Here is a 61,256-nt window from a genome sequence, read left to right on the forward strand (position 1 = left end):
CCGACATCACGTGGTGGCTGTACGAAGGGCGAATTTTCAAAAACTAACGCCGACGCCGGAGACGTCAACGCGTTAGCCACGTGGTACTACTTCCTTTTGTACTGTAACTTTAAGCTTAGTATCCATCTTCGTCGATTATTCTCCTCTGCCTGGACGATTCGTATTTCTGCCTCGTCCTTTCCTAACCTCCGCGTCAGCATCAGGCTCACATGCTCTGGATCACAACCAATTACTTTTTGACCTGCCAACCCCATTCTTTTTGATACGAAATATAAGGCACCCGTTCCAACATTGAATCTACCGTTGCATTTGGGGAGGTTATCTCGTTTCACTGGTTCGAATTTCGGAGAATGGCATTTAAACCCTGTTCGGATACGTCTAGCCATTGCTCCCGTGGAAAGGCAACATGACGCACCATTAGGCGGCGGACTCTACAGAATGGGATACGATGATGAGTGTATGCCGCTAGACTCGTGTTTTGACTGAGAGAACCTCAAAGTGAGTTCTGTTTCTCTCGTGGCATATAATTAGCTCGGAGTTATGTTTTGGTTCATTTGTTGAAGGAAACGCCTATTTCATTCGCAAACTTTGATGTACGAGACCGTTTAATGATGCCACGCTCCCTCTTCGCCCCAAAAAGTGAGTTTCTGTCAATTTTCATATCAAACCTTTCTAATTTACATTGCTTACATGTTCAGACGACTACAAATTCTGGCGCGTGTACCCGAAAATCTCTAGATGAAGCCGGGATCCAACGACTGCATCTACCTCCACCGCGAACGGATCTTTATTGGACCTGGATCTTTCTCTGACCACACCTTATCTTCTTCGCTGATCATTAATGTCGTTTGAAACAAGAACCTGCAAACCGAAGTCAAATATCGGCCTCCACGACACTCAAAACTCACTCGTTCAAGCGTGCACACCCCATACTCGCAGCACTCCTTCGAAGGAAACAGCACTACGGGAAGATTTATGGCTCGGCATTTCTCCATCAACGTTGATACATCAAGCCCTGGAAAGGCCACAATCCGCCGAATACATTGAATGTGAGCAGCATCTGGTGTAATTCGAAATTAAAACTTACTTCTGGGCAGCAGAATGAAACGGGAACGTTTACGCTCATTTCTAAGCGTCGCGTATGCCGTCAGAGGGATAATTCGATCAAGACGTGCTACAGACTCCGGGGCTCAGTCCTCCATCAGCGGCGCACCTGACTTGGCACCAGAATACCGATAGTAGTTCTTTCTTGCTCTCACTGTCCTCGGCAGGCTTCAAGTTTGGGCCTTCGAGTCGCGGACGTTGATGCCCAGATCGGGACAGACTCGTGTGGACACACTTCCTTCTTGCCTAACCTCTCTGCGGTAGGCCTTTTCCCTCTTCGTTCGCTATGTTCTAAGCTTCCTTTCTCTTCTGTAGACCACTTTCCATCCTGCACACGACTACACTGTTCGTCTTTGCTGAGCCGCTCTCTCCTTGGACGCCCGGGCCTCCAGAAGGCTCAAAATTTCATCTCAGATGCCACATGGCGAGCCAACCTTCCGCCTGCCGGAGCAACATGTTGTCGCGTGAGGAAGGAGGGATCTTGCATCCATTTCTCAAGGTCAGTCTATTCTTTCTCACGTACTATTTCGAAGTGAACTGAATTATAGTCTCTACTGATACAACTTCAGAGCTGAAATCCTCCAAGACAGCCGTTGTTCTGCCGAACCCAACAGCATATCAAGAAGGCTTTCAATGATACCAGATGCCGCGTGGTGTTGACAGCACATTCTCGAGCAGCCGTGAGTCACATATTGAACCGTCTGCATTCTAATCATTACTCACATACTCATCATAAAGAATACAGGATTGTCTAGTGACGACGTATCGCCGTCTGGCGAGCGAGGTAGGTTGTCAGTTAGTGATGTCCTCCTGATTGCTCTTATCATCTTGCATAGCTTGAAGATCACCCTTGCGGAGCATGCCGCGTGCTTGCAAGCTCGTTCAATTAAGAAATGCCTCCTCGTTAAGCGAGTTTAGACGCGATGTCAAATGCCTGTTTTCTAGGGTCGGCGACTACGTAGACTGCAAGTCTTAGGATTTGTCGAGAGTTCACATTGCTCCCAAGGAATAGATATCTTGGCTCTATTTTTTCCTGCCACTCCTGAAATGTCTTTTGCATCCATTGAATGGAATAGGCAAACCGGAAAGCAGTGAATCACTGGGCGATCAAACAGAAGGTAATTTCTCAGTAGTCATACAACCGCTCTCGGTGAAGACGGAGAATAGCATCGCAAGAATAGTGTCGAAAACCACTATCGGAGGGAAGAAAAGGTTCGGATCGAGCTGAACAGACTTCGTTTCTGAATATATTCATACCTGTTATACATCGACAAGATCCTAATCTATGCCTGGGACATTCAAACTTAACACGGACTATCCAGAGTCCGAGCTTTTATATCTTGCACATGCATCGGTTCCGCTGACGATCTACTGGAGCGTAGCTCAGCCACTGGTATACTGATGTCCTGCAAAGAAGTTATGAGGCCCCACTTCCGGCTGGAAGATTGGGAACTGGTATTTACCTGCTCCTGAGTTTGTATATCAGTAGCCACCGTACTCCGAGCTTTGAATCTCATAGATTCCAGAACCGTACTTGGTAGGGACCTGCTGCCACCGCCACTCGTAGATATCACGATATTTTCTTGGTGTGTATTCCGTAGGTTCAGCCTAGGCAAGCGTAAGCCATGGTACACACCGATGCAGCGTTACGCACATTGCTAGTAGCGAGTTGAGATAAACTTGAATGTGTTAGTAAGGCGAGACGCCCACGTTTAAATGGAAATAATACCTCTTGGTAGAGGAGTCGCGATTCCTGCAGCTACGAGTGAGTTCGGCATAGACACAAACTATGGAGTCTTCGCGTCAGGTTGTCGGGTTCATGACAAGAAGTGGTGTAATAACCGTGATAAGAATCGTCAATGCACATATACTAGGCGGCTGTTAGTCAGGGTTTTAGAGATAAACTGCTCAAGACTCACGTAGTAGCCAATCCGGACACAATAACAAAGCGCGATAGTATCAGGAGCGGTTTCGTCGTCCTGCATGGATTGTAAGCATTTTACGAACCTTAGATGAGAGTGGGCCAACCTGGAAAAGTTCGAAACTGATCGGCTTTTGAGGAGGTAGTATGACATGGCACCGCATATAATGATATCGACTGCTGCAGTTGTAGCCAAGAGCGCTTCAATCGATTTCTATTTTTCTTTTAGCGAGTTGAAAGAGATGATAAAGGTATGGATTTCCGCACAGAGACCATCTCAGCGTCTAGGTAAGTTTTGATCGTGAATCTGTTCAGTCGCAAGATTGAGTACGCTAGTATGACCGAGCAGATGAAGGGCCGTACATAGCGTGGATTTCATCTTGCATGAAAACGGGGATAAGTATCCAGTATGCGTCCTGCACGGAATGACTCACTGATAACAACAGCTACCGAACCAGAGTGGTAAGAAACTGATACCATGATAAGCCGACGGCGACCTACCGGATGTGCCTGCGATGACAACAGCCTGAACGAACCTCGATCAGAATTGAAGTCCCATACAAATTCGGACGCTGTGACCTACAACCAACCATGGGATTGTCTTATGGAAGAAACGTCCTACTAGAAAGACAACTGAGTTTTACTGTTTCGCAGGAAACTTGATGGGCGCACGCACACATCCATATTCTCACAGCATAAACACTACAACGAAGTGGTTAGCGCTGGCCAGACGTACGATGAGAGACTCGTACATATCTACGAGAAGGATCTCTAGGCCCTGAATGAAGCAAGTCAGCGGGTGGGGAACAGTGTCCAGAACGAAACATTCTACCAAGAACATGATGTCTGTCTGATAAAGAACACGTCAGATAATCAAATAGGTTGATAGGCGCGTAGTCGATCACCTTGAAGCTCCTTCAATATCCTCTCAGTAAAAATCGGGGGCAAGAAGAGATAGCGAACGTACCACACGATAGTCAAAAGTGCTTCTGGATGTCCAAAGTTTTTGATCAGATAGTAATACAGAGCATGCGCATAGAAAATGAGATAAAGCGTGTCGACGATCCTGGAAAGCGCATTATGCTGGGATACCGTAACCTTACAAATCGACGTACCAGAGAAGGCCAACCTATTTCGTTAAAAAAATCAAATTATGAGACGAGTAAAAGCAAAGATGCCGTACTGCGAAACGATAGAACCACCAGTCATTCGGGAATCTGCTGAAATATGTCATTGACTGCATGGCTGTGAGACCCCAAAGCCTGCGGCCGGGGTAAATGATCGTAAGCCTAGAGGTCGAAGGCAGGAGATCATAATAACATACGCTGTAGCCACTGTAGCGCCTATGTAGATCGCTCCCATAGTCGAAGCAATATCAGGAGACATGACGGATGATGTTGATAGAGATCAAGAGAGCTTCTTTGGTATTTATACTAGATCACCGGAGTTACTGAAGTGATCATCAAAAACTCAAACGACTCCGCCTAATGACTGGAGAGCGCTCGAGCACGGCCATCTCTGATTCTTGTTTCATTGGCGTTACGTTCAGCAAGGACGTCCGGTCATAAAGAGATGCAGTTGTTTTCTTTTGCTGAACGCCAAAAGTGGAGGATCGCTGAGACGACCTAAGTCAAGATTCGGTATCCGGAAAGGCTCTTGGAAACAGATAGAACAGACAATACAAGATCTTTTGCTCGTTTACTTCTGTGCACCAGGTGGATAAATCCTGAGAATGCGGCTAGTAGACTCATTTTCAAGCCTAATGGACCTCTTGAGCATTCGGTGGCGTGTTCCTATCACGAGAGAATGGAAACAAATGATGATCTCCACAATCCGTTTTGCCCTAGAGATCAATATAAGCTTTTGATATTGGTTACCTCCTTGCTATATAAGAGACATCAGACCTGGGGAATTCCGCTCCATGGATAATCGAAATTTACGGCTCCGTGTTTCGTTTCGCTTTGCTGAGTTCCTGGATCCTGCGAATGTAGCTGGAAAAGCCAAGGCAAAACATTGAGAGCGAGTAGCCATGCCCACCGTCTCCATATAGCAGCGAATATGGGTACCTTACTGTCAGACCCTCTGAGCCTCAGACTTCTGGTTTACGGTGTGGCTTATGATACGGCCGTAAAATTGGCATCTCTTTTAGGCAATGTAAGTGGCTGTGCACCACGTCGTAGTACCCTTCAATTATTTCTCCAAAATGATATCTTCGGAACCTGGTCCTCAGAATGTAAATGCAATTTCCCAGGCTTTTACTTCCTAAATATTCGTTGACTGCGCTGCCGTCTTTTCTTAGGATAGCATCATAAGAATCTGCCTGTGCGATATGTGAAAACTTTTACTACCGATCTTGCTTCCAGAGAAAACGGAAAGCCAGTTCCCATAATAAATTGGAGCGATCTGATCCTCGCAGGAAGACGCTATCACAACGCATGATAGTGTAAATTACTTTCTCGAAACGAGGATCGTATTGAGAACTGTCCTGGTTGTAAAGATTCGGGGTATATTCGTAGTCCCCTGATGTTCTAGGTGACTGTTCCACGCTAGCCTTGCATATAGACCTTCGCCATGAGAGTGATGAAAGGCATCTCATTTGTCGTTGTAGATACACCAACTCGTTAGTTGAGTGAAGCATCACCCAGACATTTCAGAAGCAGCAACGTCTAAACTCCCGGTACCTTCGTATGATTCTTCCGGTAACTTGGATCCTTGGCTGAGCCGAGACCACAGAACGTATCAGCAACGGCAAGTGCATACCAACGTAACATACCTTCAAGTCCGGTTCAATGATTCTCTCAGAAACAAATAGCGTTATCTTCAAATGGCACTTCACGGCCTTCTACGAATGTACCAGTGTCTTCCGCCGATGCTTGATCGTAGTGATTGTATTCCTCTAAGAGGCGGCGTTTGATCTGCCGATACTAAGCGTCAGGCAAAGTAGAGCGGCCGCCGCGTACCTCCGTTCCCTGCGTGGCCAAAAACTGTGGTCTCTTGGGGATGATGATCGTCGACACCACCGTGACGACCCACCATGTCGACGAAAATCGGTTCCGACCGCTAGTCCTCATCAGTATCATCGACGGCATGCAAAAGATTGGCGCCCACGTTGGTATTTGGGTATCGGAACAGGTTACAGAGTGAGAACACGTAGACACTGAGTTGCAGAGGAATGTAAGGAGGCGTGGATCAGGCCGCTAATGACTACAGAGAGATATTAGTATATCATGATGAACTCCCAGCGTAGTGAGCCTCACCTGACATCAGACATCCAGACAACGAGTAACCCAACGCCCGTAAATCATGATTTGCAGGACAAGGGTATGAGAGCTGGCTGGCGAAGATATCTCAGCGCGTGAGGCAGCTACGCACAATACGAATCTGAACTCTTCGAACCTGAATGCGAAGGAAAAGAAGGACGCACGATGGTTTCCATGGTTATCCCCCAAACCTGCCTTGAACTACACTTCTCGCCTCCGCTGAGACTTCAACTGACTGACCAGCCAAGCTACCGTGCTCACGATCGTAGGTATTTGCCGGATGGCACGTCCAGTAGCTGGTTGCTACCCAAGGCGCTCTAAAACTGGCGGTAGTACATCGATCCTTCGTACTGGCAGAGAAGACGGGTCTTCGCTATTAGCGTTGGTAACTATTCCTTGTTAGGCCCACGAAAGGAACGGAAATCGCGATTGAGGGCGAAGATGAGGACAGAGTCGTAGACGCGATTGTCAGTGCTGACGAGAGACCGTATTCCAAAGCTTTGGATCTGGGAGTAACAGTATACTGTAAGAATACGTGGAAAATATGCGAAGAGCAAGACTCACCAAGGTGCTTTCGAAAGGGAACGAAAGAGGAGAACAGAAGTGCCCGGCGGCGGTCATGATGGCAGGACGGTCACTTTGATTGTCACCGGCTTGCTCTCTAACCACGACCACTGCTCTGGCTCATCTTCTTTCTAATTCAGTACTCGTCAACCTTTGGGGAGAGACCATTCGATATCGACACGACGGACGTACAAGGCTGTATGGAATAATGTTGACGCGAGACCATGTAGTCCGGCTGGGCTTATTAGATCAATGAAGGCGACGACGAGCGAATGAACACAGGTCAAAAGTACGCCCCTCGTGTGCTTGAGCTATTCAGTGTGGTATTGACGCGCATGTATTACGCCTAGTCCCGGTGCTGACGTAGCCTGGCGCCAGGACCCATCGAACCCAATAAGCTTCTCTTCCCTCTTCGTCCATCTCTCTGGCCCCCTGCTCGGCGACCCACGTCTATTAAAGTGCTAGACATGCGCTCAGGGCGCGCTACATGCAGCCTGGGCAATACGGTAGTCGGAGTCGGCGATAAAATTGGATCGATGCAATGAGTGCGTGCTCCGTAGTGCCATATCGTCCAATCACAGCTAACCGTTTAACTTTTCTCCAGGCCACCGATGGACCGTGGAACCGAATGGAAAAAACGTCTTGCACCGACTTTTTCGCGGCCCTTATCTATGCATTTTTCTCAGCGTCAAAAGCGGCTCTGTCATGATACGACTTCGACGGGGCGAATGGGTTATTTCTCCGCTTTCCTACATTCTCCGGTGACAACCCTTCTGGCCTGATAGCAGCAGGTTCTCAAATATGGTGTAGCAAGCGCCGTATACCCGCACAGTAATCATGCGATGTATTGTTCCCGGAATGCCCTTGTCTATCTATCAATATGTCTTTCATTTCGCCTTATGATAGACTATGTCTCACTGAATGCCCACTTGTACGTCATTTAGTCGTCGTCATCATATCAGCCACAAGAGTTCAAACGTGCTATTTCAGCATGCGACCATTCGGGCTCACAACCAACGTTGATCACGAGCCAACGTGGCTGCTCGTCATGCTGCGTGAAACAAGCGCTCGGCATCGGAAACGGTACTCTGGGGCGGTACTCCGAATTCGTTGACATCAGGAGCACTGACGCCATCACTACAAAAGGCCCCATTTTGCTTATCTTATCATCGCGGGGATACTCTTGTCTCCCTCCCTCACCTCTAACTACAACCACCACCACCATCATCCACCAGCGCGTTTTCCACTAGACGAATCTTCACTGCTTCGTTATGTCAGTCATCTCTCTCTCCAAGGCCGTCTCCGACTCTTCCGTCGCCAAGTCTGCTGGCGCAGATAAGGACGCCAGCGCACCACTCTCCTCGTCCTTCCCCTCCTTGCCGACCATCAAGGATCAACGAGCGTACGAGCACAACCGCCAGCGTGTCAAGAAGGCTGCGGATGTCCTCAAGATGAGACAGCAGAAGCGGTCGGGTTCACCCTTCTTCAAGCTTGATAGGGGCACCGTGTCGGAGAAGTACAGGAAACTCAGACCAGACGACGTCGACCCGCTGGACGGCGTCTTCGTCGAGAGCACGCACCGGGATGATACCCCGCCTTTGCCCAAGTTGCCCGAGGTGAAGCTGTCGGATCTCATCGTTCGGAAGCAAGATAGGAAGAAGGGTGGGTCCTGGGCCTTTTTCGTTCTGGGTGTATTGCGTGCTTATCGCTTCGTGTTTGACAGAGTCGGATTTCGAGGTCATCCCCCACATCCGTTCCGTTATCGTCCTTGATGACTTTACTCCCGACCTTGCCGCGGATGAACCTTGGGAGCATATTTATGGCGAGAGCGATAGCGAATCTGGCGAACCGGTTTCGAAGACGCCTTCCTATGCTCAGGTTCTTGTTTCCAATTAATTTATGCGATATACCATATAACAATACCCTCCCTCGTTATCTCGCCGTTGCTACCCAATCAACTTAATTATATCTATAAGCCGGGACTAGATTGTAATCTACTTTATGCATGCCGTCGTTTATGCACCCCTTGGACCATTTGCGTTGTATGTAGGATTATATGTATTTTACTAGAGTCAACGTCATGATATCTATGAATTACATGAGCTTATGATATGTCTCGTATAACATTGTGAAGGTGTCAGTGTAGGGTTAAAATTTTGAGTCCCGGAAAACAAACTTCCTTCAGGTCAAATCAAGCTTGGTCTTATGGATGGTTGATTTTGTTTGCATGTTTGTTACCCTGGCAGAATCTTGTTGTATTTTGGACTGTATCCTAGTACAATGCTTGTAAGACCTCTAGTCTCTGGGTTACAAACTCATGAGGAGTTTGCCCATTTACTTCGCATATTTATACTAAACTACACCTATTCTAGTAATTTCTATACAATCATTCTCTTACCAATCTCTTACTCAGCATGCTGGAATGCCGGATTGCCAGAATCATCTCGCATTTTCCAACAAATCTGATGTTGGTGAAAGCTATGAACATATCATAATGTGAGAATCTTTAGCTGAAGATGATCAACAATTCAGTATTAATGACATGACAATTTAATTTAAGGTACTCTGAGTCTCCTACATTGGATTACTAGCCTTTCCATGTTATCAATTCTATTTAAATGGCACAAGGAGCCAGCTCCTTGCCCATAGGATGTGGTCAAACATGTTCTACTGGCATGCTGCTGCTCCCTATCTGTCTGGAGTCATTGTCCACCTCCTCATCAACAATACCTTCCTGAGAGTCCATCACTGCAGTCTGATGACCATACTCATCATCATGATAACTCTCCTGCTGAGCTTCAAGATCTACACTGATCATGGAATCCTGCTGATCAGAGCTCTGACTGCTGGAATGCTCTCCAAAGTGAAGTGACCCTGACACCACACTGCTCTCCCAAGAGTCATCTGGTTGGGTATGACCTGCTGCTACTCGTCCAACAAGGAGTGTTGGAGCAACTCCCTACAATGGTTGTTAGATGTGAAGATAGGAAAATAATAAAAACATACCCTTGTAATTGCTGCTAGATGATCAAAGTAGTTCATTATAGCATCATTATGGGCATAAAAAGCCACATATATGATCAAGGTTATGGAGTAGAGAGCTGATGATTCAACTAGAATCTTAATGACATGGTAGTAAGCCCTGAGTCCATTCCCTGCTGCAGCTCCTTGTGCAACAGAGACAATATGGTAAATGATGAGCAGGGTACACAATACAGTTGAAGCAAGAGAGAAGGATGGGTAAAGTGTATAGAATGTCAAATAGCCCTCACTTGGATTGATATACCCTTTATATATACCAATACTTTTGAACACTACAAGCCTTGAGTAAATTGGCAAATTGATAGAAGATCTAGATCTTACCAGTTGCAGAAACAAGAAGAAGAACAGGAAGTAGAACAACCAGCCATTGTTGTCCCCAGATCATCCATGTTAGCCACTAACTCTTATCGACTTAGATCAACTAAGGATCGCCACTCGCACTTCGGTGGACGATACACTCAGAGGTCAAAGGCAATGAAATAGAGCCAGGTGCGAACTTAGATAGTTCACGAAGCGGGGAGCATCGAGTTAGGTAGATTAAACCTTAGCCAAAGCTGGGGTTCAATCCAGCTGAGGCTCTACTTAAATACACGTTCTGATATGCTAAAAATAGTATGGTGGGAACGTCCGATAGGGATCGCATCATAGGGTAAGCGTGAATACGTAAGGAAAGGAAAAGAAAAAGAAAAAGAAAAGAATGAACCGTAACATTACCCCCCCTTTAAGACTCATTCGTCCCGAATGAGCTCATAGTCTCCCCCGTCATGACCGAGTCGGTTTTGAGTGTGAAGGAGTCGTCCACGTCTTCCTCTTCCGAGTCGAAGTCCCAGTTTTCATAAACACGCTGTAAATTCTCAAGGTCGAGCTCCGAATCCTCATTATTTGTGTTTGAGTCGAGGATTGGTATTCCGTTGGCCTCTTCTTTGGTTACTTCTAATAGGTGAATTGATGACTCCGAGGAAGGAATGTACGAATTTTGTTGGGTATCCGAATGTCTCGGGTTTGTGCATTCGGATGAATAGACGGTCTCGATATCGCTGATGCAGGGAGTATCTGGTTGATGGTAAGCGGTTACTGCCTCAGGGGGTATCTTGTTGTCTCTCCCGACCATTTTCCCATGTTTGTTGATTTCCCATTCAATTCTTTGAATGCGGGCTTCGTACTCGTTCACCAACTCTTCTGCATTCGCCATGTCGGACCGTTTTACCCAAGAGTTTTCTTCCTTTGGGTAACCCTTCCACTTTACTAGGTATTCTGTGATGGTACGGCGTGTTCGTCCCTGGCCGACTATCTTGTCTCGTTGTTCGACTATCTCCTCGATTTCGTACTCTTCTTCATCGTCGATTAGCTCCGGAGGAGGTCGTTCCGGTTGTGGTTGGTTGGGAAAGGCAGGAGATATATACGGGGTGAGTAACGATTCGTTGAATCGGTTGTGTATTTTCCAGTGTGCGGGCAATTTTAACTCGTACGCCGAGGCTCCCTTTTTCGCTATAATGGTGAAAGGACCGACTCGTCGATCACCTAGCTTTGACGTGGGTCACGGAAGACGAAGGTTGGTGGCGTCAAGCCACACCTTGTCACCGACCTGGTACTTGATTGCTTCGCCTTTGTGCTTGTCGTATGCCTTTTTCATCAATTCGGCTGCCTTCTCCAGGGAAGCTTTCGTCTCTTTTTGCGCCTTCCCTATTTCTTCCACTAGCTTTCCTGCCGCCGGAACTGTGGCTGTCCTCTGGGGTTTTTTGATGACTTCCCCGTCCCTCCCGAAGATGACTTTATAAGGAGAGTACCCGGTCGCTGAGTGCTGCCGGTTGTTATGTGTGAACGCGGCCAATGGTAGCCATTTGCTCCAGTCGTCCTGTCTGTCATTGACGAACATTTTCAAGTATTTTTCAATTTCCTGGTTTACCCTCTCAGTCTGTCCGTCCATCTGGGGGTGATAGGCTGTAGAAGGGTTCCCTTCAACATGGAGGAGTCGGTAGAACTCCTTCATAAACTTGGAAACGAATACCGATCCTTGGTCGGAGATTACCTTCTCGGACATAACGCCATAGGGTACGTAGACGTAATCCCTCAAGATCTTGGCAAACCCGAGAGAGGTGAGCTCTTCTGTGCAGGCGATGGGGATGATGGCCTTCGAGAAGCGATCTACTATAACAAGGATGGCGTCGAACCCTTTGGAATTCGGGAGCTTGGTGATCATATCGACCGAAATATGGGTCCAAGGTCGTACTGGTACCTCATTGGGATGGAGGGGGGCTCTTTTTGGATGACGGTCGGCCTTGGTTCGTTGGCATACTTCGCACCCCTTTACGTAGGCCTCTACATCTCTTCGCATGCGGGGCCACCAGTAGTCATGAAGTACGAGTTCTTTTGTCTTCTCGATCCCTGGGTGCCCCACAGTGACATGATCATGTTTGAGGGCGATGATCTGCCCTCGCAGGTCCTGATTTACTGGTATATAGATGCGTCCGTCGTACCACAACAGATCTTGTTCACGCGAAACCCCTTTTTCGTGATTGAGCGAGTCTGAAATTCCCCGATCCCAGCGACGGGGATCGTGTGTGGCCACCTTGATTCGCTCATGTAAGTCTTCGGCGGTGGGCATGATTAAGGCCCTAAAGTGTTCTGCCTTAAGTACTACGATGTCACGATTATCTTCCTTGCCTTGGTCGTGGTCCGCTCTTCGCGATAGGAGGTCTGCTTTGCGGTTCTGTGCTCCTGGTTTGTGGTGCAGCGTGAATTGATATTCTGCCAGCTCCGTGACCCACCAGGCTTGTCTTCGGTTGAGTTTCTGGGGCTTGCGGAAGTACTGAAGATTGGAGTGGTCCGTCCAAATCTCAAAGTCCTCCCTCGCCCCCATGAGGTATTGGCGCCATTCTTCGAGAGCGATCATGATGGCCAAAAGTTCCTTGTCGTAGATTTCATAATTACGCTCTGTGACCGATAAGGCTTTGGAAAGAAAGGCTACTGGTCGCCATTTCTCGTCTTGCCACTGGGATAGCACGGCTCCCACCGCACCTTCGCTGGAATCCGCCTCGACGCGGAATCGCCCCTCATCCAAGGGGATAGCGAGTACTACATCTTCGCGAAACAATTCTTTTAGCTTCTCAAACGCCTTCTGCTGAGCTTCCCCCCATTCCCACTCTTGCTTCCCGGTGAGAGATGTCAACGGCTTGACATGTTTACTATAATCCCGAATGAAACGGCGATAAAAGTTGCAAAAACCGAGGAAGGACTGCAGTTCCTGTTTCTTTCGGGGAACCGGCCAATCGAGTAGCCCCTCGATCTTAACGGGGTCCATCCGAATCTTGCCTTCGCTGATAATGACTCCCAGGTACTCGGTCTCCTCCACCTCGAACTCGCATTTCTCCGCCTTGAGGAAGAGTTTGTTTTCTCGTAATATCTGCAGTACTTTTCGTACGATCCGTCGGTGCTCTGCCTTGGTCTTGGAGGCAATCAGGATGTCGTCAAGGTATACTGATACCTCCCCGGCCGTTATGAGGTCTTTAAAAATGTCATTCATCATCCACTGGAAGGTGCCGGGGGAGTTGGTAAGCCCGAAGAACATTACCAGGGGCTCGTAGAGTCCGCGATTGGTTCAGAAGGCGGCTTTCCACTCGTCCCCGTGCTTGATCCTGACATTGTTATATCCCCATCATACGTCGAGCTTGGTGAAGTACTTGGCTTTCTTCAACCGGTCCATCAGTTCTCCAATAAGTGGCAGGGGATAACGGTTTTTGACCGTCATCTCATTGAGTTTTCGGTAATCCTGTACGGGGCATAATTTTCCGTCCTTTTTTTTGACGAAAAAGAAGGGCGAAGCCATGGGGGACTTCGACGCCTGGATACGACCGGTGGACAAGTTCTCATCAAGGAATTTGTCCAGCTCTTCCTGTTCAGTGGGATTAAGAGGGTAGACTTTGCAGTCCAAATTGGCATTAGCGTTGGGGATAAGCTCAATAGCGTGGTCCCAGGGTTTACGAGGGGGAAGTTCATCGAAGTTTTCTTTATCGAATACGTCTTTGAACTCCTGGTATGTTTCCGGCACAATCTCTTCAAAGGATTTGGCAGCCTTCTTGGCATTGGCCTGGGCGGCTAGTTCATTGGCTTTGGTCCCCATGGCACGCACATGAAAGGCCTCTTCGAAGTCAATTACTAGAATAGTATCTCCCTCCTCATACTCTTCCCATCGTGCCGAAGGGTCGGTGTCGGGCAGGGAGAAGGGAATCTTCCGACACGCACATTGGGCCAGGGTGACTGCACCGGTGTTCCAGTCAATAAGGGGATTATGACATTGCAACCAATCATGCCTGAGGAACAACGGGGTGGAGCCTAGATCGACTATGGCTAGTTCGATCCGCTCCACGTGGTCTCCGATGCGTAGTCTTACTTCGGCATATTCTGTGATGTCCCCTCCTTTGTTTCTAGTGCCGTCGGCATTGTAAACCGGGACAGGTCGGGCCGCCTTTTTAAGGTTGATGTCATGGGCTTGGGCCCAGGCGCGATCGATTGAACTCCCCGTAGCGCTGCTATCTACTAGCGCGCTTACTTCGTGGGTCTCTCTCGTGTCCAAAGTCTCCAACTGAACTTTTATTGAAACATTCCGGCCCTTCCTCCCCCTTATGTACATGGGAGGCTTTTGTAGATCCTCCATCCACTGCCACTTCTCTCTTGCCTGGGCAGCAGTTTCCGTCTGCTCCTCTAACTGATGACACAACTGGTCGGTCACCTCTCCCCGACGGCGAGAGTGTACCCACCCATTAAGAATGGCCCGAGCCGCAGAATCCCCTCGTGCGATGCGCAATGCCCGACGGGTCCATAGGATACCATGGGGCTCATAGTACATTTCCGCGATGATTTTTTTGTCGTTAGGGGTCACGGAAAGGGACGGGGCGATCGAAGGCGCCCTTCTGGGTGGTACGACCGGGATGTCGGATCGAAGATAAGCTTCCTCGTCTTCCACTTCCTCCAATGAGACTGAAGGAGTCTTGCCTCGAGGTGGCATTTGGTCACCGGGCTGAAAAGGGCCCCTCAGCGGCACTTGGTCACCTTCCATCGAGTTGGTAGGGGAGGGCGCGCTGCCCTGTGTTCAGCCCCGGCCAAGGGTGCTTGTGCTCGGCGTTGTAACCCCTACTCGTGATCCATTCTTACGGCTCTTCCTTCCCCCGGCGGTACTTCGGGTAACCCTTTGTGGGGGCACACATATTGGCTCACCCGAGAGGTCCTCACTGTTTGCCGATGAGAGGGCTACTGGGTGAGGGGGGTTCCCCGAGTTCACGGCCTCAGCTGCTTTTCCAGCGCTTCCCATAGGAACCGACCCCTGTGGAGCAGTCCCTGCGGGCGGGGTTGTCGGCCTTTCTCCCTCTCCGGGGTGACCTCCCTTCGTCAAGGGTGCAGTCGAACTCGTACCTAGGGGGCTCTGCCCTCGCGGGGCTTTCCCTGTGCGGTCGAGCGGGGGTTCCTGAGCTCGGACGGCCCCTAGGGGTTCATTGCTGGATGCAGACTGCATGGAGCGGCGGAAATCCCCTCCTATGCCGTTGGGGTTTTGCGATTCTTCATCCTTAGTTCCTTCGACTGGTAACGCGGCGAAAAAGTTGATATATTGTTCATAGGGAGTACCTACATACGTAGTATAAGTCCTGCTAGAAGTACATGAGCGCGCACCAGATGAAACTAAGTCCTTTGCCAATGTCGTCGAATCGCTTACTTCGACACCGGCTGGTCTTTTGACGACTTATCGTCCTTGACCTCCTCAACCTTCATATCCTTTCCCAGTTCCTCCTTTTCGGCCTCGGCGAGTAATTGTCGTAGGCGCTGGACAGTGGGCTTCTTGCGGGGGGGGAGTTTTTGACGGGAAGCCACTTGGACTTGTCCGTTGGGCATTTATGATCCCGGCTCCATCCGGTATTTCCACATTTGAAGCATCGTTTGTCGCTCCGCAACTTGTCGATCTCCATCGGCTGCCCAGCACTGCCATAAGTCGTCCCCGTGGCGTCCTTCTTGTCGCCACTAGAACCTTGACCCCCACCCTTCTGCGAAGATTGATTTTGTTGGCCTCGACCAGAACCACTGTTCTGGGAGGACTTATTGCCCAACCCCTGGGCCACGCCGTACCGATAATTGGCGTCGATCCTTAGGACATGCGCCTTCCATTCTGCGTAGGTTGTGGGGCGTTCGTTGTCCCCATGCATAACCGTATTCCGCACTGTCGGCCTTATCGCCGCTTCGATCGCTTTGAACATTTGCTTCTCGTCCCCAAATTCCTCGCACTTGTGTGCCAACCATTCGAACTTCGCGAAGAACTCCACCGCGGACTTGAAGTCCGATTGGCGGACCTTCTTCCATTCGGCCTTCCAGATCGTTAACTCAGCTACCTCCCGGAATTGGACGGTGAGGTCATGGGAGAATTCTGCCCACGTGGGGAATCTCCAGTGGCCTTGCGGGTCTCGGTACCTGTAGTATTGGTCGACCCACCATTGTTGTGCTTCCCCACGCAAGTACCCTTGAGCGAATGTGATGCAATAAGGGTTTTGCCCTTGATCGTTCATTGTGTAATACATAGGGAAGACCTGGAAGTAGACCTCGCAGTGATGGAGGAACCGCATGATGTCAGAAGACACCCCAGTGAAGTACTCGGGCTGAGTAATCAACTTGGGCTTTACGTCATTCCACGGGTTATTTACTGCTCCCGGCGCTAGCTGCCAGGGAGGGATCGGGTCTGGCGGAGATGGAACGTGCGGGGGCATCGGGGGCTTCGGGGGTCGCGAGAGGGACCGGAGATGCCGATTATCTCCTGGGGGCGGATAGCCCCCAACGGGTTGAGGCGGTCCCTGACCTGGCGGCGGCCCCGAGGGCAGCCACGGCGGCACTGTGGTCCCCTTCCCTTTGTCGGGTACTGAGGGTCCTGCTCCTTCATCCGCATACCCATCGTCGTCCCCTGCGCCTCCGGTCGCGAAGGCCATAGTCTCCAGGGGGTGGGGCATCGGTTGTGGTCGTCGATAGGGCTCGCAGCCCGGTTGGGGCGCCTCGGGGTTCATCGTATTCCATACGAGGGCGGCCCGATGCCAGGTTTCTACCTCCAGAATGTTTTTCATGAGGTATACGTCTCCCATTAGTTTCGCATGGCGGTAGTCTTTGCTGGCCTTGGTAAAGAGCCACTGCGAATCCTTCTCCATATCTTCCATCATTATTTCATACAACCCATGCCACGGGAGTAGGTTGAAGATACCGGGGCGCAGGGTAGGGCCCCTAAGCAGAACCGTCCTCACTGCCTCCATCACTGTCTGTTCCAGGCTCGAGTTCGGAGGTCGACTCGGCATCCTTGATCTCCTGCCTCTCTCTGGCGATCCGGTCGATCTCTCGGTTTCTTCTCCACCTCCCGATGTCTGAGTCCTCGTTATTGATCTCCTCCTGGTAGGAGTTCCAGGCTCTTCATCTGGCCTCCAGATCGGTTCCTGCCCTTCGAGCAGCACCGGAGTATCTGACGGCGGCTGCTCATACTCGGTTATCGACCTCGGCCTGGGTGGCGTCGGGTTCGAGGGGTAAGTCCCACCACCCATTAGGTCCTTGGAGGGCATCTTCCTCAGCTCTCCGGATGCGTGCGTCATGCGCTCTTCCTTGCTCCATTCGGGCCTGGACTTCTGGGGCGAGCCGGGCATCTCGAGGGAGTCAGAGGGACTCGACGTACGTGTGATAAAGGAGGGGCCATGGGTGCTGAGAGGCAGGGACGGGGCTGGCGAAGGCTCTCGATGGAGCGGACAGGGTGAAAGGGGGGATTCCGGCGAGGTCCCCGGCTCCGGCAATCGTTCCAAGTTCCTCGGAGTCGTACTCTGGGAACTCGCTCCAAAGCTCCCCATCCGTTGGCTCGTTCGAGGGGACGGCGGGAGCGAGCGCTGGGGTCTCGGTCCTTGTAGGGATCTGGTTGGGCTCTGATCGGGGCGCGATTCCGGCCACAGGAGTTTCTTCCCTTGGGTCGGGATAGACCCAACTGGTGGAAGGGTACCAGGCGATTGGTTCCCCCCGGTCTGTCGCCCCTGGAGAAAGAACAGGTCTTGCTCCATCTGGACGGGCGGTAGACGCGGCGGAGGCCCCAAGGGCAAGCTCTCCGGAATCCTCGTCGAAGTCGTCCTTCCGACTTCGCTCGTAGTATCTTCTTCTTTCGCTTCCCCAGTCCGCGTCTGTCCACTTATTCTGGGAGCGTCCGCTCCAGCTGTCTCCGGTATAGGCTGCATCCTCCTCCTCGTTCGGGTAGAGGTCGTTGAGGAGGGTTTTGAGTCGGATCCTTTTGAGGTCTGTGAGCTCGTCGCCTTCGAACTCGGTGTCAGGGCTTTCTTCGCCCTCGTCCACAGGCCCGGACCCTTGTCCTCTGACTCCGTGGGTACTTGGCTCACCTTCAATTGGAGACTGGTCGAAGAGGCCTGGAAGGGGCGAGTCTCCTCTGTCGTAGAGTACCCCCCGGGTATCGGTGATGTCGACTGAGTCGGCATCTGACTCGGCAGTTGCGCTTCGGTAGGAGTCGCTTCTGGAGGAGTCGGTGCTCGACTCGAAGGATCGCGAGCTGGACTGCGACGACCCGTAGAGGGACCCTCCAGGTCGTCTGGGTGTGATGGGTCGGCCATCGTGTAGCGTTTGCTGTGAAGCCGTGGGTATGTCTATTACCTGTGGTGGATATGCAGGAGTGGTCGGTATGTAGTGGAACGGTAGCTGTGCTCGAACCCGCCTTCGTTGTCGGCAGCACTGGCGGAGATAATACAAGCAGATGAACAAGGAAAAGATTGTAAAAACAGCGGAGGTTACAGGAATGGTGTCAGATACGGGCATCCATTCGTAGGCTTATTTTGGTGTAAGTCCTACGACTATGGTAGACCATACGACCGCTAGGGCAATGATGGTGAGGGCAGCGAGTGTGGCGATTATTAAATTGAGGTCGGTCTCGTAGACGGGACCGGTCATCAATTCGGGATCGTCGAGGGGGAACAGGTCAGTCAATACTAGCAGAGCAACTGCTAGCAAGGATGCTGTCCTAAGGAACAAATGGAAGGAATGCGTGGTGTTTTAAACAAGGCGAAAGTATCTGCTGTACAACGCCGCTAGCAAGCCTGCTAGGATCGATGCAGGGATATAGAACCTTGTAATGAACAAGGTGAAGAATGCGGTTATGAGGACCGCAAGGATGGGATCGCGCGATAAGAAGGATATGACTTCGATGGCTACCGTGAGTTGGAGTAGTCAGTCGAAGGGGGTTACCCAGATAATGAGCGCGATGAGGAATACGGTAAAATGAATTTTGGTAAGCTTTCCTGTTGGTCCGCTCAGGGTGCGTTAACAATCACAAGACTGTCCTTTCGAGCGCACAGTGACGACCTCTCTGGTCAAGCAAGGGGAAATACGATGGAAAGTGGTTGGGCAGCGTTCTTTCTCGGAAGTGGCGCTGAGCAACGTAGAGCGAGCTTCAGCTAAATGTTAGCCACTAACTCTTATCGACTTAGATCAACTAAGGATCGCCACTCGCACTTCGGTGGATGATACACTCAGAGGTCAAAGGCAATGAAATAGAGCCAGGTGCGAACTTAGATAGTTCACGAAGCGGGGAGCGTCGAGTTAGGTAGATTAAACCTTAGCCGAAGCTGGGGTTCAATCCAGCTGAGGCTCTACTTAAATACACGTTCTGATATGCTAAAAATAGTACAGTGGGAATGTCCGATAGGGATCGCATCATAGGGTAAGCGTGAATACGTAAGGAAAGGAAAAGAAAAAGAAAAAGAAAAGAATGAACCGTAACAATCCAGCAACGCCAAATCTATAATCCAAATGACAGTAAGTAAGAGGCAGTGAGATGTCTCGATTGACACATACCATGATGGTGTCTGCAAGGATGGTACAAGTGATACTTATACTACCCTGCACCACAACTAATTGTTCATTAGGACTGAAATAATATGCATAGATTGTCCAGAAATTCCATCCATTATGGAAAAATGCAATATGAAGTTGTAACCACATAAGAGCAAAGGAAATAGTAGTACTAATATAGAGCATAATTATAACAATGATCATGGGTTGTCCAATAGAATGAGACTTGTTCATGACTGTGCAATCCACTTTAGCTTGTATAATATAGCAAGTAGACATGTTCTCCTCACAGATACTCCTCACTGTGACAGCAGTGATTCCAGTGTATATTCTTAAATGCAGCCATATTAGACACCTGTATCTGGATGAAGAAGTGCATATACCAGACAGTAAAGAGTCAAGGATCATGGAATTCAGTTCAGCATCAAGGAGATGAAATACAAAGGCTTTATCAGCATCAGTAAGATCTGGAGGAATACTACTGGTTGGAGTGGCCATCAAGAAGTCTAGGGGAAGGCAGTATAATGAGAGAGAGGGAGTTGTTTGGAGGTAATAAACACTAACCAGTCATTATATAGCATATAAGAGAATCAAAATGAATATCCAACAGCATTTAAAAGCCTAATAGGAAGACAGACAGATATTATGATCTGTACCAGGATGATCTGATTATATTAAATATCATTTACATTGTCATAGCAAAGAAGGAAGTCAGATATAACAGTTACTCAATATAGGTGACCTTCCTTGTGATAATTAGATAGAAGGATCACATACCAGCTCAACTTCCTTCTCAAACAGTATATCCTAATAGAGCACAGCAACCTAGTATATGTGTACTTATCTTTGGGCTGACTATTTCCAGATAATCCTACTGCCAGCCTGAGGCTACTGGTCAACATTCCCAGTAGAAATTGATCATCTTAGCATTTCCTGTTAGTAGGAATTGTGGAATTACTACCTCAATCTGACACATCCTCTTCACAGATAATTGACTTTCACTGAGCAGTGATGTAAAACTACCTTAGCATGCCCCTGCTTGCTTTTGGTGCCCAGCAATAAGATTATATGGATTTTACTCTCAAGTCATGATAATGATGAATTACATGAGCTTATGTACGATATGCACTAGTGCCAGATTTCGAGAGCATTCAAGACATGAATAATTATACTAAGATCAACACATAGATATTGATAGAAAATATTAAGCAGTCAAACCTCAATAAATACCGCCCTCAATCCAACTCGGGTAAATGAACTGCCCCCAGCCACGCCAAAATAACCTCCACCCTCGGCCCATGAAGCGGGATATTAATCTGCAACGGCTTCTTCTTCCCACCTGCAGCCTTATCGGCAGCAGCCCTCTCCGTGCGTTCCCGTTGGCGGTTGACGACAGGCGCCAACAAGATCCTGGCACAGTCCAGAGCTTCGTCCGCGTCCTGGCGGCCCGGAGGGGACGGCGGTGGGGACCCGGTACCAGATGACGAACTGTCGTCGCGAGAACTCCCAGCTCCAGTTGAGGAGGACCCTGTATTCACCGGAATGGGAAAAGGTGGAGGCGGAGGGGTAATCGGTCGAGCCTCGATGGCCAGTCTTCCCTTCGCCCTACCCTTGGAGAGAGAATGAGGCTGAATACCATTCTTCCATCCACCAGCGAGTCGTTCTAGGACCTCGATGAACTCTGCTTGGGCCATAGACCGAGGAGGGAGGAATACGGGGTACCCTTCTAGTCCGTCCACAAGCGCTGCAGTACGGATGAACCTCTTCAAGAGCCCCGAAAAGTCGGCGAGCATCAACTGGCAGATGAGAACGCTGAAATGACTCTCCACGAGCAACGGGTGGTACGTCGTGAACATCGCCGGCGTATCAGATAACGGGAAAGGTGGCGAGGTCCCGTTCGAGTGGTTCCCAGGCCGGATAGACTCTGAGAGTAAGAACGCATACTCGACCTGCTTTGCTAAGTCCCCTTCACTGTCGAACAAGGAATTGGGCGACTCGAGGGTGTCGAAGTGAGCTAAGAACTTGTCGTGGTCCCGGATACTCTTCTTCAGCAATGAAGTGACCTGGTCCTTGAACCTGCCTTCTCCAAGTGCATCCCTATACGCCCTCGCCTTTGCACCACCCATCTTCCCGAGCGGACCATCAGGGTGCCCAATCTCAACTCCACCATATTTCCCGTTCTCCAGATAACACAGCCTGAGCTCGGCGCCGTCAATGGACGGAGCCTTGCGTATCCCTTCGAGCTGCAAGACAACACCTTCAATGAGGTAGACTGCGTGTTGCAGAAATGCCGCTCCGCGCAGGAACAGCAACTGCGGCTCGATCGGATCCGGGGCGTCTGGGAGAACAGAAGGGTGGATCAGGAGCGGCTCCCCATCTGGTCCGTCAACTGACGAGTCTATCGTACTCGTACCGCTCGGTGGGGCTTGCCCATTGGTCTTGCCACCCCCGCCCTTCCTTTTCTTCGTACTCTTTGTTCGTGATTCGGAGGGACCTCCACGGTCGGTATGGGCCACCTTGGCTTTACGCGCAGCTCGAGACTCCTTGAGAGCGTATGTGAAGTCTCTGGTCGCCTCTGGGTACTCATCGCGGAAGCAGCGAACGATTCCACGCGTACGGTAGAATTCTAATCGTTGAGGCTGACCTCGGATAAGCTCGTCGAGGACTTGGGTCGTAGTAGATTCTGCTAACTGACGAGAAGGTATTTTCTCGTGAAAGAAATGGACGTATTTCGCGTCCGCGTCGTTGGGATCTGTTCATTGTATCTGTAAATACTAGAAAAGAACATAGATTATAGGCACGCACCAACTTTGAGCACTCGTTCTGCTACATCGTCGAACACGCTACCACCTTGCATGACCATGACGCTCGACGCGATCTCGTCTGCCTTGTATGCCTGTGCGAGCTTCTGCACTGCCAGTGCTCTCAATCTGTGGATGCGCATCGCAGACATTGCAACATTCCTCCCATTACCTCCCATGTTACCTAGGGGATTGATCCCGAGCGTCTGAGCAGCAGCCCAAGGGCTCCCACCAAGTCCTACAGAACCGCCGCGCATCGAACCCAATTCGGCTGCAGAAAGTCCGGAGGACGCCCTGACGGACAATTCGGCTGCCTCGTCGATAAGTCGACGTATCGAAGTAACATTACGAAACACCCCTGGGTCGATAGGCGGTGGGGTGGCCTTGCCTGGTTTCGGTGGAGGGATTGGCGGTGGTAAGGGTAGACTGGCAAGTGATGTTCGTGGAGAGTCGGGAGGCGAAAAGTCGTTCAGGTCGCGGAAGCTGCGGTCTCGGATACGGTTGGTACTGGAATTAGGCGTCGGGGGGATTGAGGGTATCCTTGGTTCTGCAGCCGACAGTGTTGCAGGGTCGAGATTAAGCACCAACAAAGATTCTAGCAGTTCAATAGGCAGTTGCAGCCAAGGTCCCTACATTTTCGTAAGTTCGAAAGAAAATATAGCAGAACAAAACGACGCACATGGTAGGAGCTGATGTATCTCCAATGCTTGTTCCTGCTAATACAGAGAACAGGAGGACGGTCTTCGTCTACTAATTTCGCTGCCTCTGGCTTCGCTTTAGCAGACTTCTTGGATTTCTTCTTCTTTTTCTTCTTCTGCGCTGATGCTGGAGTATCTGGTACTTCATCTATACCGTCAAGGGTAGGGGAACTCGAGCCAGACATAATCGAAGTTGGGGTCAACAGGCTCGAATCATCAACATCCGGCGAGTCCAAGATATCGGTTTGGGAGTATATTTCATCCATAACAGCAATCAAGGCGTTGAAGAGAGTTCCTGGCAGAGAATTGCCAGAATATGAGTTCGACGATGGTGGTTAAGTGCAAGCTCGGTAAAAATCGAAATACCGTAAATTCTTACCGTGGGAAATCAAATGATTAAATAACCAATTGCTTCATGGGCGGGTCCCGCAACGGCCCGGCCTTCCGTACTCGAGCATACGGCCTGACTAGCAACCAACACGATGGCCGTTGTCGTGCTCCACGGACCCCGCTTACTAGCAGCTAGTCATCTAGACGGAAATTCCCCCTCTGATGTATCTGAAATGAGGTGACTCAGCGCACAGAAACAACTAGGTAAACTTCAAGACAACCATTCATTCTCAGTCTCCACAGTCTTGACATGCAATTCATCGTTATGCCGCGGCTACAGGAAAGCCGTACACCTCCATTTGACACCGTAGGTGAATTCATTGAGGCATTTCGACAAATGTTTGAGGTACGTACTGACGCTTGTTACTACTGCTGCGTGTTGACTAAGCTTATAACTAGGGCGTGGAATTTATGCATAAGAATTTTGTTGCGCACAAGTCAGTATTTTCTTAGTAACGCCTTAGCAGTTGATTAATCAAACAGCGTTGACCATTCCCAGAGATATCAACATCTCGAACGTGATGCTAGACGCGACTGAGTTGTATCCGAAAGGCTTTGACATCCTGTTCACCAATCCCTGAACAGTAAATACAGTGGTTTCGCGTCGCATACCACACGTACCAGGTGTTGGCCTCGCTATTATATCATTGATTTTGGGTATTCTCGTCGGTACGTTCCGAGCGAACTTCCATTCGATGACATCCTAGCTGCAGGCGATAGGTCTGTGCCAGAGCTTCAGAAACTCAGTACCGACCCGTCTGCTAGGTTGAATCCGTTCCCTTTTGATGTTTACTGCTTGGGGAACATCATGCGTAAAGATTACAGGATAGTAAGTTTTATGACGCTCCTCATATATCATATTATAGTAACCTTTCGCTCAGGATTTATGTCCACCTCTGCATTTTCTTCTTCCTCTTGTTAGTGATATGACTCAGGAAGAGCCTTCGTCGCGGCCAACAATGAGCGAGGCTTCAGTGCGCTTTGCAAGGCTCCGTAATTCACTGACAACATTACAGTTGCGTGCCCCTCCGAGCGTCTACGCCGCTGGGTTTGGTCACCGCTGTCGACGGCTGATATACACGGTGACTGGCGTAGCTCCCCTACCTACGAAGGAGTTCTCGGAGCCTGTTACTGCCACTGATTCACGCCTTCGGTCGTTCTATACCTTCACGCCTGGACATGTGGAAGGAGACGCCCTGCTTATAGTTATTCTGGCTGTACTTTAAGTAATTGAAATGAAAAGGGACTGGAATGACCACTGGGACAGCCTCTCTGTGATCAAAATTTTGTCTTCCGGTCTACGTCATGGAGGACGAAAAGCCCGAAAATGTGACCGGCATTGTGCGTGTACAGTTCGACTTGGGACTCCAGTCCCAGTCCCTTCCCTCTTCATCCATTTCTCCTCTCCTTTTACTCCTGTGGCCAGAACTTGTACTTGCCCGCACGTTAATGTCGATGCAACTTTCCCGGACCGACGCGTACAGCGCCAACAGTTTTTTCACTGAGGCCTCCATCGATCGAGGGACATCTCGTTCGTTGGCCGGCCTTCTCACCCGCACTGCACGCTTTGAAGTAAGTAGGGCCGTGTATGTGGTACTGTGATTGACGTCGCCTGCAGCGTTCTCGATCTCGGCGAGGGAGGGAGAGTTTGAGTTGGGTAGAGCGATGGTGAGAGTAGAGGGGCGCATTGGACGACCAACGGGGGTATAGTCGTCTGGATTATCTCGATACAATAAGGATGGACAAGGACGTTCTGAGCTCATGGAAGAGATTCGGCCAGAGCTGGAGAAAGTCGCCGCTCCAGGAAGGTGAGTAGGATAGGAAGAGCTCAAGGATTTCATACAAGGACAACGAAAATGGGGAACAGGCCCGTTCCAGTGGGCAAGGCTGAAGTTATGGAGCCATTTGTAGACCAGATCGAGTTCATGGCACTTGGTCATAGCGTACGCGTGCGCTAGACTCGAGCCAGTCCACGCCTCGGTTGACGACAGTCGATCAACCGGAATCTTTTTCGTCACATAGAGATGTCGCTAGCAAAAGCGAGCATCGTTGTCAAAGTAAGCACAGAAGTAGCAAATGATGCCCAGTGGGACAGCATCGAATTGTGATAGTCGTGGCAGGAAGAAATGAAATAGCACGCGTCTCTTTCCTTCTTTCCATCATGACGACTCCGTACTCTTGCAGTAGCCTTCTTCGTCAAGTCATATTGGTGCAATCTCGGCACTGTGCTCGAATTCTGCAGGTTCGATAATTCATCCGTCTATCGCAATCAAGAAGAGGAGTGACCGTGCTTCATCACTTTCGTTATCTTCCCCTTATCTCTTTCCTACTCGCCATCACTATCATCAACAGTTTCCTACGCAAATAGCGAGCCATGGCCATCGAATCTACTCCTCTGCCGTTGCCCGACTCTGCAGACGCGTCCAGTTTCTTGTCGTTCGGGCGACAAGTGAAAGGCTTTGATCCGACCAACTTCACACAGGAGGAATTCGCAGCGATTGAGGATGCCCTTTACAAGGTGCGTATGCTATTTTCTTGGATTTTCGTTGCCTGAAATCGCCTACATAGCACGACCTTTTACTTTTTCGCAATGTCAACTTGTCCCCAGAGAAGCAGTACGCGCTCAACAGGGTGAGCATTTACGCCTCAAAAATCTTTTATTCGCTGACCTTCGCTAGGCCTTTGAACCGGATGATCCAGTATGCGACGACTTTGGACACGGCAACAACGAGATAGACAAGAACAAAAAATCAATCTTACATCCTGACCTCAAGACCATCCCCCGCGTACCGCAAGTCCAGCTTCTTGGCAACGGGACCATATACAACCACGAGGACATCTCCCAAGCTACGCTCAAGCATCCTTCCCACACAACATTCCACAAAACTCGCGTACCTCCCGAGGACGAAGCGAAAGGAGCAACCCGTTTCTTCAGATGGCATATCGACGCCGCCCTGTACGACAACCGACGCACCCCCAAAGTCACCACCCTATACGCTATCAACGTTCCCAGGGGCCCCGAGCAGACGTGCCGGTACGACGACGGAACGGGTGACGAGCTACCCGTACCTTTGGGCACCACCGCCTTCGTCTCCGGCAAGACCATGTTCGATATCCTCCCTCCCGAGCTCAAGAGTCTCGCCGTACGCTCCAAAGCCAAGTACGCGCCTCTTCCGTACGTGTGGATGACTCCGGCGCATGCAGTGTCGACAGGGTTGGGATTGGAATCAGAGGGACTGGAGATCCCGTACGATAAGCTCCCGCCGTGGGAAGAGGCAAAGCAGATGGTGCTGCCTGTTCTATGGAGAAATCCAGTTACTGGCGAGCTACATCTCCAGGTCCACCCGTGCGCTGTGGTGGAGCTGTTGGTTGACCCGATATTGGAAGGAGGTAGGAAGGAAGGCGCGTTGTACCCTGATGGCGCGCATCTCACGGATTTGAAGAAGGTCAGAGAGTTGCTTTACAAGATGCAGCGACCTGGGATTGCCCCCAAGGTGTGTATTACCTCTTCGGAGGGTCTATCGTTACTTATGGCGCGGTTTCAGCTTGTTTATCCACACGATTGGAATGAAAAAGATCTGGTTCTCTTTCACAATCGAGGAGTCTTGCATAGCGTCATGGGTGCGTTCGACAAGGATCAGATCCGCGTGTTCCATCAATGCAACCTCGCTGCATCCGATAACCCTGTTGGACCAACTGCAGAGGATGTGAAGAAGTGGTCCTGAAGGCGACGGAAAGTTCTGCTTCTCGATATTTGCTGGACTCGGGCTTCTTCACCGAGGCTGCTGAGGAAAACTCTGTTTCATTTCCGGCGCAAGTGGTCCTGTGTCTGATCTCTGCCTCAGCAGAACACAGTGACAGTGATCCTGGTTCGATATCTGATCGAGTACGCACCTCTGACTCTGCCTGTCCCTGTGATGCTACTGGTACTGTAGACCGGCGACATTTCTATTCTTGTTTGATATGATTGCTATATATGATATCTACCATGCCATCTTCTGCCCCTTTTTTGAATCCAGATGAGTGTCAGATACGATAACTCGTGATTCATTCCCAGGGTACGGAAGCACCAGGTACAATGGTCTATATAAAGTCTTCGGCTTGACTTTCATGATCCATGTATAATGACGATCGATCTAGTCCCTCTACCCCTCCCAGCGTCTGCAGATCCAGCAAAATTGGATGACTTTGGACGAGAAGTCAAAGGCCTCCACCCGTCCTATCTTCAAGGAGCCTCATTCGAACAAGTTGAAAAGGCGTTATACACGGTTCGTTCTAATTCCCATGCTACAGTGTTCTTATCGAACATAAACACAGCATGGAGCGCTCTTGTTTCGCAACGTTGACCTAACCCCAGAGGAGATACGTGACCTGGTAAAGGTAAGAGCTCAGAAAACCTTTCCTCTCCCTTCCCTAAACGTCCACAAAAGGCTTTCGACCCCAACTCCACCGCCTACGGACATGGTAACAGCAAAGTCGACCAAACCAAAACGTCCATCCTTCACTCGTACCTCAAAACGATTCCTCGCGTTCCCCAGGTGCAGCTCATCGGACACGGGACTGTCCGGGACCACGAGGGCATCCCTGAAGCCGTGCTCCAACACGCGCACCATTCGAGCTTTCACAAGACGCGCGTATCCGATGAAGACGAAGCACGAGGTGTAACGAGGTTCTTCCGTTGGCATATGGACGCGGCTTTGTACGATCTCGATCCACCAAAGGTGACGGCCCTATATGGGATTCGCGTGCCCAGAGGTCCTAATCAGGTAGTGAGGTACGATGATGGGAGTGGTGATGAGCTGGAGGTCCCGTTAGGAACTACGGCGTTCGTGTCGGGAAAGGTGATGTTCGATGCTCTCCCGCGGGAGATGAAGAGCGTTGCGGTGAGAGCGAAGGCTAAGTATGCGCCGAAGCCTTTTGAGTGGATGAAGGACGCGTGCGCGGTAGAGACGGGACTGGGATTAGAGTCGGAAGGCCGGGAAAAGAGTTTGGGGGAGTTGGACTGGGACAAGGAGAAGATAAAGGTTTATCCATTTGTGAGTTCGGACGGGCATGGTTTGGATAAATGCCGCTCACTGCTTTATCAATAGCTGTGGAAAAATCCAGTGACCGGGGATCTGCACCTCGAGGTTCATCCTTGTGCAATCATGGAGATTTATCTTGATCCAGTGCCTGCCGAAGCGAGACGAGAAGGCACGTTGTATCCAGATGGAGCGCATATAACAGATTTGAAGGAAGTGAGAAAACTCTGTTATGAGATGCAACGGCCTGGTATTGCCCCCAAGTTCGTCTATCCGCATGCCTGGTAAGCTTCCCGCTGAGTGCTTAACAGACTTAGAGTTGACTTGCTTCTCAGGCAAGAAAAAGATTTGATGCTTTTCCACAATCGCGGTGTTATGCATTCCGTGGTCGGCGTCTTTGGACGGGATCAAGTACGCGTCTTCCATCAGTGCAATCTTGCTGCGTCGGACGCGCCAGATGGGCCGAACGATGAAGATATCAAGAAGTGGGTGTGAATAGGTGAATCCTGGACGCGTTTCCTCTTGCAGCATTTGGTCACGGTATATCTAGTGAATTTACAGGCCCACGAAGATATTACATATTGCATAGTACTGAGCAGGCCTTACGGTGAGACACCGAGTCTCTTTGTTAGAGAGTATTACCAAAACGCACCTTCAGTTAAATAAAAATTAGGTATATGTTACCTGTCCATTGTTAAATGTTCTCTGAGTATCACGAGCTCCACGTGAACTGGCCTAAATATTTATTTAAACAGACTCGGTCTCCTTTCATCACACCGTCGTCACTCACAGAGTGAGGTAGAGCTTAATATCGGGATATCGTGAGTATCGGAAACTTTCGCGCAGATTCCATACTTACTCACCTAATGGACCGTACGACCTGGTCAAGGGGCGCATATATCGGCTCTTTTGTGAGTCAAAAAGCGCGTCGTTCATCTTTCGTGGCACTGAGCACGGTTTTATGTATGCTCAGATAGTATGCTGTAGCCGACACGATGGAACACCAAACATGGAGAAAATCTGGATTATCGCTGGTGTCATCGTTGCGTTGTCGGCGCATCCTCCACTGTTGACCTAAGTTCGTATCGTCAATCGTAGTCCATTCTTGCACGAAGATGGCGGATATATGAAATCGAACGCAAAATTACCTAGGCTAGATCTAAACTAAGGACAAGCAACCGTACTACGAGTTTTCTCCTAAAAACTTCTCATACAGAGCTCTCCCTGTTGATCAGGTCCAACGCCCTCTCGCTTCTCGCCTTGATCATACACTTAAATGGTGTCGGGTGACTGCGGAAATTTTATTTAGTAAAGATTCGGTAGCTGAAAGACTTCCTTGCCTTATATTCCCAGCTGTATGCCCGGTGTCCGGTTCGAGAATAACACCATTTTCAGAGTACTTCGAAATATCGAAAACCGCGAGCACCATTGCACATACGATGAATATTGAACTATCGGCCAGCAGTCTACCTGCATTCATTGTCAATGCATAGCTCAAGCACTGGCCTGAAAGGGCGTACCAGGACAGATACTATGATGATGTTAAGTTAACCGGTAATTTCTAGCCACAAGTTAAGAAAACTCACCGACGGCCAAATCCAAACGCAACTTTATAGGGATCAGCTTCCGGTTCCCTGTCCTTCGTTCGAATAAACCTTTCAGGATTGAAATCGAATGGTTCTTTGTATACTACAGGATCGTGAAGCATTTTCCTAACGAAGGTACGTAAATGAGTATGGGCCAGGATCACACCGTCATACCATATATTCGGCAGGACCAGGGTTCCCTTTTTAATGAGATATCCAGAATGTACATCATCCTTTCTGACAGAATGAGGAACAGCTATTTTCCGAGCGTCAGAAACTCGGGTATGAGAGACTACTGTGCCCAGGGCTCACCTAATGGCGCAACAGTATGCCATCGCGAGACTTCAAGGACAAGAGCATTAATATACGCCAGATGCTCTCGGTCGTCAAACTGAGGTAGCCTGTCATTCCCGACGACAGCATCGATTTCTGCCTGCGCTTTCGTTTGAACATCAGGAAACAGAAGCATCGCTTTGAAGAACGCATAAATTGCAGCAACGGTCTAACCGTTGGTTAGATGATGCATTGAACACGGACTGAAGCTTACGGTATCAGCACCAGCTGTTGTGATAAACTATAAAATAGGAGAAACGACATTGAGAGATGATGGACTGACCACCATGCAGAGTAGCTGCAAGCCATTTAATGTCAAATTCTTTCTCCATGTTTAGCCCGCTTTCGAGCAGCTTCGAAGTAAAGGAAACACAGGCCTTTCCGGTGGCCTATAGTACATGATTGTCAGAATATCTTCGCACAAAATGCTGGCAATCCTACCATTTGCTGCTTCACAAAATCGTATATCGTGTCTATCATAAGAAATGTTGTCGAGCGCCATTCTTTGGCTATCTGCTTGAACCCTGCACCAGGGAACCAATCCGGAATATGCCGTACTTAACGTTCGGATTTAGTCCTTGTGAAAGCACAGGTCTATATGGCGTCACTTACACATGGGGATAGGATTGGCAAGAAAGCTACCAGGAGTCATGGAAAGAGCAAAGTATTGCGTCACTTTGTCTACCATCTCTACGAACAGATCATTTTCTTGCTGAACCTCGTACCCATAAATAATCCGCAGCACGATGGCCCCAGTAGTCCTTGAAAATTACTCTATCAACGGCATCTGTATCAACGAAAGTAACACCACTCACGTTCTAATATGTTCGGCCAAATGTTCAGGCTTGTCAGAGAGTCTCTTCAAAAGGCGACGCGTCTCGGACTCAACAATCAGTGAGAATTGCTTTATAGCTGCACTACTCCCAAATTGCTGATGGGTGAGTCGACGTTGATTACGGAAACGGGTGCCAGGAGAGAGGAGAACGAGCGCGTTTTTGAAGCCCACGAGTTCGCCAGCCATTCCCATGACTGGTCTCTCTGAATAAATAATGCTTTTCTTTTCGAGAATGTCAATAGCCGTCTGAGCTGAGTTTATTACAACCATGCGGCGTCCAAGGATGGAAATCGACAAAATGTCACCTTTGAGAAACAACGTGTGAGCACTTTCGGGGTCATTGAAATCATAGTCAATGTTATACCGTATATTTCGCCCCATTTAGCGAAAGTGAGCCATTCTTTTTCCGAGGGTATGTCAAGAAGGTTCCCGGCTAAGGGGAGTCCTTTGGGTCCGGGAGGAAAGGGCTCATTGCGACGGGTTCGGTAGAAAGTAAACCAGGTGGCCGATATAAGGCTGATGATGGCGATGATGATAATAGCAAGGAGAGGGGAAGACTCCATTGTGGGGTCGTCTTCAATTATCCTGGGGTGGGTGGACAAAGAGTCGGACCGCATCTCTTATACTACGCGTTTCTTATCAGCCAGTTGTGGTCGTCTGAAACTGCCACGGGGATTAGAGAATGTAAGTTGGTTTGACTCGGCCCTGATTTCTTTCCGGTACCTTGTCGCCGCGGAGCTAGGAAAGTAGAAGGGACTTCCATGTTCTTGCGACGACATTTTGCATAAGATACCTGGTAGAAGAAAGGTAGATATTATTTATACAGAAAACCAAGTTACTTGCTATGACGTTTGTTTTGGATACAAAATTTAAATAACCACGTATGTATCCCAAAGAATCGCACTGGAACCTAATAAAATTCACGAAGATGACTGAAAGAATGGCTATATATCCGTACCAAATTTGAACCTCAAGTCTCAGAGCAACCACCGTCGAGTTCGGCAAGGCTGGTTCAGGAAAACGACTTGCTCTATAGGCTATAAAACGTCAAAGAACTATCTTTCGTCCTGACGCCGTTCAATTGAGCCTACCAGTACCCACTGGCAGCCGATATGGCGGTGAAGATGGCAGCCGAGAATCATGGTTCAGTGGAGTCAATCGGCCCTCCGAGTCCGGGTAGTAAGTACTGACCAGGTGGTATCGTAGCCTTTTTAGTATCAGGCTGACGCCGGCAGTGCTAGACACGTACATCCACTGCGCGCCGGTATCCAGCTGCAGTGACAGATCAGTCGGAAGGAAGGAAGGAAGGAAGGACTTGGGACTCGTCTAGTCCCAAATGAACAGCACGAAACATGCAACAATCGTAAGGCCCTGGCCTGTACTTTCAGGTCGCACTGGATCGTCTCTAACTGGACCTCTCTTTCGATGAGGTGGGGCAAGGCTTATCTTCTCGTGTTTCACGCTGACCAGGAGCTTCTTCTCAGCGTACAGCCGATCAGCATCCTGGTTTTCCCTTACTGTATTCAACAAAATGGCACGGATCACGTCGCTCTTGATCAGATTCGAGCTTTGCCTCTCTGGATGGAGACTCACGAATTCAAAGTGCAGGGCGTGTACGGCAGTGCCGAGGTGGTAGATAGGATTACGTAGCGTGGTCTGATGGGTACTGTTGGCAGCCGACAGGTCATATGAAGCATACTGCAGCTTCGAGTTCTATGGAACGAATCGGATAGATGTGATGACCCGGTATGCTTCGTGCTAGACAACTATTCCGGCAGAGATTCATACGAACCTCTCCTCGTTGATGAGTCCCAAGGCCTTTTCGCTCCTAGGCTTAATTGTACATTTGAATGGTGTCGGGTGGCTGAAGAAGGTAGACTACAGGTTGAGAGATATCATCTGAACCCGGAGAAAATTAACGCACCTCACAGTCCCAGAAGTAGTTTCTGTATCTGGTTCGAAAACAATGCCACCTTCACGGTACTTCGAAATATTGAAGACCGCCAATACCATAGCACAGGATATGAAGATCGAGGCGTCGGCTAGAACCCTGCCTACATCTTGAATTTAGTACACATTGCGAGAAAAGGTCTGAGAGAGCGCACCGGGGCATATCCTGCATAGTTATAGCCCGTTAGGCTTGAAACTGGCAGTTCACACTTATCAAGGCGGAAGGACCCACCGACGACCGAATCCAAATGACACGTTATAGGGATCGAATTCCGGCTCTTTGTCTTCAGTTCGAATGAACCTTTCGGGCCTGAACTCAAACGGCTTATCGTAGACTGCGGGATCGTGAAGCATTTTCCTAGTGCTCATGAGACAAGGTCAGGAGATGGCATGATACGCATCTTCATACCATATGTTCGCCAATACAATAGAACCTTTCGGAATAAAATAACCGGAATGGACATCATCCTCAGTGACACAATGGGGGATACCTGGAGTTTGAAAGGTAAGCAATAAGTATTACAGATGAATCACTTGTTCCAAACCTGTTGGTGCGATGGTATGCCAACGAGAAACTTCGAGCACTAGAGCGTTGATATAAGGTAGGCGCTCTCGGTCATCGAAGCCAGGTAGCTTATCATTCCCGACGACTGCATCGATCTCTGCTTGTGCTTTTGCTTGAACTTCGGGAAACAAAAGCATAGCTTTAAAGAACGCGTAGATTGACGCGACGGTCTGAAACCTGATTCGGTCAGGCGGTCTGTGGGGGAAAGGAAACTCGTACAGTATCAGCTCCACCTGCGGAAACGGAAGATGAGTCATGGATAAATGCGATTCTTCGATTACCGACCGGCATAAAGAGATGCTGCGAGCCATTTAAGATCCACCTCTTCCTCGGCATTCACACCAGCATCAAGCTGCTTCGAAGTAAAGGAAATGCGAGCCTCCCCGATAGCCTGAAGGCACTGAGAATAACCATGGGTAGAGTGTTATATTCTCACCATTTTCTGCTTCACATAATCATAGGGTTTTTCCACCATATCACTTAGTGTCGATGCCCAGCGTTTAGCGATCCGTTTAAATTCTGCGCCCGGAAACCAGTCTGGAATGTAGCGTACTACACGTACTGCAATTAGCGTATGTGAACAGGTCGAGGTCAAGTAACTTACAGGATGGAACAAGGTTGACCAAAAACCCGCCAGAAGCCACGGAAAGAGAGAACTGGTGCATTGCCTGTTCTGCCAGCTCCACAAACGGATCTTCGTCTTCTTGGATCTCGTATCCATAAGCAATCTGCAGGATGATAGCCCCTGCAGTTCTTGAGAGCATCAGCTATCAATAATACAGTTTAAAATCAACGTCGCCTACTTCCGAATGTGAGTAGATAGATCATCCGGTTTATCAAGCAGTCTCTTCAAAAACCTGTGCGTCTCGAGTTCCTCCATCGGCAGGAATTGCTTCATTGCTGCATTGTTTCCGAAGAGTTGATGTGCTCGCCGGCGATAGTTGCGAAAGCGCGCGCCATACGGCATGAGACCTAGGATTTTCTTCCATCCTACCAGTTCACCACCCATAGTGACGACCGGCCGGTCCGAAAAAATAGAGCTTTTCTTGTCCAACATGTCCATAGCCACTTGAGCCGAATTTACTATGACAATACGCTGTCCAAGGATGGAAACCGATGCGATGTCACCTTCAAACAAACTTCAGTGAAACTGCAAAGTTGACGGCGAAGACGTCTTACCATATTCCTTCGCCCATCGATCGAAGGTAAACCATTCCTTCTCAGAGGGCATATCTACGAGGTTGCCAATGAGTGGTAGTCCCCTAGGACCAGGAGGGAGTGGTGCATTGCGGCGGCTACGGCGAAAGAGGCCCCAGACGAATATCAAAGCAAAGATAACAAGGAAAAAGTCCTGAGCGCTGAAGAAGCCGAACATTATTGGACTGCCTGGCTGACTCGAGAAGGAAGAGAGACCCTCGTACTGGCACAAAACTAAGGGGAATCCCTATTTATATTATCATCAATGCTGCGGTACACCGTTTTATAACCGAGAAATCATCAACCACCTGTAATGGAGTGCAAGCTCCCAAATTGTGCAGGTAAGAGTATTAAAATAGAGAACTCTGATCATAGTACAATTCCTTACATCATGCCGTGGTGTATAGGTGCGCTTCTCTGTCAGAACTGAATACCGATGAACAGCTGAGAAGTGATGGGTAGATGGCGAATTAAATATAAAGATGGCATACCACTCGAATCTGGACTAAATGCATGTCCACTGGCCAGTGCCACCGTTGCGGGACGAAATGAAAATGCGACCGAGTAGTCCGAACGGGGAAAGGACAAACTTTTAGCAGAGGGCAGAGGCACAGCCACAAATCTGTTCTTAAGTAACTTCGACGTGCACGACGAACGACGCGTTAATGCGAGCTCCTGCTGCTCCTCGGTGCCATTCCTACGAGTCAAAATATGCCTGTAATACAATCGAACGCTCCGTGTCGGTGAGCCCTTGCTCTATTGAGGATGCCGGAGTATCGACGATACTCCGAAAGCGCCTTAGGTTAGATTATGATCCTTCATAAACACTGTTTTTGGCGATAAGGGAATAACAGAACTGCATTCAATCTCGCGCTTCTGCACTGGATGGATATCTTTGCACGTCAGGTTATATCCGAGAGAAACCTGTCTTACGCTCCGCTGGGGGGAGGTTTAGTTTCTGTTCTGACCGATTGCCATATGAAAACGGACTAGAGCTTGTGGACGGACCAACTGGCATGAACGGAAACAAGGAGACGATATACTTCTGACCCAAACTTGAAGGCCGATTTCGCTGATGGCGTTGTTAAGACGGGGCAGAATAAAAATTTATCTAAACAAACGGGCTAGAATCTTGCTGGCGACGAAGCTTGGCTTTTCAGGAATCTTAGAGTGGAATTTCTCTCTACCAGATCATGTCTCGACGTTGCATGCATTCTAGCGTCACTACGGTATGCCGGATTAACCATTTTGGTTGGTACCCGTGGCACGTTAGGATCCACTGACTACGAGGAAGCAGTCGAGTTGGCATTTTCTGTCACGTAATTTGCCAATGCACACCGTACCGATGTCCGAATAGAGTCTTGGTCTCCGTCTCTTCAAGTCGTCTTCGGTGGATTAGTTGGATATTTCCGGGACATGACCATGGTTGCAGTCGGACTGCAGTTCTTGGCAGTGGAGCGCGGCAATAACTCTTACCAGAATATCAAAATATCATTCTATCGGATGTATAGGTGGAAACGAGGCTACGACACCGACGGCGTCCGGACTCCTTCGTCTACAACATTCCAGGCCAGTAACTGAGTCTCTACCCTGGCATCTTCTATATCCCCGCGTACCATGGTTGGCGACGATTCTAGGCAGTCATTCTAACCACTGCCAGTGGACTCCACACAAACTCTTTCCCTCGAAAGATCAACCCACTGGAGCTCAAGTCTTTGACAGGTCTGCATGGATACAAACTTTCTACGACGAAGATGCTACCTTCCGGCACCGAACCGTGGAGAAATGTCTACCCAAGTCGCATAGAAACTGGCGGGGTTGTTATGCCTGTTCTTTACATTCGACGCGTTTATCCGAAGCCGCGCCTAAACTCTGCGCGCAGCTGAGAGTCTGGCAACGGTTATCATGGAATATGTATGATGGATTCCATATGGGCGAGGTCTCCTACCATCGTTTGGTAATTATTCCTTCCGGTCGAAGGTATAAGAGGAGGAGAAAATTACTTTCGCACCTCATCCAACATGTCCTTCGCCCGCCTCTCCGTCTTACTCTTCGCCTGTGCCGTGGCTGTCCAAGCCGTGAGTGATTTCGTCTGTGCTGCCAGTCGTTTCGTTCGTGCCAGCTGACAGCATGTTTTAGAAAATCAGCACGCAAGTTGCTCGCGATGTACTCTTACTCTCGCTTTTAATAATGCATTGGCGGTGCTCATCATCAATGTTAGGACTCTAGTTGGACAGACGACGATGCATTCCAGTCAGCTATCCTCAACACTACCAACTCGTACAGAAGCGCACACGGTGCCGACGCGTTGACTTGGGACGACACCCTCGCTGCGTATGCACTGAACCATAGCCAGTCGTGCGTGTTTGAGCACAGTGTTCGTGATCCTCTTCATCCCCTTTTGTTGTCACTCGTCTTTATGGCTTATTTAATTTAGGGAGGGGACTACGGCGAGAACCTCGCTGCAGGATACGAGTCACCAGAGGCTTCAGTCGAAGCTTGGGGTGATGAGGGGGATTCTTATAACTGCAGCAACCCGGGGTTCTCGGACGATACCGGTCACTTCACGCAGTTGGTATGGAAGAGTACTACCACCGTTGGGTGTGCACGGGTGAACTGCGATGGAACAAATGATACACCGGGATGGTCAGTTTGATCATTTTTATGTAAAGTTGTGAACTAACTTCTTTTGGCATTTGATAGGTATGTCACTTGCGAATACAATCCCGCTGGCAACATTGTTGGCGATGACAACCAGTACTTCATTGACAATGTGGAGTGCTGAAGGGACCATCGAAGTCTGCTGACATCTTTCCTCCATGAAATGTAATACCACCTGTCTCTGAATTTGTTACAGGCTCTTAAATTCAAAGATTGGTGTCTTTGTCTCTACAGTTCGTCGTCTTTTCCATCATCCAAATGAAATGAACCAATTACGGTCTATTTTGTCTTTTGATTAGAAATGCAATGGCATTGCATTTCCTTTTGAGCCCGCGATGCGCGGTGAAATCACGTTGAATGGACTACCATGGACTACCACCATTCCTCTTAATGCAAGGAAGGTTGCCATTCTCCGGTAACTGTAAATTGCCTAGAGTTGGAGATCGGTTTGACCCGTAGAGAAAGCTACGAGTCCTCGTTTCCACCTCGGCTCTTATGTCTCTTGCATTTATTGCGTTCGCAGGACTTGCGCCGATGCTGATCCTGCTTGATGCCAACCATGAATAGACCCATCCTCGATGACTCGTTTTAGGATATATGTCAGCTGGTATCCGCTCTAAAATATAGGAAAATAAGGGAAGGCGAAGACGGACAGAGAGAAACTCACATACTGAATACCAGATACGTGCCCAGATTACCGGTCGTTGGGCTTGGTACTTTACCAACATATTCAGGAAGTGATTCTGCAGATGAGTTCATCGGAAGCCGCTTTCAAGCTCTTAATTACCGAGTTCCCAGACCCCGTTGTTTTCTAGCTTTGTAACTATATGAGTATAGCCGATGTGAAGAAAGCTGGGATCTTAGGAATCTTAGTACCTGCTTTCTTCGAGCGTACAGTAAATGCTAGCGTGATCTTGTGTTCAGAAGCTTCGAGAGCTTCTTGTCTATTGTCTGCGGCAGGTCAGCATTTGAGATGCAGCATGTAAGTACAGACCCAAGAGATCTTATTCCTGCAGCGAGACACGAGCCCCCCTGGTAAGGTTATTAGCTTTGGAAGAAACCTGCTAAAGTTCACCATACGCCCTCCGTCATGGCAACCAATGATATCTATGTTTCAACGTGTCGACGGTATCGTGTATTCTATGAAATATCTGCAACGGTACATAGTAAGCTATCAAGGACGTCTAAAAGGATAACGAAATAGAAAAAAAAAGGTACAGCGCATATAATCACGGCATAAGAGCCTCTTCGTCCCAAGAACCCTTATCGTTCTTCCAAAACCTTGTCCTGCGATCTGGCACAGAACCCAGCTCGAGATAGTCAACGTCCGTCGGGTCGACCACCAGCAAGGCGAAATGGCTTAACGCTGTCTCCCAAAGGCGCTTGTTCTCTTCACTGCTCCACTCTCCTTCGGCATTAGGCTCCTCCAACTTGAGAGGCCATTTCTTCGCCTCTTCTTCTCCGCCTACAAGCGGTGAACCAGGGGTAGGCCGGCACCACGATGCTTTCATGTAGGGACTCATGCTTTTGTAGACTTCCTGCCTCTTCGCTTCCCAGTCAAAGCCTTCTCTGAAGAGTATTCCCATGGAGCCGCTGCTGTTTCCAGCTTGCGTAGAGTGGAGGAAGTGCTTGTACAAACTGTTGGTCGGGGCAGGGATGATGGTCGCGAGACCTGCGACACGGTACTGCTCTTTCGCGCCCTCGATCCACCATGCGAGTTGGACGTGAGGGTTGGAGATTATTTGCGACGTTTTGGGCGTGCGGCTGTCGGTTGTGAAGAGTAAGAGAGGAAGTTCTGGGTTCGTGGTGGGGTTGATGAAACCTCGGAAAATGAGGGAACGGACATGGGGTATCGGTGTCGTAGGGTCGATGGAGGCTAGCTGAGTGACTACTTGGGGTTAGCACGAAGAGAATGTTGAGAAAGGCTGCGCCGCACCAATTGATTTCTCGTTCGCTGCCAGGGCGTTTTCGATGGCCCGTTTCCAGCGAGGACCCGGAGCCATACTGCGAAGAATGGAAGAAATACGACAGAAAATGGTGACTCGAAGGACCGTGAATACAGAGAAGGATTTACTGTACAAGCGTAGTACAACTTTTTACACACATGGTGGTCGTCGTGATAGAAGTGTAGTTGACAGGCGTTCGACAGCCGACGCGATGCTTACCACTCTTGGTCAGCGACCGCCACCACCACAATGTTACGATGCTTGCTCTTGCTCTACCTCTCTATTCTCGCCGTTGCCAATACTGAGATAGCCAATTTCTATGCGAGTTCAGCCATGCAGGCGCCGATAGCTGTTGGCACGGAGTGGTGAGCTGATGCAGCAGCAAGTCGCACGCATATACTCACTCTATCATACCCAGGGCGGCCCTCAGTGCCAGCGACAGCCAAAGGCAATACGAGATTGTACCAGCGCCATTGGGAACGCCTCTAACGGCCGTATGCCCAAACTCGCCTTGCCCACACGAACTCTGGCTCAAACTGGACCTATCGAATGACGACTGGCAGCGATTCACGAAATTCACGTTACGAATATCCTGGGCAGCATACGTGCGTAGCACCAAAATCCTTCAGCTTGGCGATGTTAAGAAGACATGGACAGGATCCAACCGATTTTCTCATTGATATCCTTGACGGGGACTCCATCACCAGCGCCAAGTCTTCCGACCCACCGGCGCGTCTTAAATACGCTCGAATACGCCTCGTCGATACTGGCGTACTTACACCGGGCATGTCTGTCGACAGGCCTACTGCTGTACCATTCACGGTGGTCGTCGAACCGCTGTACTTCGGAGTCCTTCCGGCGTCTGTCATACCTACCCTCTACTTCTTGATCGCAGTCGTGCTGCTGGCGGCTGTGGCTCTACCTTGGATCAATGCTTATCTAGAAGATGTTGCTCTGAAAGCTAGGAGGGAGATACGTCTCGCTGCCATGGGCATAAAACAGCGATGAAGGTGAGTATTACTCTGATTATTTTCGCTTCGCGGCTGACGGTTCTGCAGGACATATGCTATATTTTCTGGCATCTACTTAGCTCTGCTTTCCTGTATTATAGTCAACTCTGCTGCAAGATACCACGCTCGGAATTATAAACAAGGTTCAAGTATTCTCAACCGGTCCGTACGTGTATGTCGTTCGGGCTTTTGGTAAGGGTGTCACGTTAAGAATCACGCTTTTGAATGGAAAAAGTCTTGCGTAAAGTGGGATGGTGTAACAGAAGCAGTTTCTGTTCGGCTAATGCTGCGAAGTACTGCCTTCCTCGTCCTCTTCCTCATCGGCAGGGCCAGGCTCCTGCAATACTTAGTCACGCTTAATACAGAAGCGGCGCCACTTACTGCAATCATTAACGCCGTTAAGTTGGGGCCTTCTTTTTGGTCACCATCGTCGTCCTAAGCCTACGTTCACGTCAAACGCGTCAACCAGGGAGAGTAACTGCTCACTTCAGATTCATCGCTGCTTCCTTCCCCATCCGAGCTGGAGAACGACGACAAGGAACTCCCGTCGGAGGTGGTGGGTACAGTGTCCCTATCAGAGAATTCATAATCCGAGTCTTCTTCGGAGTCCTCGTCTGGATAGTCATCCGGCTGGAATACATTTAGTGAAAGATAGACGTAAGCTGTAGGGAGGGTACGCACGTTCTTCAACAGCAGCAAAGTCAAATTTCCCTAGTCGTTGATAGTCAATAGTAAAATATCGCGATGTGTTTAGATACTCACTCGCTCGTCGCCATCTGCATCTTGGTCGTCCTGAAAATTCGCGCGTCACACGACTTTCCGGCGCGTAAAGTAGTTTCGGCTGACCTCAGACGACTCCGAACTTGATAATGAAGAGTCGTCCTCCGAATCAAATGATTCATTACCGCCATCCGAAGGCACGCCACTCTTGTGGATGGCCGTGTCGAGTTTCTTTTTGTCCTGACCCAATTGCTGGGTGGCCTCTTGACCCGAAGTCGATGGAACAGACATGGTGGTGATACAAGTGAGGAAATATTGGTGGGTTGTCGTCCTAGTATTGGAACAAATCGAAGGTGGAGAGGAGTTGGTGGTTCGGTTATTACACGCGAGGAATGGTCGTGGGAAAGCGGAGATTTTTTGTCTTATCTTATCTACAAGTGAGTCAGCATGATTACAAGCCACCCTATAGCCCTTAACCCATCGATTTAATCGATTATTCTTCCTTCTTTCCGTCCTCCCTCTTGCCTGCACCGAAAATTTCTGTTCCCTACTTGTGTGGACAAAGCGGCATCTTTTTTTCTGTCGCTACTCGACTAAGTATTGGACCTTTTGTTATGGGGAGTCATCGACATCAATCAACCCCGCGAGGTTCTCCTCAACAATTCTTCAAGGATAACTTCACTTGGTCTTTATGATGCCAAGATCTACTTTCAATGACCATAGAATGCTTGACCGATAACAAAGATACATTGTACATTTTACAACACAGAGAACAACGGTATTTAGTAATAAATCAGCACATTCTAACAATTCTTGACTTCCTTCCAGCTCCCATTCAAGCTTTAACTTTCTTCGCCCCAACATCTTCGCCTTCGTGTGCCTCGACTTCATCTATAGCCCTCTTCTTAGCGGCAGCAGCCGGTGCAGGGACCTCGGCGTACTCCTCGTCTTCGTCTGCTTCATCAGCTTCCTCTTCCTCGGCGGCAGCTTCACCGTTTGGCTGTGAACATCACGTTGGATTGGATGGGAAACAAAACAAATCAGCGCACGTTTTCCAGTAGAAGTGCTGTCAAGCTGGATTTCTACAAGAGGAGTGCGCGCGTCAGTAAAGCCCCTCGTTGAGCTGGCGCAAGGACGTACCCCGGCGCCGTTCTGTTCCTCTTCTTCATCTTCCTCTTCGTAATCGTCATCGTCGTCGTCCTGCTGTACGGGATATCAGCGCGATGCACGGCACCACGGCTCCGATGACGGTACCTCCACCTCATACTCGTCACTCTCCTCCTCCTCGTCAAAGATGACTGGGGGGTCGTTTTCAGTGACGACTTCAGGCTCTCCCTCCTCGGTAGGCTCTACTGTGGGCTTTTCCGACATCGTGGGTGTGGTGGTGGTTTCTGTTTAGATCTGGTTCCCAAGCGCGGCGCGGGAGTTGGGGGTCACCGTCACGGTGTGAATTCAACGGCTCAAAGTCACGTGGTCGGATATCGGCTTGACGGAGGGAAAGATGCTGCTTGGGGAATGTATACGGTCCGAGGCGCCGTTTGCCGTTTTCTGTGGGGAACTTGGCGGGTTACCCAGGTCTGTCTTTCACTGGGACCATGCCTTCCTTTTCTGTGGCTGACTACTCAGTTTCAAGGAACTGGTAACCATTACTTTTGACGAATGGCCCTTCTCGATATGGCGTTTAATTGTGTGTGGCGAATTTAACCTCGAATCTCGCAAATTCAAACCAATACCGGGGTTGTACGGCAAATGTCATCTCTGTCATCAGCCCAAGTAGCTTAAACTCTTGGTTTCTTCCCCTCGGCTGTTTCATCCGTTTCGATTTCATCTATCCTTCTTTTCTTGGGATTAGAGGCCGAGGATTCCGTGTACTCGTCATCTCCATCTGTTTCGACATCGGCAGGCTATGTTCGAATGTCGCAATCAGTACGCGTCGGGAACAGGAAGCACACGTACAGTTTTCAACAGGAGTAGCGTTAAAGACTACTCGGGCACGTTAATTCGGTTACATTAAGGTCGAGTTAGAAGGCCTTACCCATGGACCTTCTTCATCATCCTCTGAGTCGTCATCTCCGCTGTCGTGGTCTTCGCCGTCACCGTCCTCCCCCTTAAATATCTCACACCATCAGATTCGAGCTTATTTATACAAGACGTGTTCACACAACTCACGCTTGAGTCAGACTCCTCGGCCTCATCGCTCTCTTCGTCATCTTTATAGACCATCTCGTCAGCATGGATGACTTGCCCGTCCAGTTTACCAATCAGCTCGTCTTCTGCTTGCGTTTGTTCGGTCATCGTTGTGGCTTTGGTTCAAACAGAAGCACGTGTGCGCGTGTGAAATGACATGGTCGTAATTATTGTCATATGAACATGCCTGATCTAGGCGCGCTGGGATGAAACTGGCTTTTGGAGGGATTTTGTTGGAATTTCATTGACCATTAAGGAAGAAACGACCTTGGAGAGGAACACGGCACGGCCGCCCAGGAACCCCGATCACCCAAATTTTGGGCGTTTTCTGATTTCCAAGACGACATACGACCGAAGCATAGCGAAAGCGAAAAGCGGCACCATTATGGTCTCGATGCCTGTATTGTGACAGTCGGGCCCGCTCTTCTTGGTGTAGCGGAAGTACTGTCAGTTGGTCCAAAACGATATGCACTCTCCATTCTGTTCGTTCTTGCTGGAACACTCGATTGTCTCTTCGGCAGGGCGGTAGAGAGCTCTGTTGCTGACGTCGGCTATTTTAAGCTACGATGCTTCACGAGGCTAGCAACTCCCTCCAACGCTCCGTCATCCGACCTTGGCTTCTATGTGGTTTCCACTGCTTTCGTATACAGAACAAGAGCTTACCTGTATGTCCGCAAGAATCCACATTGGTCGCTCTCTTCAGATGGAGCGTCAATCGTCAAGTCAGGATGGTCTTCTCGTTTAGATCATCAGCTAAGGAGGTTGGTCATGTCCGTTTGTCTCTACACATGGTAAACTTTGCTCGGGAAATTGCGCAAGTCACTGTGTGCCGTTATCTTATTTTCGGTGTGAAAGGAGAGCGTTGGATGCCTTTTTGGCGGTCGTGCTCTTATCTTTCAGTAGAGTTGCCTGTTGAGAGATGGCACTAAGATAAAATAGTGACGTTGTGATGTTCTTCATGATGTTCTTCGCGGGACAGGAATAAACCATTTTTGTTGTTTTTTTGGTTAGAAAATTATTTTCTTAAATTACGTTTGAGGCGTAGGAAAATATCCAAAAAAGGCAGGGCAACAGTACTGCCCCTTCCCTAACTTTATCCCTGCTCATTTATCATCGCGCCCCGACATTCATTTTTATTTCTTACTGTCTTGCTCAGTACCAGCCGCCGTTGTCGTCATTGTGATACTCAGTGACTACGGTACTCAGGTTCGACTGACGCCGCAGTGATTCTTCTGCTGCCTCGAGGCCAAACTCGTGGCGTTCACGCATTCTTGCGGTTCGCCCCCCATCTTATCCTACTTTCTATCCTCCGAAAGGACTGAATACCCCATTCTCTACTCGATATCATCCTTTCACAGATAACGGTGACCCGTACTGTCGACACTGGTCGTCGGAATCCAAGGTGACCAAGAGAGCGTCATTGTATGCCGCAGATATATCGTCGGAGGGCACCGTCAAAGGCAGACGAGCCGGCATCGAGGAAGAAATTCAGTACCGTCCTCGGATTCAGCCAGTTGTACAGGGACGCCAACGTTCACACCACGCCTGACGAGCTCGGCCATCACCATACCTTCACACGACGGAGCGTCGACAGCATCAGGAGCAGCGGAGCCGGCAGAGCACATATTGCAGGACGACCTTCTACTACATCCAACGACTCGCTCGACTCGCCGACCAGCCCAGCGGCAGCGACCACCCCTAAAGTGAGCACCGATCCCGTCTCGACCAACACGATGCTGGCCGCGACTGATCTTCCTCCAAATCGACGGGCTCCAGTTCGAATTGACGCCCAGGACGGCCCTTGGAGCGTTAGTGTTGCGGAATCGCCGCACGATGCCCGTTCATACAGTCTTTACATAAAGAGTGAGTTCCCTTTCATTGTCGGCTGCTGCAGCGTTTTCTCCACAGCCTCCCTTCATTCGCATGATTTTCTCCTTTAAAGACGAGCCGCCTGCATGCTTACTGACGGTCGTTCTCTCTCTCTCTCTCGCAGCTCCCACTCACAACATCACTCTCACCCGAACGGCCATGGAGATAGTTGAGCTCGACAGCAAGCTCCGTGAATCGTTACCCGGAGCCAAACTCCCTACACTTCCTATTGACGCTGCTGCTGCTGTTGCTGCAGCAGCGCCCAAACGTAAATCAACATTCCTTAATACCCTTTCCCGCCTTACTTCCCCCACCGCCGGCAAAGGTGGTCGGAATAACTCAACCCGGCGTGCCAATAATGCCAGTTCAATAATTGCCTCTCCCGTCGCCTCTCCGTCAAACGAGAAGAATGACCCGTTTTTGTCGTTCACGCCAAGCGCCATCAACGCCACCCTTCCCACCACGGTCAACAGTACAGCCGTCGCAGCTTACCTGACGACCATCTCAAACACCCCTTCGCTGCGCCAGGCACGCGTGTGGAAGCGTTTTGTCCGCGTTCGCACGGACGACTTGGAGAGTGTCCGTGTTGAGCGAGCTATCAAGCATGTTAGGTCTGATCTTGCTGCTCATGTGGGGTTGACGAAGGACAAAGAAAACACCATGCCAAGTATTCGTGATTCGGAGGGCCCAATAGAAAATGGAAGCGCACACGATGAGAAGCTTCCGAACCAGGACCCTAACCACGAGACTGTAGGCGATGAAGGTGGTGTGACGTCTGAGGGGAAAGATCCGGAGCAGAAGGAGGAATGTACATGCGACGCTGTTTCTGTGCCCGTCGAAAACGAGGCTACGACGTTGACAGTACCAGCCGCCGAGCCACCCGTTACTCCGAACGAGCAGCAACAGGTGACTGTAGAAATGGAGACTACCCGTCCCTCTGAGGACGATGCTCCGAAAACGCCTGTATTAGACGGATCCATGAATCGCATACCCCGTTCACGTTCCGCAGACCCCGACAAGTCGAGACGTCTTGTTCGAACGTATACGTCGTCGACATCGAACCAAGACGGCACTTCTTCCCAGACAGAAACAGGCGACGACGAGTCTTCCGTATCGACGAAGGAAGAGCATATTGGCCGTAGACGTACGCGAAAGAAGCGATCTATGTCCATTGACCCCGCGCAGAAGAAAAAGTCGCAAAGGAAGGTTATTATTGACGACTTTGAGATGATGCGGGTTCTTGGGAAAGGATGTGCTGGGAAGGTCCTCCTTGTGAGGCACAAGTCGACGCAGGACTTATATGCCTTGAAGGCGATCACGAAGCGGCATGTGCTAGCCCATCAGGAGCTGCAGCATACGCTCACAGAACAGGCCGTCTTGAAGAAAATGGCTGCAGAAGCGAAGGATCCCTTTGTGGTCAAATTGTGGTGGAGTTTCCATGATAAAGAGAACCTTTTCTTGGTCATGGTGAGTATTAACTGTTGTTGTTTTCGATCGCTTCTTAATTTCCTCCTAAGGACTTCCACCCTGGTGGTGATCTGGCTACCCAATTAGCGCGATGGGGTCGATTAGGTCGGGATCGTGCTCGGTTCTACGCTGCCGAAATTGTAGAGGGTGTTGAAGGTCTGCATGCAGCGGGAGTCATCTACCGTGATCTCAAGCCTGAGAACATCCTCATTGGCTCTGATGGGCATATCGTCCTCACCGACTTTGGCCTGTCGAAAGAGTTCCCGAGACACTCCACTGCCGCAACCGCGCCTCCTACGCCTTCCGGCTCTCGTGGCGAATTTTACTCCGCTTCTTCAGGGCCGTCTCAGCCGCCAACCCCTCCATGGATGAAGATGGAGAAGGGCGGCGAGCTTGCTGCTGGATGGCCTGGTCCGTCGGTAGGACAGAACGATAGTACTGCCACATTCTGTGGGACGGCGGAGTACCTTGCTCCAGAAGTCATTCAGGGTTTGTCTTACAGCTATGAGATTGACTGGTGGAGCTTCGGAACGATGTTGTATGAAATGTTGACTGGTATTGTGAGTACTCTTGGTCTGTTCTTCCCGTGCGAACGGTTCCTGAGTCGTGGACGCTTAGACACCCTTCTGGGCGAACAACCATGCCGACATGTATGTGCGAGTGCTGCAAGACGACCTTCATTTCCCTGATGACAGGGCGATTGATCAAGACACGAAGAGTTTGATTCGCGGTGTCAGTTATATGCGTTTGAGGCTTCTTTTCATACTCATGGGAACATACAGCTTCTGCAACGCAATCCTGGGCTTCGTATTTGCGAGCCTCGGATAAAGCGGCATCCTTACTTCTCGATGATGTAGGCTTGATTGTTTTTATTAATGGACCAGGCAGTTAATACATCATGACAGAGACTGGTCTCACGTGTATTACAAGCGCTATATACGTTCGTTCGTTTTTCTGGGTGTTGAGCTATCAGCTAACTTCCTTGTTCACAGCCCCTTACATTCCACCCATCGACCCCTTAAATGCTAGTGATACGCAGAACTTTGACGATACTTTCCTTGACATGGAGCCTGTTCTTGATGAATTCAACGAGAACGAGCAGACGGATGATGATCAAGAACACGAGCAGACGGACACAGATCGAACGGATGGAGAGGAGACCAACACTACCCCATCACAGTCACGCAGTTCGTCAATAGCTCCGCAGTCACAGCCTGAAGATGATTCTGTCGATGTCTTTGATGGATACTCCTTCAAAGGCCGGCACTCTGTTGTCATTGATGATGAGGGTGACGAAGTAGAAGTGTCTAGCAGTGAGAGTGAGACGGACGAGGAGGAGTTGGAGCCGGAGGAGGTTACTTCCGTTATTGAACCTGTTCTCGAGCCTGAAACGCCCAAGCCTGCGGCAGACATGGTTACCGATGAGGCGGAGGTAGATCTAGGAGAACCGAAAACGCCTGAAGCTCGTCCGGTGCTGTTACCAGCCGATGACATATCGATGCTCCCTCCTCTACCACAATCGCCTGTGGCACCCTCTCCACCGCGCGCAGAAGAACATGTGGAACCTACTCCCGAGCCTACGCCTCAGCCGCCAGAGGCCAAACCCCGGAAGAGCAAAGATTTAGACGCCGAAAAGGACGTCCGAGTCAAGCTCCAACCGCCTTCAAAGCCGGCACCAAAGGCCAACAACCGTGTCTCGCGTGCTCCCCGCAGAGAAAAATCAGGTGTCCCCGCTCTAGACCGATACCTTTCCGATGGTGGCGATGAAGATACAGCCACAGACAGGTTCGATGATGATGAGGATGATGATTGGGACTTTGTCGAAGCGGGGGATGGCGAGGACCGGAATGGAACCAAGGGCACGAGTTACTTTGCCCGGGGAGTTGTGGATCGATACAGATTGGCGGTGTTCCGCAAGGCATCGACGCCATCGCACCGGTCCGTGGGAAGGTCCTTCTCTGGTGTTTCGAAAGCCTCGACAGACACTACTGTTGAATCTCCGAGTCCAACGCAGCGGAGAGGAAGGAACCAAGGATTGACGTTCCGCAAACACCCTCGGCAGTTCTTGCGACCCAAGTCTCCACCGTCGTCGTATTCCGGCAAGTCTGGCAAGTCGATGAGCCAATCAGCTTCTGCTACGTTGTCTGCTTCGTCGAGTGCGGGGTTATTGACGCCGTCGCCGTCAATGTCGAGCTCTATGGTTGGCTCGCATTCGTTGAAGTCGAAGGAGTCGGCGGCGTCGGTCGGTAATCAGAGCCTCTCAGACCAGTCGGTAAACGGCGCTGATTCGGGTAATCCGGATCCACTCAGTGCGTCAGAGGCTACAAAGTCTGACGGGCCAGAGAAGAAGAACAAAAAGCTAAAGAAGTACAAGGAGAACGCGGAGAAGGTGTTCTCGCTGTTCTCGTCTCCTCGTCAACCGCAACCCCAATAGACCGCCGGCGGTTCTCATCGTTTCTTTTTCTAATCTATCCTGTCGACGTTTTCCATAGGGCTATTATTCTGCAAAAGCTGAACCGAATTTGTATGCATCTTTCTCGACCATCCATTATCCTATGCACTCGTCTTTCAGAGGACTATTCATTGACGCTCTGGTCACCAGCACACTCCTTCCCTTATACAACTCTATTACCTGCGGATTCAAGAATTAATCATTGCACCTAACTATACCAATTTTGTTTGTTGGTCGCTGGAGTCTTTTCCGCATTTTGTCAGTCCTTACTTGCATTTGCTGTCTTTTTATAGTTTAGTCGCAGGTTCCAACCCTATAGATTGCTTTCCTTTCGCCCTCAATTTCAATCATTGATGCATGCAAACGTAGTCAAATCAGATCTTGTGTAGTTGTGGGTTAGTCACAGTGGGAATAAAACAATATCCAGCTTTGGTAGCCATTGATCATTCCTGGTTGTTAAGCATCGTACTTGTGTCTTCCCCTTTGCTTATCTTAGGCTGAGGTCATTTCTCATCAGGATAGAGATAGATATTCAGCTTAAGTACTCCATCCTCGAAAATCCCTTCTGTCATGATGGTTGCGCAGAATTCTTGTAACAGCAGTCGGACTGCTACTCAGGGGACACAGCCGCGCGAATCGGCAGCCCGGGGACAATACTAACTTGAAGGTGTTGCTCATAAATAAGGCTAATTAATTTGGGGGTAGATCGCACTCATTGCGGGGCCGGAAGTACGAACTTCAAATTTAGTAAACTTTTAGCTGCGAGATATGTGGCTGTGCAAGCGGCGTCCAAATTTGAACGGTACTCGCGCCAAATTTTTCTTATCCCTCATTCTCGGTCATTATCGCTCCATATAAATAGGCGCTCCCTTTATTCTCTAACTCAGATCATGTTTTGTATGGATAGGGAGCGTGGCTCCGCGTTTTCCTTACCTCCTCGCTCCGATTTGGCCGTCCACTGTCGTAATGAGGAAAACGGATGAGATGGGACCTCGCACAATATGAAAGGGTTTCAGAGGACTCGGATCTACGTGGACCTTACCCACATGGTTCTGTTTTAGCGTCAAGTTAGGATCCGGACGCTTTCTCAAACGTAAACTTGTTCTTGCCATGGTAGGTTGATACACCGTTCCTGCTGATTGAAAAGGGTGGCAAATTCTCTTTTAAGGTTTTCAAGCGCGTATAAAATGTTCGGTCCTCCCTCTCGGTCACAAGCAGGCATACAACCCACTAGAATGTTTAGCTCTATCCGCACTCTTGATATTTCCATTGTCCTTATCGGTTTGATTTTTGCTTGGCGCTTCTTTCGGCGTACTCGTCGTACTGCGCCATTTCCTCCTGGACCCAGAGGACTCCCTCTTATCGGGAATCCTTCTCGACATGCCGTCTCCAGAAAGAATGGCTTACCTTCGCTAAATGGGGGGAAAAATATGGTACGTTGTCTAGTAAAATGTTGGTAACTCTGCTCACAGCGTTTTACTAAGGCGACATCGCATCAGTTTCAATTCTTGGTGCGCGTATAGTCATGGATAAATTCAGCCTCAGATGGCGGTTTCCATGCTAGATAAGAAAAGCTCTATTTACTCGGATAGGCCACTTGTCGCGATGGGCTGGTGAGCTCGTCGGGTGGAAGCATTCGCTAGGTCTTATGCCTTATGGTGCGCGTCTTCGGAACCAGCGTCGCCTAGCGCATCAGCTATTAGGAAATAATGCCGCTATAAAACAGTTTCTGCCAATGGTGGAGCTTGAGACACATCGTTTTCTGAAGAGAATCTCTGATAAGCCTGATGAGCTCCCTGCATATATCCGGAAGTATGTTATTTTCTTGTGTCTCCATTGGTCATGATGCTGATGTTCGACGTGTAAGGACTGCAGGAGCCATCATTCTGCAGATCTCGCATGGATACACTATACAAGAAGAGAATGATCCGTTTGTTAAGCTAGCTGAAAAGAATATGGATCAATTTTCTCTCTCGATGACTCCTGGTAGCTTTCTAGTCAATCTTATTCCAACCTGTAAGTCTTGACTCATTCTCAGGTTCTCTTCACAACTGAGATGCGCCATACCTAGTACGCCACGTCCCAGAATGGCTTCCCGGAGCTGGATTCAAGCGGACCGCTCGAGAGTGGGCGTCAACGCTAAGTGATTTTGTGGAAAGGCCGCATACTTATGTAAAACAGCAAATGGTCAGCGGAATAGTGCTTTATACCGAGCAGCGTCTGAAAGACGTATAGGCTGCTGGAAACGCTCGTCCTTCTTTTACTTCGAGTCAGCTCGAAGGTGGAGTGAGTGCAGAGGACGAATCTGATATCAAATGGCTTGCAGGATCTCTATACGCCGGTCAGTACACCTATCAATTATAACCACCTGAAAATCCTCACCCAGTCTCTATAGGTGGGGCCGATACTGTAGGATTTGTCTTTCTCTATCAATATTTGGTCTGATCGTGGATTAGACCGTTTCATCCATTTATGCTTTCTTCAAAGCCATGGTTCTGTACCCTGAAGTTCAGGCCAAAGCACAAGCAGAGATCGACGCCGTGATTCGGTGATCATCGATTACCTCGCTTCGACGACAGAGAACGCCTCCCGTATGTCAATGCTCTAGTTCTTGAAGTCACCCGATGGCACAGCGTAGGACCAACAGGTCAGTACTGGATGCATAGTTGATTTCCCCGGATATTCACTGCCTTGCTCTTTCTAGGAATTGCTCATTGTGCATCGGAGGATGATGTTCAATTCGGTTATTTTATTCCCAAGGGTACCGTGATCTTGGCGAACATCTGGTATGAGGATGTGGACTTCGTTGGAGACCTTGTCTAATTCTTCCTTGTGGTCCATAGGAAAATGCTTCACGACCCTACGGTATACAATGAACCATTCAAGTTCAATCCAGACCGATTTATTCGAACGGACAACAAAGAATCCGAACTCGATCCCTACAAAATAGCGTTTGGATTTGGTCGTCGGTGGGTCTTTTATTGGTACAATCGAGAACTATTAGCCTGATTATTTATGCAGGATTTGCCCTGGTACGACCGGTTAGGCCGGCCTCCATAACCCGTGCTGACCCTTAATATAGGAAAGGTACTAGCAGACGCCTCTATTTTCATTTCCTGCGCTATGGTGCTGGCGGTTTTCGACATTTCAAAGTATTCTGAAAACGGCATTGTGTTCGAGCCCGACACCGATCATACAGCAGGGACTATCAGGTATGAAGGTCTCGAATATCATCAACTCTGAATGTTTCTCATCATTCTCCCGCAGCCATCCCTCTCCGTTCAAGTGTACTATCAAAGCTAGGAGCAGGAAGGCATTGGAGCTTATTGACGAGGAAATAATTGCATGAGAAATAAAGTAGTCACTCCGCCAACTCCTCAGAGAATATGCTCAGCAAAGTCAGTTTCTGCGCCTTTTTGTTGCAGAGGTGAAATTATCTTCACATCTTGCGGCTATTGCTTCTGAAATTCACAACATCTTGTCACTTCTTGTAAGCATACATACTAGCAACAAGCTCCGCTCGTGTACTCCATCAAACAACAACACTCACATCACGTCTTGTCACGAACTGAGTGGTCCAGGCGGAGCGCTAGCGATTTTCATTTCTTCTCTTCGATATATCTCGTCATCATCTTCCGTGGTGCTCGAAAAGATCCATTAATATACCATATGTCCGTCTTCCTATGAGAAGGAATGGCTCACCTTCGCTAAATGGGGAGAGAAGTATGGTATGTGTATTATCAGCAGACCAAGAATACTGTTTACTCAGGTTCTATCAGGCGATATAGTTTCGGTCTCCATCCTTGGTCGGCGCCTGGTTGTCATAAATTCGGCTCAGATGGCTATCAGTATACTTGACAAGAAAAGTTTTATCTACTCCGATAGACCAGTCGTCGGGATGGGCGAGCTCGTCGGGTACAAAAACACCCTCGCTCTTATGCCTTATGGGGCCCGTTTCCGCAACTACCGTAGATTAGCACATCAGCTCTTCGGCAACAACGCGACCATGAATCAATTTCTGCCGATGTTAGAGTTCGAGACGCGACGTTCTTTAAAGAGGACCTTTACGGGACCTGAAGGACTCTCCAAACATATCCGAAAGTAAGCCAATCCAGCTAATCTGGAAGTAGCAGCACTGATAAATAACGCGCAATAAGGACTTCCGGTGCCATAATTCTGCAAATCTCACATGGGTACGTGACTCAAGAAGAGAATGACCCATTCGTGGAGCTGGCGGAACGAACAGTGAACCAGTTTTCTCTTGCAGTGGCCTCGGGCAGTTTCTTAGCCAATATTATTCCAATCTGTAGGCATTTTCTCACCCTACATCTCTCTCTCCGCATTTAAGACGCACCATGTTCTAGTAACCCACATCCCAGATTGGTTTCCGGGGGCGGGATTCAAACGGACCGCTCGAGAGTGGGCTTCAACCCTAAACGAATTGGTGGAAAAACCACATAACTATGTGAAGGAAGAAATGGTGGGTGGATTAACGTGCTCTGTCGAATTGTCGCTTAAGGATGCATAGGCGGCTGGAACGGCTCGTCATTCCCTGACCTCCAGCCATCTTGAAAAGGACGTGACTGCCGAAGAAGAGTACGATATCAAATGGCTTGCAGCATCTCTATATGCCGGTCAGTAAATTGTTCATTAAGTAAAACCTTCTAAGAGTGCTTACCCATTCTCTATAGGTGGGGCTGATACTGTAGGATTTGTGTTCTCATCATTCAACGTTTGGTCTGACCATAGGTTTAGACTGTTGCAGCTATTTACGTCTTCTTCAAAGCAATGCTTCTGTATCCTGAGATTCAGGCCAAAGCACAAGCAGAGATCGACGCGGTGATTGGGGATGACAGGCTACCACGATTCGATGACAGGGAGCGCCTCCCGTATGTCAATGCACTAGCGCTCGAGGTCTCCCGATGGCATACCGTTGCACCTGCAGGTCAGTATTGAATACATCCACATTTTCCTGGATTCTCACCATCATTGCACACTTAGGCCTTCCTCATTGCGTTACTGAGGATGATGTTCAATTCGGTTATTTTATACCCAAGGGTTCCATGGTCTATGCGAACATCTGGTATGAGGATATCAATCTTGTGTGAAACCTAGTCTCATAAGGCATATAACTGACAGGAAAATGCTTCACGATCCTGCGGTATATGATCAACCATTCGAATTCAAGCCGGAGAGATTTATTCGAACAGAAAGCAAGGAGCCAGAATTTGATCTTCATAAAGTGGCGTTTGGATTTGGACGGCGGTGAGTTCTCTGTTGGAACCACCAATTTGATTTATCATAGCATTTCACAGCATTTGCCCAGGTATAATTTCTCATTCTTGTGTTTTAGATTCATATTGACGCAGGTTCCAGGTAGAGTCTTAGCTGACGCCTCCATATTTATTTCATGTGCTATGGTGTTATCGGTCTTCACCATTTCGAAATACTCTGAAAATGGTGTTGTATTCGAACTGGACACAGAGCATACCGCGGGTGCTGTCGGGTAAGAAAACAGCTTCGTTGTGTATAGTAGTTCTCAATGTGTCTCTCGTTTTTATCCAGCCATCCGACGCCGTTCAAGTGTGCAATCAAAGTTAGGAGCGAGAAGGCTTTAGGACTTATCAACGAAGAAAGAGTTGATTGAGGAATGAACGTCGTTGATGTAATCACATCTCCGTCAATTGAAGAACTATTTCCCAAACCAACCTTTTTTCTGTTTGCGTGTATTGAGTGATGCTTCAACCGGGATTCTCAAATTCTCAAACTCCAACAGAAGCATGCTAACGCGTCGACAAAGTCAAGACAAAGTGGATGATATCCATTACATGATTACATGTCGTGGCGGGCCTTCACTTTGCAGTGAATTTGCCAGTTCCACAGGGAATATGTCGGCCAAGTCAACATCCGTCTATCCTTTTTTTGATCAAGGTGGAGTTAGCTACATAGCTTCTGGAATTCACTGCATCTTGACCATTGAGGTTGTCAGCAAGTTCCCCCCGTGTATTCCATCAAAAGCATTCGATACTCATTCGACGCATGTCACAAATCTTCTCACCACTAAACTGTTGTCCCGAAAGTTGCTTTGTGACTATTTAAATTCTACGGGGTACGGGGTCTTTTTCTCCGATAAAGAGAAACACTGCTCCAGTTCGCTGTATCTTGTAAGCATTCAGGCTGTCAGCAAGCTCCGTGTAGTCCATCAAAGAAACGCCGAACGCCCATCAAGTTCACAAACTTCTGGATCATTATTCTCCCTGATGCCTCGAGACTAGATGTACCTAAAAGGATATCTGCCATCTTATCTATTCGTTGAGCCGGCATCAGTAACTCCTTGCCATGTACAGCGGATTTATAGGTCTGGGCACCCACACTGCTGGACACTAAGCCCCGCGCGCTGTTCTCAGTTGAGATCGGCGGCCCCCCAAAATATGTTACAACACTAGCCCTGAAGATGAACTGAGACCATTATAGTAGACGATCGTATATGATATTGGGCACACTTCACTCACCAAGTGACGCTCATGTCCTGCCAGGCCACGCCGTTGTGGAATTTGAAGACCTAAAGACGAAATTAACAGACTTCCTATTTTTGTTCCTGACGCACCGTGGCTGTGCACAAAGTGAGTAAACTGCCAAACTCAATAGGCGATCGTTTTTAGATCTATCTTCCACGGTCCAAGCAAGTTTTTTTCTTCTTCTCGAGCTGTGCCCGCGGATAGCCTAATTCCGACTGAGACGGACCTAAATGTCTCTTCGAATTCCGTGGAGTATTGATACGAGTTGAGATCCGGACTGCGTATTAGCGCCAGTTTCACGAGCCTAACTCAACGGTTTGTACCAATGAGAATTTGAAGTTACTCAGTGTGGACTAATCCCACCGCCGTCTACTAGAATTATGAGCGTCATTCTTCATGTTCTTGTCCTTCATGTGGTCAACATTAGACATATAAAGCAACATGTCACACGATATTATGGCCTAACAAGACTCGGAGCCATACGACTGCCGCTCCGCAGGTGCCTTTCCACCATCAATGGAGAAAAATCTCTGGCGCTTTGTGTTGTCTTCTGATAGCCTAGTTTAGGATCTCAATACGACCGACGGGAATTTCTTGGAATGAGTCGTGCACTTAAAAGGATGGACTTTCATCTCGAATATCATCAAGCGACCTCCTTTGCAGAATGCTCAGCTCTCTTATTCTTCTTGACATTGCTATTGCACTTGCCGACCTGGTCTTTCTGTGGTACCTCTTCCGCAGAAACAACCGTGATGCGCCCTTTCCTCCAGGCCCTAGAGGACTCCCGCTTATTGGGAACCTTCTTGACATGCCCTCTGAGAAGGAATGGCTCACCTTCGCTAAATGGGGAGAGAAATACGGTATGTGTATTATCAGCAGACCAAGAATACTGTTTACTCAGGTTCTATCAGGCGATATAGTTTCGGTCTCCATCCTTGGTCGGCGCCTGGTTGTCATAAATTCGGCTCAGATGGCTATCAGTATACTTGACAAGAAAAGTTCTATCTACTCTGATAGACCAGTTGTTGGTATGGGTGGCGAGCTCGTCGGGTGGAGAAACTCCCTGGCTCTTATGCCTTATGGTGCACGTTTTCGTAACCATCGTCGCTTAGCGCATCAGCTTTTCGGCAATAACGCAACCATGAATCAATTTCTGCCGATGTTAGAGTCAGAGATGCGTCGCTCTTTGAAGAGAATCTTCATTAGACCTGAAGGACTTTCTGAACATATCCGAAAGTGAGTGAATTTAGTTTATCTGTAATTATTGACACTGATAATTAACGCGTAATAAGGACTGCCGGATCCATAATTCTGCAAATCTCACATGGATACGTGACTCAAGAAGACAACGATCCCTTCATAGAGCTCGCAGAACGAACAATGAACCAATTTTCCCTTTCAACGGCTTCGGGCGGTTTCTTAGCCAACCTTATTCCAATCTGTAGGCATTTTCTCACCCTACATCTCTCTCCGCATCTAAGACGTACCGTGTTCTAGTAACCCACATTCCAGACTGGTTCCCGGGGGCTGGATTCAAACGGACCGCTCGAGAGTGGGCTTCAACCTTAAACGAATTCGTGGAAAAGCCATATAACTATGTAAAGCAAGAAATGGTGGGTGAAATAACGTGTTCTGTCGAATTGTCGCTTAAGGATGCATAGGCGGCTGGAACGGCTCGTCATTCCCTGACCTCCAGCCATCTTGGAAAGGGCGTGACTGCCGAGGAAGAGTACGATATCAAATGGCTCGCAGCAACTCTATACGCTGGTGGGGCTGATACTGTAGGATTTGTGTTCTTATCATTTAATGTTTAGTCTGACCACGGGTTCAGACTGTTGCAGCTATTTACGCCTTCTTCAAAGCAATGCTTCTGTATCCTGAGATTCAGGCGAAAGCACAAGCGGAGATCGACGCAGTGATTGGGGATGATAGGCTACCACGATTCGACGATAGGGAACGCCTCCCGTATGTCAATGCACTAGCGCTCGAAGTTACCAGATGGCACGCCGTAGGACCTGCAGGTCGGAATTAAATTTACTCACTTTGCCTGATTTCTCACCGACCTTTCACCCTTAGGCCTTCCCCATTGCGTTACTGAAGATGATGTTCAATTCGGCTATTTCATTCCTAAGGGTTCTTTGGTCTATGCGAACATCTGGTATGAAAATGCCAATCTGTCTGAAACGTAGCCTCATGGCGTATCACCTACAGGAAAATGCTTCACGATCCTGCGGTATATGATCAACCATTCGAATTCAAGCCAGAGAGATTCATCCGAACGGAAAGCAAGGAGCCGGAATTTGATCCTCATAAATTAGCGTTTGGATTCGGACGACGGTAAGTCCTCTGCTCGGATGTATTCTATTGATTCCTCATAAGCCTCTGCAGGATTTGCCCAGGTACAATTTCGCAGCTCGTGATTAATATGCATACTGATGCGGGATCCAGGTAGAGTCCTAGCTGACGCGTCCATATTTATTTCGTGTGCAATGGCGCTGTCGGCCTTCACCATCTCGAAATGTTCTGAAGATGGTATTACACTTGAACCGGACACGGAACACACCGCAGGGACTATCAGGTAAGAAATCGGCTTCATGAGTCTTGGATTGATTCCTCACTGCGTCTTCGCCTTTGATTTTCTTTCAGCCATCCGACGGCCGTTCAAGTGCAGAATCGAAGCTAGAAGTGAGAAGTTTTTAGGACTCATTAACGAAGAACGGTTCGATTAACAATGAGTGCCGATTGATCTAACCATAGCCTCCACCGAAGAACTATTTCCCGAGCCAGCGTCCTTCCGTTTGTAGTATGTACTGCTGATACTGATTGTCCAATCTCTATGAATGATCCTTATCCTGATGGATTCAATCAGGATTCTCAAATATGAAAGCTCTGACAGAAGCATGTTAATGCCTTGACAAAGTAAATGATATTTACGTGTCATGACGGGCCTTCACTTTGAACCTTCTTTGTGCTTCAAGCCAATCTTAATTCACAAGCTGGAAAGTTGTGGAATGCGAGTTCTTTTTCATTAGTGATGGATCAGCCTATAACACCCTATTCTTTGCCTTCTTGAAGTTCTCCCACCGAGCTTCCCACTTTCTCTCTGTACCCACATGCACATACTCCAATTCTGTGGCGATTGATTAATTCTTTGTGCAACTATTTCTCTCATAAGGGAAGGTTTCCAAGAGTCCGCCACGATTATACTGACAAACGATCAGGTTGATATTGTTGAGAGCGGGCTATCAACCCGCTGCCGCCGTCCCGGTATCCCGGTCCATATAACCGCGCCATGCCGGCGGCAGGATACTTCCGGAGCCGCAGCTTCCAACTTGAAACCTCTTGAATCGTCATTATTGTCTTGACTCTTCATAGGTATCTGTGCCAGAAAGTCAAGTCATATTTCCCATACTTTGCAGCAGGTACGTTGTTTTGTGAAACGACACTGGTTTCTTCTGATGTCTACCACGGGCTGGTCCAAGGCTGGTTGATATCTCCTTCTTCTCGCCGCACGGGTATCCTTTCCACATGAAGGACCCTTGGGCAGGGCTTCGGGTCAAAACCGAAAAGAGACGTACTCTAACAACGTATCCGGGACGAGCTTGCAGCTGCGGTGGGCCCCGTGTTACATATTCTACCCACCGGGCTGTCTATTCCCGACTGCTCAGAGCCTTCTGATTACTCTCAAGGGGTACATATTACGAATCTTGGCACTGAGTGATCCCGCACATGGAGAGGAGGTAAGATTCAAGAAATGGAAGATATATCGTAAAGTACATCCCAGGAGGACCGGTATGTCAATATCAGGATGCAACAGAAAAAGACTGCGGAACATCCAGGTCAGTGTCGAAGAAGACCGCCGTCAAAGACTTTTTTAAGCTGTATCCTCGTTCGGAAGCTTGACAATCGCTGTCAATTGAGCCGCTCAGTGACCCACCCCAATCAACCTAACCTTTTCCAGCTCCTTCATCCTTCCATGCTCTACATGCATACGAATATTCGTGTCCACCCACCCTATATTCTACGTACACAGCTCAAGCATCGAAACTTTGTTGTCATCCTTTGGCTTCTTTCATTGCGTTGCACCGTGTCGCCCACTTTGTCGTTGATTCTGGAAGCTAACCCGGTCTTTCGCGTCGAAATCTTCAACTCCCATGATACGAAAATAATTTCCGGCGGCCCCACGTGCAGTCTCCGAGTATTAGTGCCTTTCACTTCATTCATTCGCGAGCAGTATTCGCTATGGTTCAACCTCCTCCGCCGATGATAGAGCCTGAAAATGCCCTGAGCAAGTAGGCATGGATGTGCCTCGTCACTTCCGCGTCCTTTCCAGAGCCCAGCCGGCGGTTCGGTGTTCACTCAGTTTTCCTATACGAAGTACATCCAGCGTGCTTCTCGTGGGCCTAAACAGAACACGGGTGATATCCGCTGGGACCTGAGAATCCCCGGGTCTTAGCCAGGACGATCACTTTGAGATTGTGTGGATGAAGGATTTACAGAACACCTCGAAGACGGGCCCGATTCAATTTTCTTGGTAGCACGGAGCAGTGAAGCTCGGCGCAAAACCTGGGCAAAGTGGTGAAAGTGCGGTATGTATCAAATTTCATAGTATTGAAACCGTTATCATCGAAGGAGACGGTGATGGCGATGGAGAACTGCACACGTACATTTGTGCCGTTGGTTCTTCTAGCAGCGTTACTACGAACACACCCGTTTCAGGACAAGAAGAGTCGTGAACGGGTTTGGTAACTAATACTTAGGACGTCTACAGAGTTCCGTTCGTTTTCTATTCGGTTATACGAAGCCATAAATTCGAGTTCTACAGAGGAGCCCTCTACATCGAAGCGCCCCCTCCCCATCCCATGTTTTTCTCAACCATCCTTGTCCTCGTTTGGCTCTTCTGTATCACGGTTGCTCAGCAGCATAATACTGAACCAATTGTCGATGGGTCGGTTGATGACGGCTGGCAGTCGTTCCCAGATGTCATTGACGCCACCGCGCATCCCGATTGGGTTGTGGATGAAGAGCTAGAAGCATATCTTGTACTTCCTTCTTGCTTTTGATTCCCTTGTCGGGGCGAGTGACTCAACCTCGTGTTAGCCTGTCTACCAAACCACCGGCCTCAACACGTCCGAAGTTACCAGAGCAGTTATCATTCTACACGGGAAGGTTTGTTATTATCTACTACCCCTACCCCGCCACGTAAGCTGACGTTGTTTCAAGGAGAGAATGTGTTGGTCCGGTGGGTGTCACCCATCTTTTGAACCACGTCACGTCGATAACCCAGACCTAGATTGGAACTCTGCA

General features: G+C 49.1%; 5 protein-coding genes across 5 annotated transcripts; 4 read left to right on the forward strand and 1 right to left on the reverse strand.

Moving 5' to 3' along the window:
* Positions 1-29,613: 29,613 nt before the first annotated feature.
* EV420DRAFT_399330 (cytochrome P450) lies at positions 29,614-32,424 on the reverse strand. The gene is made up of 13 exons (XM_060481974.1): positions 32,366-32,424; positions 31,772-32,310; positions 31,388-31,712; positions 31,185-31,333; positions 31,014-31,129; positions 30,856-30,961; positions 30,787-30,800; positions 30,552-30,741; positions 30,414-30,495; positions 30,240-30,365; positions 30,174-30,184; positions 29,994-30,123; positions 29,614-29,943 (listed from the first exon to the last, which is right to left on the reverse strand). Exons 2-13 carry the CDS (start codon positions 32,022-32,024, stop codon positions 29,862-29,864), a joined length of 1,584 nt encoding a protein of 527 aa, XP_060321730.1. The 5' UTR covers positions 32,025-32,310; positions 32,366-32,424; the 3' UTR covers positions 29,614-29,861.
* Positions 32,425-45,067: 12,643 nt separating this feature from the next.
* EV420DRAFT_1488661 (uncharacterized protein) lies at positions 45,068-49,413 on the forward strand (the record flags this gene model as incomplete). The annotated part of the gene is made up of 7 exons (XM_060470637.1): positions 45,068-45,506; positions 45,538-46,979; positions 47,030-47,539; positions 47,598-47,711; positions 47,762-47,832; positions 47,864-47,919; positions 47,972-49,413. 7 exons carry the CDS (start codon positions 45,068-45,070, stop codon positions 49,411-49,413), a joined length of 4,074 nt encoding a protein of 1,357 aa, XP_060321731.1.
* An 811-nt stretch (positions 49,414-50,224) lies between these two features.
* EV420DRAFT_1771095 (cytochrome P450) lies at positions 50,225-52,977 on the forward strand. The gene is made up of 15 exons (XM_060481086.1): positions 50,225-50,544; positions 50,600-50,864; positions 50,916-50,942; positions 50,996-51,243; positions 51,299-51,447; positions 51,503-51,618; positions 51,667-51,772; positions 51,827-51,840; positions 51,888-51,979; positions 52,011-52,078; positions 52,136-52,217; positions 52,275-52,400; positions 52,453-52,463; positions 52,514-52,643; positions 52,699-52,977. Exons 2-15 carry the CDS (start codon positions 50,619-50,621, stop codon positions 52,778-52,780), a joined length of 1,497 nt encoding a protein of 498 aa, XP_060321732.1. The 5' UTR covers positions 50,225-50,544; positions 50,600-50,618; the 3' UTR covers positions 52,781-52,977.
* A 137-nt stretch (positions 52,978-53,114) lies between these two features.
* EV420DRAFT_1682989 (cytochrome P450) lies at positions 53,115-55,121 on the forward strand (the record flags this gene model as incomplete). Its single annotated transcript, XM_060479239.1, has 12 exons — positions 53,115-53,159; positions 53,201-53,532; positions 53,589-53,737; positions 53,796-53,911; positions 53,960-54,065; positions 54,123-54,136; positions 54,187-54,376; positions 54,433-54,514; positions 54,571-54,696; positions 54,747-54,757; positions 54,808-54,937; positions 54,997-55,121. The coding sequence occupies 12 exons, from the start codon at positions 53,115-53,117 to the stop codon at positions 55,076-55,078; spliced, it is 1,383 nt and encodes a 460-aa protein (XP_060321733.1). The 3' UTR covers positions 55,079-55,121.
* A 1,030-nt stretch (positions 55,122-56,151) lies between these two features.
* On the forward strand, positions 56,152-58,644 carry EV420DRAFT_399673 (cytochrome P450). Its single transcript, XM_060481975.1, has 12 exons — positions 56,152-56,264; positions 56,326-56,809; positions 56,861-57,185; positions 57,242-57,390; positions 57,447-57,562; positions 57,611-57,730; positions 57,781-57,970; positions 58,026-58,107; positions 58,161-58,286; positions 58,338-58,348; positions 58,398-58,527; positions 58,596-58,644. Exons 2-12 carry the CDS (start codon positions 56,614-56,616, stop codon positions 58,630-58,632), a joined length of 1,482 nt encoding a protein of 493 aa, XP_060321734.1. The 5' UTR covers positions 56,152-56,264; positions 56,326-56,613; the 3' UTR covers positions 58,633-58,644.
* Positions 58,645-61,256: the final 2,612 nt, after the last annotated feature.

The sequence above is a fragment of the Desarmillaria tabescens genome (genome assembly GCF_030435595.1).
Source record: "Desarmillaria tabescens strain CCBAS 213 chromosome Unknown EV420scaffold_188, whole genome shotgun sequence".
NCBI lineage: Eukaryota > Fungi > Basidiomycota > Agaricomycetes > Agaricales > Physalacriaceae > Desarmillaria > Desarmillaria tabescens.

Excerpts from the sequence above, each read along its gene's own strand:
- EV420DRAFT_399330 (XM_060481974.1), bottom strand. The coding sequence starts at position 32,024 with ATGCGGTCCGACTCTTTGTCCACCCACCCCAGGATAATTGAAGACGAC. Across the intron at positions 30,496-30,551 it reads GCATACTGTTGCGCCATTAG|CTGTTCCTCATTCTGTCAGA; the intron begins GTGAGCCCTGGG and ends CTCGGAAAATAG. Across the intron at positions 29,944-29,993 it reads CATACAGCTGGGAATATAAG|TCACCCGACACCATTTAAGT; the intron begins GCAAGGAAGTCT and ends AAATTTCCGCAG.
- EV420DRAFT_1771095 (XM_060481086.1), top strand. The coding sequence starts at position 50,619 with ATGTTCGGTCCTCCCTCTCGGTCACAAGCAGGCATACAACCCACTAGA. Across the intron at positions 51,980-52,010 it reads GAGATCGACGCCGTGATTCG|AGAACGCCTCCCGTATGTCA; the intron begins GTGATCATCGAT and ends CTTCGACGACAG. Across the intron at positions 52,079-52,135 it reads GCACAGCGTAGGACCAACAG|GAATTGCTCATTGTGCATCG; the intron begins GTCAGTACTGGA and ends TGCTCTTTCTAG.
- EV420DRAFT_399673 (XM_060481975.1), top strand. The coding sequence starts at position 56,614 with ATGCTCAGCTCTCTTATTCTTCTTGACATTGCTATTGCACTTGCCGAC. Across the intron at positions 56,810-56,860 it reads TAAATGGGGAGAGAAATACG|GCGATATAGTTTCGGTCTCC; the intron begins GTATGTGTATTA and ends AGGTTCTATCAG. Across the intron at positions 58,108-58,160 it reads TTGGTCTATGCGAACATCTG|GAAAATGCTTCACGATCCTG; the intron begins GTATGAAAATGC and ends TATCACCTACAG.